The sequence below is a fragment of the Venturia canescens genome, chromosome 6, assembly GCF_019457755.1.
Source record: "Venturia canescens isolate UGA chromosome 6, ASM1945775v1, whole genome shotgun sequence".
Lineage (NCBI taxonomy): Eukaryota > Metazoa > Arthropoda > Insecta > Hymenoptera > Ichneumonidae > Venturia > Venturia canescens.
Genome location: NC_057426.1, coordinates 17,394,188 through 17,466,276, shown reverse-complemented (window position 1 = coordinate 17,466,276; position 72,089 = coordinate 17,394,188). Strand labels below are relative to the sequence as shown.

Below are 72,089 nucleotides of genomic sequence, written 5' to 3'. Positions count from 1 at the left end.
CTGACTACGGCTGCGAATTATTCGATCCACGGCTTAGTATTAATCATCTGAAACATTGGAGGCCATAAAAAACATGTATTGAAATAAAAAAATATAAAATATATCCATCACATTCCTCAAAAACCAACTAATCGAGCTATTTTTTAATAGTGTGAATCCGCCATTGGAAGTACAAATTATCTATTGATCGAAAGAATTTATCGTTTAGTTATTTTAATGTTCACATGTCGAATATTCATGACCTATTCACTATTTCATCAGGTCATCCTCATTATTATACGTTTAATGTTCTCGATAACTGAGTAAACGTGGGAAATTGATGAAATATAGATTAATCGATTTTTTTTTTTAATCTCTTCGTTTTCGATATAGAAAGATTTATCATTCCCTGGAAAAGAAATGTGACCACCCAAATAAACTGATTCGTTTAAACTTTCTTCTTTCCGGTTTTACTAGAACAAATGCTCGAGGTTTCGTTGTTTACCTCAGGAGAATACAAGGAATGGCATTTCTTTATTTCCATTGTGGTGAGAGAGTGTAGCCACGAAGGTAAAGAGGCATTGACCTTAGTGTGTTTCTTAGTTTATGGATGTGGAAGAGGAAGACAGGAAACACTAAAAAGATTGATCGATGACAATGATGAATTCGATTTTTTTTTGTTTCAACGAACCTTTTAGAAAAATGTGAGTCCAACTGATGTCGATTGTTCGTCAATTTTTAACATCAGCTATGAACATTCGGGTGGGTCGATGCAAATTTACAGGTTCGGTCATAGGGTTCGTAGGATTTCCAACGCTGTCTACTACCAGCCTAAATGGTGCCGAAATTTCAGTACCGATCACGTCACTCTTCACCAAAGTTCGCGCTGCTCCTTTGAAAAAAAACGCAAGTTCTATCATTTCTTTCTTCGTATATCTGAAAAATAAATTATTATTACTATGATTTGTTTTAATAAAATCAATTTTAATTCCTAAGTTAGAGTACCTCTCGAAATCATCTTTTGATTTTCATAATTATTAAAGACTAAAATTCAACAAATAAAAGAAAATCTTAAAATAAACGTACCTTCAAGAATAAAACAGTGTGTACTGACTTTTTCCGTGACGTAGGCTGAATCACTACTAACACCGTAATCAATTGTTAGTACACCCATAGGTTCTCTATCGACCCCGAAAACTCTAACCGTAGGATCGAACAACTGATCAGTTTTATCGGAGCTTCGATCCAAATGAAGTTTTTCTAAATCTGTAATATAATTGGAGGAATAAAATATTTGATAATTCACTATCATAATTGAGGTATTCATGAAACCTGATAATGGTTCTCAAATATTGAAGGAATTTGTTAATTGACATTTGATATCTAATTGAGATATGAATGGAACCAGATAAAGTTTCTCTATAAAATCATTGATGGAATAAAACATTTGTTGATATTCACTATTCTAGCTTAATTGAGCTATTGAAAGTATATGATATTTGATAATTTTGATATTGAGCTGTTGAAAGAATAAAACATTTGATATTTTTGATATTCACTATCTTAATTGAGATTTCCAAAAAATTTTCTTGCGCAGCAGTGCAGTTATTTCCTTTGTGCATATCGATTCTTATTTTTTTATGATTTTGATAATAGGTGAATAATTTTTTTAATTGAACAAGAATAACCAATCAATCGCAAACCTTGAATCATCAATGATGATGTTAAAATACTACGCAATCAATCCAACCGGCATCGAATGAATTTATTAAAATCAAGACTTACCACAGGGGAGTCGTAAGAGAAATCTTGAGAGCCATCAGATAATCCCTCGGATAAACAATGAACGCAAAATGAGAAAACCTATCCAGAAGAAGCGTCGCTTAAGTCTCAGAATAAATAGTTCCGATATATTATGTCCTGAGATGCCAACAGACAAACACACATACAGATAGCTTGTAATTCATTCGATGTGTAGTGAATCAGCAAGAACATAGGACTACTTACCTTGTAGCCATCCAAATCTCTCATTTGTATCTGTAACGGTGACAAACCACTGAGGATCCAAATATTATCCCTTAAACCATTTAAGCGCTATGCAATAGCACTTGATAGCTTCGTCGTATTTCTTGTTGGAACGTTGCAAAAGATGATAAACGTGCCAACGAACAGCGAACTGCATGTAGATCGTTTCTGAGCAGGAATCCCATCTGAGACGATCGTAAACCTCTTCTTTGCGTCCTAAGCAGTTGAGAGTAAGATTTTTTATGGCCAAGATTTCTAAATTGAATGCTCACTGGATTTTTAATTCGTCAATATTTACTTGGCAAATTTCGAACCAATTTCGACATATTTACACCGCACCTCACCTGTGACACCTGTCACAGTACTCGCAGTAGTCACGTCAACGAAGTCGAAGACAAATTTTCTGTGACCCAAACGACCGCTCCGCGGCGCGGCGTTCGCTTGTGGCATCACTAGTGGAACAGCTGTCCGAACAACCGATCTGTCATCGGTGTGAACTTGGCCCCCCGATTTTGACTTACAAAATTTTTTCTAATTCCATTCGTTTGTGAATCGTTAGTAGATATTTGTGAGATTAAGAAAACCTATTGTGAGATGTATTTTTGCTAAAAAATCAAAAATCAAAATTAGCGTAAAGTTAACCCTTCTATTTTATTTTTGAAGCTATATGAGTTTATTAGTAGATAAATCGATGCGAAATCGTTTGTAGAATACGAAAATTATAATAAAAACGTTTGTAGGACGCTTATTGTAGAGCGAAACACAAAAATAAAATTGAAAAAAAAATTCCGAACCAGATGATCATCTCGCGAAATAATTGTTTAGACTCCCGGAGGCTCTCACCGTGCATCGGGGAGTTTAGCCGAAAAGAAAAAGGAAGCACGTGGCCGCGATAAATGCCGTATATTTGACTTGAGTGCTCTAATGTACATCTCGTACATGCCCTAATGAGATTTGTTGAGATCACAATTGCTAAACTGTGATTTTCGTTATTTATTGAAACAGGTAACAGACGTTATAGTGGATCTCATTTTGCGCGAAATGGTGACAGTGAACGGGTGTGATGGCTCAGTGCTTGTTTTGGTTCTATTGATCATTGCAGGATATGTTTGGAAAAATATGGAAAGCGCGTTATCATTAATTAAAAAAATTACAGTTTTGTGATAAAAGATCTGCATCAAAAAATGCATCATTTAACCCTGACCAACCCTGACACCTATGGTTTTCGGTGTTCATGGGTGTCGGTGTCAGAACGCCATTTAAGCACCCGAATTTTTGGGGTTGACACCCACTTTAAAACGGTAAATAACGCAAAATGTTTGGTGTCGACCTTTTGTTCGTGAGTCCCAGAATGTGGGTGTCGACACCCAAAGATTCAGTGTGGAGACCGTATTTTTGGGCCCTCGAATGTGAATGTCGACACCCAAAGATCGGGCGTGGACACTGCATCTTTTGGACTGCAGAACTTAAGTGTCGACGCCGAAATATCGAGTGTCGAGACCGTCTTTTGGGGCCGCTGAACTTGAGTGTCGACGCTGAAATATCGAGTGTCGAGACCGTCTTTTTGGACCGCTGAACTTGAGTGTCGACGCTGAAATATCGAGTGTCGAGACCGTCTTTTTGGACCGCTGAACTTGAGTGTCGACGCTGAAATATCGAGTGTCGAGACCGTCTTTTTGGACAGCTGAAATGTGGGTTCGACACCCAAAGATCCGGCTTGGACACCGCACTTTTGGACCGGTGAATTTGAGTGTCGATGCCGAAATATCGAGTGTCGAGACCGTCTTTTTTGACCGCTGAAATGTGGGTTCGACACCCAAAGATCCGGCGTGGACATCGTACTTTATGGAGCGGTCAGTTTGAGTGTCGACGCCGGAATATTGGAGTGTCGACATGGTATTTCGTGGGCAGTAGAATTGCAGTATCGTCACGGCAATAGTGGGGCGTCGACATCATAATCCTGGTCCACTCCATATTTGGTGTGAAAACGGTTTTTGCGCAATATATTTTTATTAATGCATAAACAATAGTATAATCTATTTATTGAAAAAAAGGATATGTTTCATTTCGTTGTTACATGCATTTTCTTAATTAAAATATTAATTTATATGTAGGTCCGGTATTAACGCGATATTCAATCCGTTTCCCAAACATTTGCCATTCTCACTCCATAGATTTTATGACGCAATTTGTTAATGATGACCGGGACCATTACATCGTCAATGTCAATGTATCTTATATTATTTTTTGGTTTTAACAATTCTATGTGTCTGGTTTCGAACAACATACCGATTTTCTCGTAATCGCTAACAAACATACCATTCATTACAGTGCCCTGCTCATTTTCGAAGCTTACAATTGACAATATTTCGCTAAATTGCTTGGTCGTCGTATACACGTATTTGTCGCAATTTCTTTTCTTGCTATTCTCACCGCTGAAGCTGCAATACAATGACCCATTTATTGTTGCTTTCTTATATTCAATCATATTGCCGTTACAGGTACGTTGTTCGGCGGTCAATGCTGTACGCTCGGAACGGCTCGGTCTTCTCGTTATAGACTTTCCGAAGCCGCGAAATTTTTGCATATTCGCGCCCGTGCCGTTATTAAGAAACGGTGGTTTTTTTCCAATATTATAAATATCCAAAACGTCTTGCTTCGTTTGTCTATTCACGTTCTCATCGTGCATAACCCATCGCATATAGTCGTGCATCAAATACTTGTCCATTATTTGGATTTGCCTACCGGTTGGTCCATGCAGGGAATCAATAACTTTTTTGTTAAACGCCTCGTAAATGAACGTACTATGCGCCCACATCGGGCCCCAGTAGCGGATCGATTTTTCCATGTGCCGGAGAATGTGCATGTTGTATGTCATATTTTGCAACCCGAATAATATTTCATATTGCTTTTGGAATTCGTTAATAAGTTGATCGGCCCTCTTTAAATCGTTGGCGGTGATGGAATTACCGTTCATGATGTGCAGCGCTTCGGAAAGTTGGGAAAAAAGTTTCAAATATTCGACCGGTATTAAGTCATGCAAACACGGTACGGCATAGTACAAAATCCAATTTCGCCATTCGGAGGCTTTCCAATTTTTACAATCTTCAATTCGTCTCGGCTTTCTCGCTATTCTACTCGGTGTTCGTATTTTGGATAGTCGAAAATTAATTTTGGCACGAATCTCTGGTGTACCAAAATACCACGGACACGAGGCCGGACTAAACATAATCAATTCGAGTAGAGCTTTGGCCACGCCGAGGTAAGCATTGTGCATCCCGTCCACCACCATACCTTCCCGAAGGTCGAATTCAGGTAATGAACGGAGAATCGAATTGCCCCGTACACCGTACACCGACTTGCCGGTTTTCGTTGCTTTGCTCATTTGTATACGCAGATGACAATCGGAACGATTTCTAAATTCTCTGACAGGATATTTTCTGTTTAATCTACTTATATTCACACCCGGTTCGTAACAGTACGTGCACCCGTATTTTCCGTGAAATATCATCATTTGAAGAATTTCCCACCTGGCCATGGAATCTAAGGTCACAGTTGTCGTAACAAATTTACTGGTAATCGTTTCATGGCCGTCGTAGGGCTTCCATTGAATTCCAGTAGTGTACAATTGTCTCAATTCGTCAATTATTGGTTTTAAATATGCAATAAAATTTGGTTTTTTCCTCCCTACATAACTACCTGCCAATATCATGTATCGTTTGCGCATATGAGGAGGAAGTTCGTTTATCGTTAATAAAACAGGCCAGGCACTGTCCTTGGACGATTCGCTAACTTGACAGCCATCCGTATTGATGGTGAAGGAGTAATTAAAATTTGAATTCAAGAAGTAACCCTCACTTTGCATTTTTTTATAAGCAATACCATCGCACAGATCTTCTACCGCAGCAGGGTTTATTTTCTTTCTAGTTGACCGGTAATTGAGAAGTTTAAAAAAACCAGGTATAGCGAACAATCGTTTCAATTGCGCCGTTATGTTTAGCTGCAAAAAGAAGGATGTGTTTTTTAGAGGTTTCTCAGGATCACGCGCATCGCAATTGCAATCTTTTAAACGCGATTGACCCGACTTGATGACTGTACCGCAAGAATTGCAATAAACGTGTCGCGTTTGGAAATTTTCTTTATTTCCCCCCAAACGTTTACGCAGCGCTTTTTGCGTGGTCGGTATCGAACATTCATTGATTATTTTCTTAAATAGCGCAAATATAGCTAATATCACGACGCTTGGTAAATTGAAACGCTCTCCTATCGCTAGAACTTTTATAATTAGTTCACCTTCCCTCACATTCGGTTTCAACGTTACTACATTGCCCTGATGAATTTTGTATGAGCGACTGTTGTTATCCACGTCCTCGGCTTCGTCGCCGTCGCCAGCCCCACCGACATCATCGTCGTCGTCGTCGTCGTCATCATCATCATTGTGGTCGTCGTCGTCGTCGTCGTCGTCGTCGTCGTCGTCGTCGTCGTCCTCGTTTTCGGGATCGAAATAATATTCCGAATCGTCGTTGTTTTCGTTAACAACACCGTTATCGTTATTGGTGGTGGCGGCGTCGTCATTGGCGTCATCATCGCTACCCCACTCATCATCGTTGTAATCGTCGGCAACTTCGCTCTCTATAAGCGATTCCCCGCTGTCATGCGTATTCTCCCCGTCATTGGTTGTTTCATTTATGAGATTACCGCCAACGTCTGGTGTTCGGTCTATAATGGGACAAACAAATTTCAACATTACCGTTCGTACAGTGCTACCATTGTTATGGGAAAAAAAATCTTAAACACAATCGTTCGTACTACTTTCATCATTGCAATTCCAGCTCCTTTCTTCTTCCTCGTCGTCATCGATCGATAGATCGAGCGTAGTATTATCCCTACTGCCGACATTATCATCGTTATCGCCGGGTTCCTTGCCATCCGGTTCATTTTCTTGATAAGGCGGTTTGTTTTCCTTGTTACCGCCCGATGATGCGTCGTCGACGTTTCGTTGATCGGTTGATGTTGAAGCAGAGGCAGCATCATCCCGTGCCGTTCCCTTTTCGTTCTGTGCTCGTGGTTTTTTATGACCGGGACGTTTTGCAGCCTGTACAATACAACAATATATAATAATTTTATATCTTTCGACTTGATTAATAAACGATTCAACATTTGTAATACAAATTGTTGGATTCTTACCGGTTCGTACGTGAAATTCGGCCACTCATTCATACTCGGATATCTCCCATATTTGTCACGAAAATGTCGTTCGAAATTCCGAAAATGCTTGTCGGCGGTGACTTTTTTCTTGAACGCTGTTTTATTCGTTGCTCGTTGTTTCTTTTTCGTTTCCTCGCTGCTCCCAGCGACCTTGATTTCTCGATTCTGTTTTCTCTTCATCCTTCGTTCGGCCAGCGCTGCCTCATCCCCTGCAACGACAACGACGACGTTGCTCATTATGATGAGAGACTGTCCAACGTTTGCTCCGACAAGATGGATCAAGATTCGCCACGCCACCGATGAAGCGCCGCCTTCCTACGAACGATTCGCATAGATTTTCAACATGGCATCGGAATTTACGGTACAAAATTGTAAATTCAGAAGCAAAAGCAGCAGCAGCACCACGCTATGAACGACGAGTCAATCTTCATTCGCAATAGACATGCATTTTTTTTCCTTACCAACATTTCACATGCAGATAACTATACTTCGGACTATCCCGCGTTTATCATAGACGCTGTGGCTTTAACCCCGCATCAAGGTCGACGGCGACGACCACTGACGCCGTTACTTCGCGATCAATACCATCGCGCTCTTTGCATGCAAAACGTACCGAACGTCCTATTCAAAAGTTTCTTATTGCGAAGAAGACGATTGAGGGAATTGTCAGAGCCACATGGTAATAAACTTGAAGAGCTACTTACGAAGTCGCACGTTCAAGTATACATTCCGTTTCTACTTTCATTCGATTGCCCAATCTTCGCGTTTTCTATTTCAAGGCTTCTTTATAAACAACATTGCGAGTCGAGATTCATTTCGTGCACAAACGAGAATGAGCATCTTATTGTTTCGGAAAACGAAAAAGTGTAGTGCACGCGTGTGGTGTAATTACCTCACGTAAGAAAAGGAAATTACAGGAGGGATGTCCGTTCACTATTCAGACGTATTGCTTTCCAACAACACAATTTACTTTGTAAATTTATCGTGGACGATATCAGAAATCAAAAGCAATGCTCCATCTCATATTTTTCGTCTCATACTGGCCGACGATTCGTGCTAACGTATTCTTGGAACGTTTCTTTTCAATGCCCTCTCATTATTCCCATTGCCCCTTTCCCGTCTATACATCCGCTACGGCACACACGGATGATGAAATCTTATTCCAATTGAGATGCGATTCCCTTGCTTTATTCGGACCCCCGTTAGTATTCCCTCGAATCCCGTTACAGATGACCCTGGCAATATTTACGTTAGTCAATAAAAGGGCGAAGTCGAGACAAGAAAAATGTGCTAAATCGAAATTAACTCAAGGGAATGAATCATTTTTTTCAGGGATGCTGTTATCACGATGAGAAACGGTGCAGGATGAAGCCCGAGAGAGCGAGAGAGAGAGAGAGAGAGAGAGAGAGAGAGAGAGAGAGAGAGAGAGAGAGAGAGTCAATGATACGTCAACGCCGGGAAGATTTTGTCGATTACAAGTAATGTGCAGCAACTCCATTTTGTTACAAATATATCAAGTTTCCGAAAGCAATCACAGTAAAATTATGTCCAAAATATTTTGAAATGTTTAAACGTTTTTTCATCGCAAATAGAAAAAGTCGAACAGTAATTTATTGACAATCGAGTTAATAGTTTAATATACAACGGATGCAATATACGCGTACTCTATGCAATGACGGGTTGAAAGTTACTTTATCCATGTGTATTGTGTGCTCATCCTATCGACGCCAACGACGAGCCATCACCGCACGGATCGAGTACATGTGTTTTGCTTTTCATTTCTTCGCGACTTTACCTTTACTTCCACTCGATTCTTTCTTTCCGGATATGACCGGGAATGTATATAACTATACGTAACAGTTTCGTCCGTGATAAGGAAACCGTCGAATGTTTACCAATGAGGCTTGGGACATTTGATCCTGCTATGCATCCTCCGTATTACTAGCGGTACAACGCGTCAAGCTTCTCTTTCTTTTTATCGAGATCGTCCAGTTTTTTAATATTCAAAGTACTACCTCCGCAGTACTATCTTCATTTTTATTCTCATCGCGACCAGTCTCTACGTTTCAGTCACCGTTTCAAACATTGCGGGGTTAAGTGTGACGGATATAGGCAGATGTGGGATTGCGGTTAATAGTGCTGTCTTCGTTCAACACCACCATTGCCCCCGCACCGTCCCTCGCCGACGTGGTCTATAAGATAGCTGCGCCTGTAGCGGTCAATGTAGTAAAAAAATTTCTTCAATAAGAGACCCTCGAAATCCGGCCGAGTTTCCAGACCTGTATGTAAGACCGTGCTCTGACCTCGCTCACTAGAACGACAATGTGACCCCAGGGCTCTCGCCAGCAACAAAGATCGATAACAAAGAACGACTACGTCTGATTATTTGTTTCACCTTATCGCTCTCGACACTCGATAAGCCAATAGTGGATCAACGCATCAACCATTTCAGGCGAGTAAAATCGTGGATAAATAATAATTAAACAATTTTCGACAAAAAGTATAATAAAGGTATAGACTTTATTACAGTTGCATCTTTACAATCGTCGTTGCTGAACTGCCAAACATTCGAAATGGCAAAAAGTTTATCGAAAACCGCCACCGGGAATGCCCCATACACCCGAATACCACATAATAAATTAAACTACATTCAGCCGCGAAGCAAAGAGGACGATCGATATATGCGCTACTACTACAAGAAACTCGATACATGTCAACCTATCAAAAATGTAAGCGATATCATTGTTGTGATGAAGCAATTACTTACCGCACAGAAAGGCCGGTCGCTGACACACCCCTAATTCGATTGAACGGTTCAAACCTACGATAATAAAAATTGGGTTATGCAAAAAAAATTGATATTTATTTTCCTCGGAGCTCCAACGGAAATCGTTAGTACATAAAAAAAAAGTCATTTTCCCGAGATTTCGGAATTAAAAAAAAAAATATTGGATAGCGCTCAAGCCACATTTCGATATTTTCCACTTTTTCCTCATAAATCACGATGCAAAAGGTTTTTTTTCTGCTCCCACATCAGAAATTGCCAGCCCTTCATGGAATCACAAATCTAGTAAAATTTTGTCACTTTCGAAAAAATTGTAAGGCTATCTCGCATAATTTATTTCTTTTTCTTCTGCATATTTAGCTATAAATTATGAGATTAAAACACGTGTGGCTAAAAACGGTAGTTTTTGGCGTCCTTCCAAAAGAAAAGGGTGAATGTACTTAACGAAAACATAGTATTTCAAAATTGCATATTGCAACGATGATTTTTGCGTTTTCTCAAGCGATCGATTTCAATATACCTGTATTTTTCATAAACACTGTAACGAATTTTTCCCGGGGAGGTACGATTCGTCCCTTCCCGGCTCACTCACCTCGCCTCGCGCTACTCTCCGGCTGCGAGAACGGACTGGGCGCCAGGTACAAAGTACCGCCGAATGAATCGACTTGAATTTCGTCGGATCTCGCGATGGTAACGTCATGCAAAATTAGAATGTAGAGAGCACGAGGGAAACAAGTGACCGAGGACGGTCCGGCTACTCAGCTCAGCTGAGGTACAAAAGGTAGAGGGGGGGATCCTTGGGAAAGAGCAACAATTCATAACGCAACAGAAAAAAAATGTAGCCGACACAGAACAAATAATTCAGAAAAAGTTTCACAATTTATTCGAAAGCTCGATGCATAGACCAGAATACAGCGAGAGATATATTAGAAATAGAGTGGATGCGATATAAAACAAAACCGGGTGGGAAAGTAAGTCGCTACCGAGTCCGAGCGTACAACGGTTGTTAGGTCTTGCGCCGCGACGATGGAAATTCGCGTACGGCGGGCGCGAATCCGCCGGGTGAGAACGGTTAGCGATTCGCCCCGCGATCTCACAGGTGCCGTAGATAGACGACAACCGATGCTCTGACATGGCAGGTAACAGGTAGCCAGTAACCCGACAAGCGGGGCTGGAGGTAATAGGCAAAAGATAACCCACGTCAGAACGAACGGTGTCGCAGGTAATGCAAGGCAAAAGGTAGCGGCACCCGGTCGATCGAGGGGGGGTTAGAGAATGAAGTAATAGAAAAATTAACATTGAGACGGTATGAGAACGGATTGAAATTTAGGGGGTAACGCCGCTCGCAAAAATATATCGGAAAGTGACTAGAGTACGACACGCAGTAAACATCGTAGCGTGAAGGCTCAGGCAAAAGAAAAAATCAAGAAATATTCAACGCAAAAGATAGAAGGTACTGCCGTATAAACGACGCGCGACCACGCGAGCAAGAGAGATGAAACGAAAACAAAGGCGCGAACGAACAGGCCGGCGAGAGCCTCGGCGCGTGCAGGAAGGGAGAGAGAGAGAACAACGTTACTGCGTGGAAGGTTCCAGCGCTTAAAACTACATTACATCAGACTCGAACTCGATATTTTCGAAATATTTGAACGGCAAAGACTTTAATTAATTAACGCGAAGACCAAATGGACTGGGAGTTCGATAGTCAAGTCGGGCCACGCAAAACTGCCGTACTAAAGAAGGAACACGGGAAGTATCGGCCACCATCTCGCTCGATACCTCGGCCCCGTGCCCGACTACAACGGCCAAAACGAAAAACTCTACAAAAACCGGAACTATATTCCGAAACTCAAAAAGGACTCGACTTAACTAGCGAACTCGATGGAGAAAGAGACGTGGACTTACCGAGGAACACGCTCGCCGCGCCAGGACCAAGAAAAGCTCGACTTCGGGAAGGCTCGGCTGTTGACTCGTCGTAACGGTGCTCGGAAAAAGACTAATTGGTGCGTGCGAGCGGTCCTCGCGATTCGGCGTTGTCCCCACCACGGGGCCCAGGTACTGCAGCGCTCACGTGTTAGGCGCGAACCCGAACGCGAACTCGGGGTTCGCGCTGTCGCGCGGGATTTTCAAACGGGAAGTGTGTCAATGCCAAAATTGCTGCTATGCTTGTTGCACGATCGGATCAAATACTTACTCCTCCACTGCTCTCACCTCTCCCGCTCACTCGAAACACTCCTCCCTACAAGATGACCGTGATCCGGGTGTCTTTCCTCTTGGGGATCCGGCGGGCAGCTCCGGAAGGCTGAGGGGAGGCCTCCCTCACGATTCCTGACGTCTAGGATGCGTTGTGGGCCCACAAAATAACCACCAGGCAAAACAGCACCTCACCTCCGGAAAACTCCCCCAGATCCCACCTGACGAGGCGCCGGTTCACGCGGACTTTGGCACCCGAATCTACGGTAGTGCGGGCGGTGCAACTCGAGGTTGCTACGGCGGGAAATACACGGGCGGCGTTCATAAAATGGCCAATGCCAGCGTGTTCTTTCAACCGCCCGCAGGTCGAGATTGTTTTTCGGTGCTCGTAGACGGTGTGGGAGGACGGGTTCTTGCGAGCGAGATCGGCTCGAACAGCCGGAGAGCAAGCCGACTAGTATTCATTGCTAGGCCCCTGTGGCGGCGACAACACCAACTCGTTCCAATATCGAACTCCACTGTCAAAGCGCAACGTCATTATTACTCAAAAATAGGCAAACTAAAATTCTCTCTCCGCCCTGCACTCGGAGGTAAAAGGTAGTCACAGAAGGTAATTAACGCTCGGTCGGTAATATAGGCGCATTCTAAGCTAAACTTAAGAGCTACGTGGTGCTGAGTCTCACTCCGAACATCGCCCGACGAGTCGAGGGGCGTCAAAAGGGGCCGTAAACCCGGTCCACTGGTCGACAACGTCCGTACGAGTGGCGGGGCGGAAATGTCACGTCACAACACAAATATTGATATGCACGAAAACTTGCTAGAACATGGTACAAAAATGACAAAGTGACAAAGTTGTTGGAAAAAAATGAAGACTAATGTTTGCAAAATTGCTAATATTTTTCATCAAGATCAAAATAGGACTATTGTACAAGGGGTGTTGCCCTTCTCCTCCCTGTGAAAAACTCAAATAATTTTTGATTGCAAACGAACAGTTTGGAACTAAAAATTTTTGCGATTTCCCCATTCACAAGCCTACATTTACTTTTCCATTAGAATTCAGTAAAAAAATATTTTCCAAATTTTTCAAGCTAATGGGAAAATTAGAAAACTTCCAAATTATAACGTTTTCTGCGGTGAAATACACGACTTTGAAATAGAGAGTTTGAATTTGGCAAAACACAGATTTATTTGGTATATTATGTTGTCATTTTTGTACGATGCCCTAGCAAGTTTTCGTCAATAAAAAAATATATCTGTATGAAAGATAGAAAAAAATTGAAACCAATCGCTTCAGAAAACGCAAAAGAATTTTTTGCAACATGTAATTTTGAAAAACTGTTTTTGCAAACTACATTAACCCTTTCTTTCGGAAGGACGACGAGAATAGTTTTCTGTAGCCACACATTTTTTAATCCAATAATTTATATCTACATACACACAAAAAAAAGAAATTAATTATGCGAGGTAGCCTTTAAATTTTTTTTTCGAGTAAAAAAATTTAATTAGATTCATAATTCCATGGAACATTAACACTTTGAAAATTGATTTGACACGAAATGTCGTTAACCAATTTATCGTTTGTCTTCGAGAATGTCTCTTGCACCTTAATGCAGAATTGAAATAAATTCGAATAATAAAACATTATACTAATTGCAATTTCATAGCCAATTCGCTGTTTATTTAAGGACAAGTCAAAGAATAAAATGAATGCTACCGTAGAGAGATGTTAAAAAAATATCTATTTCCTTTCTTCTTAATATACAAGTGTCTAATACTTTTTCATCTCCAATTTTTCAAGTCCAACACGAAAGAGTCTCCGATCATTATGGGAGAATGTTTCTCCATCCGGACAGAGGGACCGTTCGGTTTTCGTAATGAACTCGAAATCGAAACAATCTCGAATTCCAACCGAATTATTTCTGACCGTCGGGAAAAAACATTCTCCAATTCTGAGAGAGGAGCACTCCATTCCCGCAATCGCATTCACGTTTTTCCGTGCTTTGGATATCCAACACGAAAGAGTCTCCGATAATTATGGGAGAATGTTTCTCCATCCGGACAGAGGGACCGTTCGGTTTTCGTAATGAACTCGAAATCGAAACAATCTCGAATTCCAACCGAATTATTTCTGACCGTCGGGAAAAAACATTCTCCAATCCTGAGAGAGGAGCACTCCATTCCCGCAATCGCATTCACGTTTTTCCGTACTTTGGATATCCAACACGAAAGAGTCTCCGATCATTATGGGAGAATGTTTCTCCATTCGGACAGAGGGACCGTTCGGTTTTCGTAATGAACTCGAAATCGAAACAATCTCGAATTCCAACCGAATTATTTCTGACCGTCGGGAAAAAACATTCTCCAATTCTGAGAGAGGAGCACTCCATTCCCGCAATCGCATTCACGTTTTTCCGTACTTTGGATATCCAACACGAAAGAGTCTCCGATCATTATGGGAGAATGTTTCTCCATCCGGACAGAGGGACCGTTCGGTTTTCGTAATGAACTCGAAATCGAAACAATCTCGAATTCCAACCGAATTATTTCTGACCGTCGGGAAAAAACATTCTCCAATTCTGAGAGAGGAGCACTCCATTTCCGCAATCGCATTCACGTTGTTCCGTACTTTGGATATCCAACACGAAAGAGTCTCCGATCATTATGGGAGAATGTTTCTCCATCCGGACAGAGGGACCGTTCGGTTTTCGTAATGAACTCGAAATCGAAACAATCTCGAATTCCAACCGAATTATTTCTGACCGTCGGGAAAAAACATTCTCCAATTCTGAGAGAGGAGCACTCCATTTCCGCAATCGCATTCACGTTGTTCCGTACTTTGGATATCCAACACGAAAGAGTCTCCGATCATTATGGGAGAATGTTTCTCCATCCGGACAGAGGGACCGTTCGGTTTTCGTAATGAACTCGAAATCGAAACAATCTCGAATTCCAACCGAATTATTTCTGACCGTCGGGAAAAAACATTCTCCAATTCTGAGAGAGGAGCACTCCATTCCCGCAATCGCATTCACGTTTTTCCGTACTTTGGATATCCAACACGAAAGAGTCTCCGATCATTATGGGAGAATGTTTCTCCATCCGGACAGAGGGACCGTTCGGTTTTCGTAATGAACTCGAAATCGAAACAATCTCGAATTCCAACCGAATTATTTCTGACCGTCGGGAAAAAACATTCTCCAATTCTGAGAGAGGAGCACTCCATTTCCGCAATCGCATTCACGTTGTTCCGTACTTTGGATATCCAACACGAAAGAGTCTCCGATCATTATGGGAGAATGTTTCTCCATCCGGACAGAGGGACCGTTCGGTTTTCGTAATGAACTCGAAATCGAAACAATCTCGAATTCCAACCGAATTATTTCTGACCGTCGGGAAAAAACATTCTCCAATTCTGAGAGAGGAGCCCTCCATTCCCGCAATCGCATTCACGTTTTTCCGTACTTTGGATATCCAACACGAAAGAGTCTCCGATCATTATGGGAGAATGTTTCTCCATCCGGACAGAGGGACCGTTCGGTTTTCGTAATGAACTCGAAATCGAAACAATCTCGAATTCCAACCGAATTATTTCTGACCGTCGGGAAAAAACATTCTCCAATCCTGAGAGAGGAGCACTCCATTCCCGCAATCGCATTCACGTTTTTACGAAGTTTGGATATTGGGATCTGACAAAATTTTGGAAACATGTGGTTTTGAATTTTCTAACTGTAACCGGGATGAATTGCTCGTTAACCCTTTAACGCCCAAAAGACACCTTTGCGGCATACCACGTTACGAGGACGATTCGAATCAAGTGTGGTAGAGGCGGCCTGGATAGCTTAGTTGGGAGAGCACTCGACTTAGTCCGGTCATTACGTCGGAAAAAACGAGTTAGAAATGCAAGTGAACATAACTTGCCTCGTTTTTTGAATTTTTTTTGTATTTCAATATTTCCCTTCAATACCTTTCATCCGTTTTGACGTGTGGATACAATTGCGCGAGAGGCTAAATCGAAACTGAGCACGGATTACCACCAACTTTTCAACTCGCTGGAGGTCGTAATTTTTGTCGTGCAGAAAAAATACAAAAACGAATTTGCAGGTCTAAACACGCTCTACTACTTTCATCACAAACATTTTTTTCGATATCCATCGCGAGAAATGAGATAATATAGCAAAAAACAAATTTTACTATGCAAAGTTTTGACTTTTTCGATTGATATTTATCAAAAATGATGGGCGGTAGGTAATAAATGCATGGGACCTGAATTGTCGAACGTAAAGAAAGCAACAAAAAAGTATTCTTTAAAAATTTTTGTATATCTGCGGAGAGCCGAGTTATTGTAAAAAAAAACCTGAATTTAACTCTTTTTTCAAGATGACGGACAACGCACATAGGAAATCTTGGTCGAAAATTTGAACTTGAGCTTCTTCAGGCGTATCCCCCCTACAACATATCCAAAATTCACCGAGTTATGTTCACCTGCATTTCCAAATGTATACTACGAGTGGACCAACCGGCAATCGAGAGATCCCGGGTTCGAACCCCGGTTCCGTCTCTGCCGCATTTTTTCGAATCGTTCCTCCTATCCCAAACATTTCCCCCGTTACAAACCGTCCCACATATCAATTAACATTACTGTTTTTGCGCAAAATTCAACGAAAAATGTAAGTAGTTTGGGTTCATACCACGCGAAAAAAAAAATATATATAAAAATAAAATAAAAAAAAAGAAGTTCCGATAACTGGGAGTCGTTGAATGAGAACATCGAATGTCACTCATTCGTAAAACTATTTTTATCTGTACAAAATATTTATAATTAATGCTACATTTCACGAAAAGCCTATACCACACACGGACTTGACACGGCGATTGCACCCCCGTCTGCGCCATATTAAATTTAAGCCACGCCTCCATGTCAGATCACAATCCAACGAAAGCGTCTCCCCGATCATTATTAAGAGAATACTTATACATTTTTTGAATTTTTTGTGTACCAACAGGGTCAACAGTCGGCTGGACGTCAATGAACCGAGGTTCACAAATGGGAGGTGGTCCTGAAGAAACCGTAACACGGCCTATGAGTTGAAATTGTGGATTGTTGTAACTTCAGGCTTTACTCGAGTACTTTCAACCGCTCAATATTCATCCCTGCGTTGACACACCCGCAGATTCTCGGCATTGTGCTTCTGACGTGCTCAGAGAAATGAGGAACAAGTATTTTCCAAAGCTAAAGACAAAGATGGATTATGATTTGAAATCATTAATCGGAAACTCCCCAGGAAAAAATAGAAGCCGATCTCAGTCGGAATTAGGGAGAGCAGTGGCCTAGGGGTTAGAGGTCCGGGTCCGCACGCAGGCGGCCCGGGTTCAAATCCCGGCGAACACCTCTGACATACTCAAGTGTTTTTTCACTGCAATCCTGGTGGCTGGGCAACTACCTTAAATATTGGAAGGTCCAAAAATCCTCGCTTGTTGCGTGGGCATTCGGTGCACGGTTTGGCGGTGTCTCCCGCGCGGTCCTTATCGCCCGGATGGTGGCCCTCTAGCCGTGCATCGGATGGCTCACGGAACAAGTTGGAAAGAGGAGGTGGCTCTCCTAAGCGCAACCTGGTCGCCGTGCTCGAGTATACTCGCATTGCCACCAGGGGGCATTAGTTGTGGTCACACACGCTGTATCGGTGAGATTTTCGCGGTTTCCCTCCACCCTCGGCAAATGCGATACAGTGACAAATAAAAAGTCGGTCCGTGCCGCACGGGGAGGGGGGGGGGGGGGGTACGGTCAAAACCCGAAAAGGGTATACCTTCAGGAACATGCAAAAAATAAAAAAAAATAGAAGCCGATCTCAATATATCAGTGACGATAGCAGTGATTGAAATTGATTTGATAAATTCTTCTCAGGATTCGATGTTTGGGTTTGTTAGAATAAAATTACTACACAAGAGACCCTGCGGAGGAGGCAAACGAGTATAGTGTTTTCATGTTTAAGACTTTCCGTTAGAAATTTCTGATCAAATAGCACAATTTTTTGCAGTCATTCATTGCAATCACAGCAAACGAATATATTTTTCTTTATCAGGGATTTGAATATTGGCCTACGAAAATGTTGGTAAAAAGCTGAAAGACAAAGTTGCAGCATAGAGAGAAGCATTGATGATGAAAGATTTTTTTATGTTTACTCTTCATGAACAAGAAACAATACGTTTGGAATGCCAACACTGGAAACAAAATAATGTTCATTTAATAACGCGAATGTTATATTGAAAATAAAAAAAAAACATTTCAAACATTTCGAATGCACCCGCCGACGTCATCGTCCGCAACAATATTTCCAAAATTTCTTGCTTACGATTTATGAAAAAGTGATATAAAAAACACAAATTTCCTCAACAACTTTCTCGTAAAAAAAAGGTTGAGTAAATAAGAATTACGAGCATTCGTTGAAGAATTATTCCGGCAAATAGTTATTGCTTCAATATGCACGACGCTGAAGTTTCCAACGTTGGAGTCCAACGAAATCATCGAAAAAAACTCTCCAATAATTCCAGTAATTCTCCTATCTTGTTCACTGCCAACTTTGCGATTCGTAGTTTTTCAAGCTGCACCAACGATTCGTGAAATAAAAAATTGGTGAATTACAAACGTTTTTTTCGTTCATTTCGTTGGACTCCAACGTTGGAAACTTCAGCGTCGTCAATATGCAATAACCATTTGCCGGAATAATTTGAGATTTCGTGACTTTTTTTCTCTCTTTCAAAAAATCCGAGTTGCAAAAGGTTCTACTGTTTTCACACAAATGAGGAGACCCTGACAATCACAGTGCCGACTTGATTGACGCATTGGGAATCTGGGCTTATTCCTTTTGAGCTATAGTCGCAACAAAATTTGCAATTTGATTAAAGAGCGAAAAGATATTACTAAAAAAGGGATGAGAATGGCTGCTGCAACCACATTGGCACAGGAAAGAGTTTGGTTCGAGAAACCTTCTTACGACGATCGAGCAGCTCGCCTTTATTTATGAAAGGCTCGCAAAGGTAAGGTATAAAATAAGGTATAATGATTTTATTAAAAAACAATGATGATCGTTCGTTCAAAAAAAAAAAAACAAATTTAATAATTCAGGAACCATACGATTCGTCGGCAATTTACACGACCCGAAACGAAATACCTATTCCACCTGTACAATTCAACGAAATGAAACGAACCAAATCGCTCCATTTCATTATCTAGGGGATCTACAATTGCGTATTCTTCAATGGCGCCGTAATTTTCTAAACCTTCATACCGACGCTACATTGCGCTGAACCTACGACCTTCAGAAAGATTTCTACGCCCTGTGAAGGGCGGGGCGGGGGGGGGGGGGGGGGGGGATACTGTAGTATAACCATCCCTCTGGAGGGGTCAGGAATTTGACGTGCAGGGACGTTAAAGAAATTTTTCTTTCGTCCGCATACACGACGCGAGCCACCGATCTCTCCCTCCCGTACGTTCTTGAAGACGGGTAATACCGCTGTGTCACAATCGACGTAACCATGAAACTCGTCATTTTTATTGCTGTGCGCGATTATGATTTGCGGCGCAACAGCGGAAACGAAATTGTAACGCGCCTCACAATTTCGTTTTTTCATAGACAAAGATTTCATCGAATTTTGGAGTAGTACTTTCTTACTTTGTACATTTTGCTTGCAAGTAATTGCGAACCATCCTCATTTGTTCAAAGAATACATTTCTGCAAAAGGCATCGTCCTCTCACATCTCAGTTGGCATAAGAGAGCCCCCCCCCCCCCCCTTCCCCCGGCGGTACTGTATACGGCCAATTATGTTATATTTTTATGGGACACTTAAACGCTCGTCAAACGATTTTTATTGCGTTCGTAAGTGTGCCCTTGGAGGCATACGTTAGAGGGAAGCGAATGGTGCCCCCTGAAATTTCCACAATCGCAGGACAGGAATACCACCAATGCTAGTAGAGTAATTTTCGCTCCTAATTATATTTTATTGCACAAATAACGCGCAATGCCAAATACGAGATTGACTTGCCCGGTATGACCCAGTAAATGCCCGCAAAATTGACGGAATAACATGTAGCAAGTACTCCATATTGTAAACATTCCTCTTATAAAATGCACTGGAACAAAAATACAATGATACCCGAGGAGAATGATCGATCACGAACACGTCGGACCCAAGATTATGACCTAAAATTTTCATATTATACCGATGAATATTTTACGGGATGTAGCTTAAGCTGGCAGAGCATTTTAAATAATATAAACTTTTCTCATATCACGAATTAATAAGGGCTTTTTATGTGCTAATTATGGCCCAATTTAAACAATTTTCGACAACTGGAGATTTTCCAAAAATTCGATATTAAGAATGCGCTGTCCACAAGTATCGAGCTAGCAGAGAACTCTGTGAAAGAAAAATTGTACAGCGAATCTGATTGCTCAAGAATTAGGGGCTTTTTATGTGCTATTCGCATGTTGAGTTTGACTTTTATAAAATTAATTTTTTTTCAAACAACTTGAAAATTTCGAATCTCTCCGCCCACACCTCTCGAGCTAGCAGAACAGTAGGTGAAAAAAGAGTGATATGCCAATTCTAATAGCTGAATAATTACGGGCTTTCTACGTGCTATTCACGTGTTCGATATGAATTTTTTGAAATTTATTTTTTTCCAAAAAAGTTCCAAATTTCCGATCTCTCCACCTATATCTCTCCAACTAGCAGAACAGTAGGTGGAAAAAGAATTATAGCCCAATCCCAATATTTAAGAAACTACAACCTTTCTAAGGGTTCTTGGTGCGTTAAATCTGAATTTTCTTCAATTTTTATTTTTTTTTATCCAAAAAAGAACCTGTAAGAGGCCCGTAATTCCTAGGCTATCAAATTACTTAAAATTTTTGTTTTTGCCTCGCGCTCTTCCAACTCGACAGATGCGAGCGAAAGATGTGAGGTTACGGAAATTTTCAATTTTCTTTGGAAAAATTATGAATCGAGAGAAATTCAACTTCAACACGTGAATTGCAAATGAAAAGCCCTTAATCTCCGAACTTTCGGAATTACTATTCATTTTTCTACTTGGTACTATATGAGTTTGTTAGATGATGTATGTGGAAAATCGTAAATTCTTAATTTTTCAGGAATAACAATTTGTGTCAACCGAATTCGACTTAAACACATGTTATCATCAACATCGTGACATTAACTCGTTAATGTTCCGTACTTCATAGAAATTTATAACTTTCTTCAGCTAGTTTTCAGCCAGCTCGAAAGATGTTCCTAGGTCGAGAGATACGGGCGAAGAGATCACAAGTGTTCAAGTTTTTTGGGAAAACCATAAATTTCGAAAAAATTCAACTTTAATACGTAAATAGCACGTCAAAAAAGCCCGTGATTTTTCAGCTATTGCAATTGTTTTTTAGAAAAAATATAAATTTCGAAAAATTCAATCTGCATCAATAGCACGTAAAAAGCCCGTAATTTCTTGGCTGTTGAAATTGCGATATGACTTTTTTTCCACCTGTTGTCCTGCTAGTTCGAGAGGTATGGACGAAGAGGTAGAAAATTTTCCACTTTTTCGGAAAAAAATAAATTTCAAGAAATTCAATCTGCACACGTGAATAATGGCATGTAAAAATCCCGTAATTCATTGGCTATCGGAATTGCGATATGACTTTTTTTCCCACCTACTGTTCTGCTGGTTCGAGAGGTACGGACAGAGAGGTCCCAAGTTCTCTAGTTTTTTTTGAAAAAAAAAAATTAAATTTCGAAAAATTTTAATTCAACACGTGAGTAGCACGTAAAAAGTCCGTAATTCTTGAGCAATCAGATTCGCTGTACAATTTTTCTTTCACAGAGTTCTCTGCTAGCTCGATACTTGTGGACAGCGCATTATTAATATCGAATTTTTGAAAAATCTCAAGTTGCCGAAAAATTTTTAATTTGGCCCATAATTACCACTTCCAAAGTCTTTATTAATTCGTGATATGAAAAAAATGTTTATTTTTTATAACGCTCTGCGAGCTTAAGGTAGGAGTCGCGCGACAATCGATATTAGATGAACTCGTGATTTTGAAATTATATAATTTTTACGTCATAAACTTTCAAATGGCTGAAGGATTTAATACGTTACCGAAGATTATATCAAGAAATTTACGATCAAAAATAGAAATTTAACACGGCATCTTATGAGAAACCCATCCCGCCAACACTATGATTGCAGAATTCATTTCCTTATCGATTAGATATAGTTTATTTTAAAATTGCTCCTCATAGATTATATTATAAAGATTCCAATGTGACCATACAAATACAGGGCCACCGACTCATTCGAAGAGAATTTTTAAAATAATCTCGATGAAAACTCAGAAAATGGCAGGAGATCGACCGCCATGAAGTGGCTCGATATACTTGGCAACGTTAAGAATGTATACATATATGTATGCTTTTCGTGATAGCCGGCCAGTTTGGAGGCTAGGATATCTGTCGACTGTCAGATTAGAAGAGAACCGATATATATATATGTATATATTGAAAAGCCGAGTCAAATAAGCAATCATAAGATATTTCTAATCATAAATTATTAAATATGATCTTGTATAAATTTATACGAATACAGTTTAAATTGCCCTAAGATTTATTCAACCTTTCTTATAACCTATTTTATTTCGACGATTAATAAATAGTCATTTGACCAGAGTCGCGCGACTCTTGCCTTAAACTACATCAGCTGTATACGAGTAAAATAATTGTGGGCTGGTTTTCAACTCCAAGAACATGATCGATCATCCTTAATTTGCGGCTCATATCTTTTTCCTTTTTACGATTCAAAAATTATCTGTCAACGTCTGAAAAATAAGATTTCAATACTTGGGTGGGTTCGTACATTCAGCACAATCCCAAACGATTCAGATTCGTTTCAAAATATGAATAGACCGGGATTCGTATGAGGGCCAACTTCAAACTTTCTCGTGGCATAAAGAAGGTTCTCGAGGAGACGCGCGATGGACCCTCGTCATATCGTACGGTGTCGGCGTTCGACGGCGCAAGCGCATCCGTTCAACACGAAATCAATGTTCCGATGACCTCGTTGGTCGGTTGAAGAGGGAAGCACGGCCGAGAACTGTGTACATCGTTGCGCAGGAGCGCAATGCGGTAGGGAAAACCGATTTGTTGGTCGTTCAGTTGAATGAAACTCTACGGGCTGAGCAGTTAGCTTAACGCGCATACAGTTTTCTTCCTCGAATCCGCGATATGCTCAAAAATATTTAACGTGCTAAGTGAAATTTCGAATAGTGCCAAAATCTGTGGCCCCACTATACGAGAGCATTTTTAAAAAATCATCGACAATTTCGTTTTCAATAATACTTCAAAAGTACCTTCTTGTAAGACGCTTTCGCGAACCATCTACGGTTCTTTGTCGCGTAAGCTCGTCGGGCCCGGGCAGCATTGTGATATTTCATAAACGATTCTTCAAGATGCTATTAAGTGCGTTTCGGTACTGCGATGTTTTCTCTGAGAGTACATTTATGAAAAAGTTCGCGCTTACTGAATTTACAGTCGTTTGTGTAATATCACCAATGGCGGACCCACGCCAACAACGCTCCATTTCTCAACATGGTGACGAATCGGTGGTACGCCACGGCATCGTCTACGTGCGGCGAAGGAAGGTACGCCATTTTAAAAGCAAGTAAGAAATTTCTATTCACCATTCAATCTATCAACCCCATTACACTGTGAGAAAAAATTATTGAATTTGAGAAAATATATTTACTTATTAAATCAAAGTATTGTTTCAATTATTTATTTGTTGAACCAAGACAATCACTGTCGATTTGAAAGCATATTTTCACGGATCTATTACTTCATTATATTAAACTTTTATTTAATAGTATCAATTAGATGCACGATAGATTTGATGAAATTTTTATTGATTGGATTAATTACATTTATCGCATCAAAAATATTATATTATTTGAATCTACAAAACGACTTCAATACGAAATTGCTTTTTTCGAAAAAAATATTTTCTTTCAACAAATTCATCATTATTTTGTTTCTAAAAATATTTTTATTAAAATAGATTTGATTAAATTGTTATTGATTGGATTAATTAAATTTATCGCATCAAAAACATTAGATTATTTGAATCTACAAAACGACTTCAATACGAAGTTGCTTTTTTCGAACAAATTATTTTCTTGCAATAAATTCATCATTATTTTACTCCTATAAATATTTTTATTAAAATAATTAATCTAATTGTTACAATTAAATAAGAGATTAATATAATGAAGTGATAGATCCGTGAAAATATGTTTTGAAATTAACAGTGATTGTCATGGTTCAACAAATAAATCATCGAAATAATACTTTAATTTAATAAGTAAATACATGTTTTCAAATTCAATAATTTTTTCTCTCAATGTAACAAGTCTCAGGGCAATTGGATCGATTTTTGAAAAAGTCGTCCGCTATATTAGATTAGCCATTTTTTCTTTTGAAAATTTCTAATAAAATTCGTAATTAGCGACCCCAAAAACTTTTCAATATCAATTTATATCAAAATCAGAGTAGACGAAACATTCGTGATATCCACACATTTGTTTATATCCAACAATGTCGCGGTAGTCTAGTGGATAGCGTGCGCACTTGGAAAGATTTAGGTAGGTAGAGCGGTATCGAATCCCCACGCAGGTAGGAATTTATTTTCGATAAAAATGGTTTCGGAGATGTACCATGAACTGTGATGACCATCACGGGCAGTGAAAGTGAAAAATAATTTTGCAATTGATAACATAATATAGTTGAAATACATAAAAAATATAATATAGTCAAAATCATGGTTCATAAAAAGAATAAGTGATTCCTGTATTTAAAGATATGCATGTTTGGAATCATAAAATGTGTTATTGATTCAAACTACATATTACATGTAATTGATAAAAAAATTGTTAGATTAAAGCAACTACTGTTATTGAAACAAAAATTTATGAAATTCATTGAAATAAATGGACCAAGTAAATATTATATGAGGGAACCAATTTATCATGTTTTGGCAAATAATGAAATGAATTATTTTTTCGCTTCAAAACTACGTTTATTGGTTCTAGTAATTTTTTCTCTCAGTGTATACATATTGGTCAAAATTGAATGATGTTTATCGCGCTTCACTGCTTTTTTTTCATAATTGCTCATTTCTTACTTCTCACCCATGTTATTATATACGGATGAATGAAGTTAATAAATGTTTGGAGGAAAATTTCACATTTAAGGGGTATACACTAATTAGACCGCCAAAAAAGATACAATATTGTTGCAAATTTATTTGACCGGGATTAATTATAAATATGGATATAAAAAGTGTTAGGCCTAAAAAATATGCTCATAAAGTACTGAAAAAATTTTCTTCCCCATCTATTTTACTCACTTGTCGTACAGAAAAATTGGGGGAGAAGCAGACAGTCCCAAACAAAAAAGATGGGTCTGCGCTATTGATAACATTTCTGGAATATGGATGATCGGAGAAAAAAAAATAATTTCTCTCAGATTGAATAGGTAAATTGCTATAGCGCGTATCGTACGATCTTTGATTTTTCCCAAAAATGACAAAATGGCAGCCGTTTTTCCAAAAACTACGGAAAAGCCCGTTTTTCGTCAAAAAAATAGTTCCGCTCGAAATTTCACAATTCGTATGATATGCGCTATAGTTTTAGTCATGAATAACGTGTGGTAAAATTTTGGCAAGGATCGGTCGAATAGTTTCGGAGATTTCATCAACAAGTCGTCGAAAAACATAATTTTTAGAGAGACGCGTTTAAACAAAGGTAACGGTACCGCAGTGGGCGGTTCATACTAGCGTGCTCGGACAGCCAAGTAAACGTCGCTCAAAAGTACACTTGGACTGCTCGAATCTTTATAAAATTTTAGTATGATACTTTTGAATATGCACGCTTTCGAAAAATGCTATTAATAGAAAAACAGATTTTTTGGAAATTCTAATTATAGGGTAGACCACCCCTTAATTTCGAATCGGACACGACGCTTCGAGCGACGGGGAGCAAATGCTCGCGTAACTACATTTTTTTTACCCGTACGACGTCACTTCGTTCAAATTTATTCGCAAACGTGAATTGGATAAAAACCAAAAAAAATCAAAAGAATGAAACAAAAAGGTGTATCGCAACGATCTGACAGTTTGTGATGAGTTTTCCGTTGAAAAGTAATCATAAAAATCGTTCGTAAATACCGATTCCCCGGAACTATATTGCTTTTACGCGCGAAAAATATTTAATTGATCGAGATCGTTGCCTAATGATTTATCAAACTATTTTCGTGATTGCCCCTACATCTCAAATTACAATGTTATTCAACACACTTGCAAATATCGATGAAACGAAATACGCGATGCATCGTAACGATTGGAACAACGATCGCGTTCGTCGGTACAAATAAAAATGCGTGTACGAAAGAGGCAGGAATTATATCGGATTCGCGAGGCAGATCCGACGCTTCGAACGACCGGTGGTAGTAGCAGCAGCAAATGTTATTACGTTCAAGTTTGCAACGTTCGAGTCTAACGAAATGGTCCAAGTGACCCTTCAATAATTTCAGTTATTCTGCAATATCGTTTCCTGCCAAATTTGCAATTCGTAGTTTTTCTCAATCTACACCGATGCTTCGTGAAATAAAAAATTGGCGAATTACAAATGTATTTTCTTTCATTTCGTTGGACTCCAACCTTGTAAACTTCAGCGTCGTCAAATGCTCGCGTTACTACATTTTTTTAACCGTACGACGTCACTGCGCCACAATTTATCTACTCGCCACAATATTGTTGAGAAAAAAATATGATACGATGGCAATAATTGAAGAATGAGTTTTGACGCATTGAAATGATAATTGAAATGATAAAAATACATATCTTTGCTGGTTTTTATTTCTCGCAACGTCTCTGCTTGATTCGATCGATGATGCAAGAGCTTCGACCTCACCGACTGAATACGTGATCTACGCTGGAGACGTTCGTCTTGTAAGCATTGGTAGCTCTTTTGTAACGGTGCTGGTCAACGTGCTGCTGGAATTGGACTCGTCGCCACCGACACAGCTGAATTCCGCCGCGGCGGGCGATGCTGATGAATCCACATTCGTCGTGAGTGTTTTAATAATATATATATATATATATTTTTTGATACAATGGACTGGGACAATATCTAATTTTATTTTTTTCGAATTGATATATATATACTGTATGAACCACCATATATGACCGACCGATGTGAAATGCGAACGGTGCGTGCACGGGGTGCGCGTTCGACGATGAGACTTGCGCGCTATCGTTGCGCAAAGGCGCTGCGCGACGCAACAAGTCCAAACGTACACGTTATACCCGAAAACTTTGAACCCGCCCCCGAGCAAATAATGTGCGTCCCTCCTCGCCACGCCAGCGCACACGAGAGAGATATTCCAGATTATTCCAACACAGCTGAATTCCGCCGCGGCGGGCGATGCTGATGAATCCACATTCGTCGTGAGTGTTTTAATAATATATATATATATATATATTTTGATACAATGGACTGGGACAATATCTAATTTTATTTTTTTCGAATTGATATATATATACTGTATGAACCACCATATATGACCGACCGATGTGAAATGCGAACGGTGCGTGCACGGGGTGCGCGTTCGACGATGAGACTTGCGCGCTATCGTTGCGCAAAGGCGCTGCGCGACGCAACAAGTCCAAACGTACACGTTATACCCGAAAACTTTGAACCCGCCCCCGAGCAAATAATGTGCGTCCCTCCTCGCCACGCCAGCGCACACGAGAGAGATATTCCAGATTATTCCATGCGGTTCGTCGCGTCTCCTGTGTGCGTATACGCAGTATATCAATCGAACCGTCCATTACTCCATGCATTATCGGGCATCGTGCGTCGCGGAATAAGAGCATCGAAATATATGTATGTAATAATAATTGTCACGCCGATAATATAATAACTGCAATTAAAACGGAAATAATCCCGGTCATCATCGCTGCGACCGCGTATTTTATTGTATCTCGGCGAAAGAGTGGCCAACACACGACGACACGCGACGGGATCCGATCGATAAATATGTAAGTATATAAGAAATAAACGATGTTCGTGCATGCACGCGTGGTCGCCGGCATTTTGAGAAATATATATATGTATATATACATATATGTTCTCATTTTATTTGGCCCCTATAAGAAAATGCGATTCGCGTCGTCGTTCTTCCTTTTACATTCCGGATAATACACTTAACCTAAAAATATTGGCGTGCGCATTATCAGAATATATTCGTTCGCGCGCGTAGACTTATTATTGCGTGTGTGCATGTGTGAATTGTTGCGTCGTCGTGTATTTTATCGCTGCATTTTCCTAATACGCAGTGACGCGAATGATATTGTTTATATTTTTCCATAATATATGGATATTTAGTGCGCACGGAAAAATTAATTGTTTCGTCCCGATGCGATTCAATATCGTTGAAATTGTTTCGCGCACACCAGCATCAATAATATAACAAAACGAGTCGACGCGGTATATATGTTTGGAATCTCGTTTAATAATAAAAAATAGTCAATCGTTCGCGATATAAAGCGGTCTATATATATAAATATATTTTTCAAAGTTTCAAGTGAAAACATCAAAAGCATGGCTCCGCCAATTAAGAGGGAGGAAAAATTCATTTTGACCGTCTCCGACAATAAAATAACGTTGGAGCCTTTGGATTATTGTCATGAAACTACGCCTAACGAACAACAAGCGAACCGGTCTTTGCGCAGCGTGCAGACATTAACCTGGACCGGTAACGTGGAGGTTCTGCTGAGGAACAACAACGTGTCGGCGATGACTGTCAACGCTGAGGTACGTTAAGTTACAACGATTGAGTGATAAAGATTGAAATTTGTCGAGTTGCATGGACAAAAAATTCTTGTGCACTGGACACTGAGGATTGATCTACCTGTCCGAATCATTACCCGCAGCGACTCATCTTAATATATATACTTGGCGTCAAGACGCTGCCCCGTCTCTAGATATATATATATTATTGTCTTTTGTGCCCGACATGTGTTATGCGAGTGGTCTTTTCTTTTAATAATTGTACAGGAAATCCAAAGGATGATGAGCACGATAGAGTCGCGGCTCTCCATCCAAGGCGCCGACCCTCTTCGCAACGATGCTACCGCAGTTTCAAATAGCAACGCTGAAAATATCGACGATGTATTGGCTATTGTCAGCGACAAGGATGAAACAATCGAATCGTTATTGAACGTGGAACGCATAAACGAGGTCAGTATGGAGGTGAAATTGTTTGTAGAGCGATTTCACCTTTTTATGTATCGTATACACTACCGGCGTCGTGGCACAAAAAAGACCGCGGCAACTTTTCCAGATTTTTGTCCAGAAATTTTTCACCAGTAGTGTATATTTGCCAAAAGATATTACAGAGATCTCTGTCGGTCGTTCGGTCAATAAATATTTCACTGCACGCCGTTTTCAAAGAGGGTTAATTTATCGAGAAAAAAATACATACGTTATACTGTTAATTTATATCTCTCGCACTCACGCGACCGATAAATCCTCTTAATATCAAAATGAGTTACGACGTTACGAAATTGTGAAAAATTTTTGATTACATAGAACCGGCGCGGTGCGATTCCTATGGAAATAAGAGAGAAGGTTCATAAAATTTCACGGATGAATATACCGGCCACCGCGGTAAAGATTCAACATAAAAGTAATCCCGGTCTTACAAGTGAAATTGCGATTACGCATGCATCTTTAAAGAAGACGACGACGACGACCGCGACGACCGCAACGACCGCAACGACCGCAACTGAAACATTAAAGAATACGGGGGCGATACCCAAGCAGACAACGACGAGAACCCAAGCTCGAACGTTGCCGGAGCAGAAAGGGGCAATTTCTGGCGATAAGCCAGTGAAATGGACGATGGGCTCGTACGAAGATATTGCAGGATGTATGGAGCCGTACAAGATGATACCCGAAGTAAGTATAATCGGAATCAAATATATCAAATAAAGTTAAAAACAATTTATGAAATGATTGTTGCGACAAGTCTCGTTATACTGCGAGCAATAAACATTCTATGGCTGTGAATATTTAAATAACGGATTTCCTTTGATATTTCATTCCAGCAGAAGAAAACAAATTTAAATCAAAGTGGCCATCCCCGGGGAAGAACAAAGAACGTCGTACGCCAACGATGCCCGAGTCCAAAAGTTCTTGGCAACGAAAAAAACGATGACGAAGACGGTTTGAGCGACGGTACTTACGAGGATGAATGTGTGAGTTCAACCGTGCGAAAATGAATTAAAAAATTTGCAAAAAAAAAAGTAATAAATTGTATGTACGAAAATATTTTATAGCGACGCCGATATGTGAGAGGATTCGGCAGTCGTTACGGGAGAAACAGGAAGCGGATGTTATCGAGCAAACGTTACACATTTGCGGAAATACAGGCCCAACATGAAGATGCGGTAAATATTAAAAACATGTACGATAATATATTCGCTTGGTCTGCAATAAATCAATCAATGATTATATTTGAAAAATGTTTCAGTTGGATCGATTCAACGCCGTGATGAAACTAGTGCAGCGTGCCAGCGGTGTGAAACCTCCCGAGCCCATGAACGACGATACAAACAAACTAATTGTGAGTGTCACGGACTCGATTTTCTGAGACGCTTTCAACATCAACGTAATAATATTTTGTTAAAAATTTCAAATCACAGAAAGGTGTGGGGAACTATGCCAGGATTTACGGCTTGAACGCTCGTCCGACACGGTACGGGGCATTCCCCGTGTATCAAAGATTTTATATCAGCGATAACGATGCCAGAGTTCTTACGGTAAAAAAATAATAATTTTCTCTCTTCGCGTTGTCCTCGGAGACGCTTAATATTTTCAGGACCCCTCCCCCCCCACCCCTAACGTTTACGAATGAATAAAGAAATAGTTTATCATTCCCGCAGGAGGGGATCAAAAATATGGAAGATCCGGCGGTGCTGAGCCTGTTGAAGAAGTTCTTGGAAAGACCGTATCCGCCCGAGGAATACAAAAACACCTGTTTCAATTGCGGACAAAAGGGACACAAGCGCGGCGATTGTTTCGAGCCAACGGCCCCGTTTCGTATGTGCTACAATTGCGGTGAGCGTGGTTATACCCTCAGAACGTGCTTCCGATGCTCCATGTGGTGGATAGCCACGGGCGGCAGAACGACCGCTGAAACGCGTGATCCCAAACACTGCTTGCAACAGGTGTTGAAATATTTCATTGATGCCGCGAATAAGAACGAACAAGACACTGATAATTAATTTGTTTTTGCTCTTTCGAATATTATCGCTGTAATACATGCTTTTTCTATTCCTTTTACTAATTATTACTATTATTATTATTTTTCCCCAAAAACGGTCTTCGCATATATGCGTATTATTTCACAGACACACTCGGACATTTTTCGAAAAAATTAATCCCGGTCTTAAAACTTTCCCATTTTTGTATACAACTTTTTTGCGCTGTTCGTCATAATAAAATTTTCATTTACGTGTGTCTGATGAATAAAAAAATGTATAACATTTTGTACAAAATTAAAACAATGACACACGATTCGTCGTTGCGCGATTGTTGAATAAAAAAAAAGCACATTAATTCCGTAAAACAAATGGACTTTCGAAATACAATGAGTTATTTTCAATATTTCATCACCTTTTTTACCCCCTCTCTGCATTTTGCTTTATTCATGCACGGAAAAGTAATGAATAAATCTCGTTTACACACACGGCGGGCAGAACGTTATAACGTATATATATACAGAGGCGTTATATATATTACGAATCTTTCGGAACATAACGTCTTATTTATTTGCGAAAACATTGACCCTAGGGAAAAAAAGGTTGGGACAAGTACATTGATGGTCTCTTGTTTCTGGATGACATAGAAAAAAGACTCAGAACCAGGAAAAAAATTCTATAGAAATAATAAACGAAAAATTGAAAAGTTCAAAAAAATTTAACAAAAATAAAAAATAATCGAAAAAAATTCTGTAAAGAAAAATAAAAAATTTTCAAAAAATTCATAAATATTGGACAAATGGAAAAATGTACTATCCAAGTTACATGCAGTATAAAAATGTATGATATCAATTGGAGGCCAAGTTTTTATTGATAATTTGGAATATTTATCCAACAAATCGGAAACTTTAATTGAAATTTATGATAATTATTTTCAAGAAAAAAGTTAATGAAAAAAAGTCATAACGGAAGTTACGTGCAGTACTAAAATGTTATTCGAAATATAATCTCCGGCGACAAATGAGCGTTGAGAATCCTTGTCGGGCTCACAACGTTTTATCAAAATTACTAAAAAATGAATGAAAATAAAATCATTAAAAATTCACATGAAAATCATTCGTTACTTCAATAAGGTACACACTTTAAAGAATCGATTCCCCTCCGACTTTCAGGATCTCCTGGTATTATTCACAACATTCAACTTCGATTGGATCGGTACAAATTATGTTCAAATACGTCTTAAACGTACTTGTCCGGCCCATCACTTTTTATTCAAATTGCTCATTCGAAAACAAATCAGGACTGTTCTATAATGACAAATATAATAAAATCGATAGAAATAAAAATAATATCTCCAAGTAATTTGAACTTGATTGTTCGCAAGTTCGTATAGCAATATCCACTTCTCATTTTCTTCAGTGAACACATACCATTCGGTAAGAACCAATGAAAATGAGAAATAATCAGGCACATTACTAGAAATTTTCGAACCTACTCAGCCATGAAATGTTTTTTTTTTCTATAGTCACGTACACATTTTGATAAATATCACTAGTCGAGTACGACACGTGGATTCCTGGAATTTGGAGAAAAATGATTTTGTTGTGAATTATGACTCCATACAATATAAATAGATTAATCAACTTCATCTTTCATTTTCGTTTCATTTTGACAAGAGTGATTCGAAGGAAAATTATTTTCTCGGGAATTACTGTTCCTTAATATTAACACATGCATTAACTTCGTTTTTGATTTGTTTTCGAATGAGCAATTTGAATAAAAAGTGATGGGCCGGACAAGTACGTTTAAGACGTATTTGAACATAATTTGTACCGATCCAATCGAAGTTGAATGTTGTGAATAATACCAGGAGATCCTGAAAGTCGGAGGGGAATCGATTCTTTAAAGTGTGTAGCTTATTGAAGTAACGAATGATTTTCATGTGAATTTTTAATGATTTTATTTTCATTCATTTTTTAGTAATTTTGATAAAACGTTGTGAGCCCGACAAGGATTCTCAACGCTCATTTGTCGCCGGAGATTATATTTCGAATAACATTTTAGTACTGCACGTAACTTCCGTTATGACTTTTTTTCATTAACTTTTTTCTTGAAAATAATTATCATAAATTTCAATTAAAGTTTCCGATTTGTTGGATAAATATTCCAAATTATCAATAAAAACTTGGCCTCCAATTGATATCATACATTTTTATACTGCATGTAACTTGGATAGTACATTTTTCCATTTGTCCAATATTTATGAATTTTTTGAAAATTTTTTATTTTTCTTTACAGAATTTTTTTCGATTATTTTTTATTTTTGTTAAATTTTTTTGAACTTTTCAATTTTTCGTTTATTATTTCTATAGAATTTTTTTCCTGGTTCTGAGTCTTTTTTCTATGTCATCCAGAAACAAGAGACCATCAATGTACTTGTCCCAACCTTTTTTTCCCTAGGGGAAGTTTACGGTTTGATATCACGCCTTTTTTCTCAAAAGTTCCTCATTTATGTTATGACGGTTATAGGATTTTAGTATAAATTTCTATGAATTATTTGCTTAGTATATTTTTATAGATTCCATTCTCATACGAACAATTTTTATGGGATAATCTTTTTCATGAAATTATCAGCAAATAAGGGACCATAAATGTACTTTTCCCAATCTTATTTTCCCTCGGTATGATGTTTGGCTTATAAAGTTGGTTTCCACCATAGAAAACCAATTTTTCGTAAAAATTGTAGTGAAGATATTTCGTCACAAGACTGCCCTTGAACTTTGGCGATTTTTTTCCTTATACTCTAATATGTTATGCCTATTAGGAACTCAACAGCATAGAGGAATCCGGGATGATAGGCCCGAGAAATGAATTTCGGTTTATAATGTTGGTTTCCACGTAAAAGACCAATTTTTCTTCAAAATTGTACTGAAAATATTTCGGCACTGGTTTGGTCTTGGACTTTGGTGATTTTTCTCCTTGTCTTCTAATATGTTTTGTCTATTGGGAACCCAAGAGCATGAAGAAATGCGTGTTGTGGGCCGTAATATGATTTTCGGCTTATAACGTTGGTTTCCACGAAATAAGATCTATTTTTCGTCAAAATTGTACTGGAAATATTTCGTCACCGGTCTGTCCTTGGCCTTTGCCGATTTTTTCCAAGTCTTCATACCAAGAAACAACTGACGTAAAGATTTCCTTAATAGAACAGATTTTATTTATCCCTTTTCTTCAAAATTCAAATGAAAGATAGATCAAATTCAAGACACGAAAAATCCAACAGATTTGCCCACTTTGAATGTCGCTTTTGCATTCTGAATCTAGAGATTTCATTTCATCCAAAACGTGCCCCCAATGAAATATATTTCCAAAGTTTGCAAGTGGCCGCTGAGATCCAATTATCCACAGTTTGATAGTTGCTGAAAAAAAGTACCTGAAAACTTCTAACATTTATTATGCCAGAACTCAAAGCAGCAAAAAAAACTAAGCGAACTTAATTCAACAGAGCAACAGAATTCAAAGACGTTTAAGGTACCTGCATTGGTTTTGGAGGAAAACCATTTCAGAACAATTCAGAAATGAATTTAGAAATTCGAAAACTCACAATGGAGTAGAAAAAGGAAAATTGAAGTATTTAGAAAAGCGGAAGACTTTTGTGATAAATTTTCTAGATTACATGATACGGTTGGAGTAAATGATTTGAATGATTGGCACACATGCTGCAACACAGAAATATCAAAGTTTGGAAGTATTCGCTGTGTATCAGTCATACAAACTTCAATACTATTTGAAAAGGAACACTTAAAACCTTGCCGAACCAAGTTCCATTACATATTACCATAATCAAAGATAAGGGGTGATCCGTCGCATATATATTTATCCACAGAAATTTCAGAGTCAATGTATCTGCGCGATGAGCTTCGAAGACAGCAATTTCAAATCTATCCATAAATGAGCAACTGAAGACTTTTATAATCAATTTTTTACTTCATATATATGTTACAGTTAGAGTCAAAATGTAAAATGAATGGCACAGTATTTAAATTGTATAGTTTGCAGATTTTTGCAGTATGTCAATGATCCGAATTTACAGCATTATAATGAAAAGTTGTCAAAAGTCATGATATTACATTAAAATGACATAGCGCACATTGCATTCAGCAATTCTGTAAGTTTCTGGGGATGTTGGTTGGCATTATATTTGATCGCATCCAAAACTGAGCAACAGTAGACTTATTCGAATGAATTTTTTTTATAATAATTCCATATTTGTAGTTTGCAAAGTGGAAATACTCAACATACATGTCATTCCATAAGTTTTGTTATCAAAATTTGTGTTTGCATACAGCATTCCCAAGATACGACTTTTCATATCATCAGCAAAATAAGCATCCAAAGACTTTTTGGAAGAAGTTTCAAAATTTATTACTCGACAGACCAGGTGGAAAAAGTATAACAACACTTATATCAACACCAGAAACTGTTTTAAGAATCTGATATATAAAATGTGCGATTGATGATCATAGTCGGAAACCACTTGAATCATGTTACCACAATCAGCATGAAGAAATAGTAGAAAATTATAGGACACATATTAGGCAACCATTTAATACTATGTATCGATCCGCTGCAAACCGATGGAGTCAAAACAAGGATCGGAAAGAGCAGAGCCAATCTCAATAGGAAGCAAAATGTGGGAATATTCAAAAATACCGATGACACAAGAAATAAATTAGAAAACATTTATTCGATTGGAGTTTCTTACATTATATATATACTAACAGTTCCGTGTGTTCTTGTTTTATTAATTATCAACCATAATATTTCAGATCGCAAAAAGAAAATTTGACGTTATAGGTTGACGAACATTTTTTCTTACAACTTCCAGACCTATTTTGATAAACTGATTTGCCTTATTTATATTATTCACTAACTATGCGAACGTTTGCTACATTTGTCCCACACTTCGTAACGTCAAACCCCGGCCGGTTCGTTACCACACAGCTATCAAAGGGAACTCGTATATATGACCTACATTATTACACATGATATGTAATCACGCAACTGATGATATATTTACACTGGACAATATTCCGCGAACTCTGGTTTAATTGAAAGATTATCTCAGTTGACACTTATTTCCAATCGAACGAAATAATGAAATCTTGAAAAGTTTCGTTGACATATATATGAACCGCGCATTTTTTTATATGTTTTATTTGCACACACAGATCACAGTCTACATTTACGCGGCCGCTTTTATACCGGTTTAGTATACCACAAGTTTTAACAAAATATACATTAACCAATTTTCACTAACCATTTTCATTTATTAATTAGAGTCCGCACACAACAGCACATTGGGGATCATAACCTCACCTGTCAAAATGACGTTCAGTATGAAAACAAGTCTCGGGTGGTTTCGGATGTGCGTATCGATGTATTGATATCTTATAACCTATATTCACAAATGATATAAATGATAAACTTATTTTCAGTCAAACGAATTAATGAAATCTTAAAAAGTTTCGTCGACATGCACCGCGTATTTTTTTATTTTATTCTTTTTCACACACCAGACTACATTTACGCGACTGCTTTTATACCGGTTTAGTTTAGCATTCCACAGGTTGTAGTACTATGCACTTGGTTAGATGACGAAAGTTTTTTTTATATATTCCACACGCATTCCATAATGACAAAACTCCGTTTGTTTATACGATGATCGAAAACTGACACATGGTTTATATATATATATAATATTTACGGAGTCTGAGCGCGGTCGGGGTAAGACTCAAAAGTTAGAAGGCCTAAAATGGCGAACAGGCATTCTGTATAACGCATATATAGATATACAGAATGCCTGTTCGCTATTTTAGGCCTTCTAACACTTGAGCCTCACCCGCGGTCGGCCTAGCAGCTGGAGGAGCCGACATCGTTGAGCCAATCAGAATGCGTAGAGGCAACAACTCTACTACCACTAACTACGTCAAAACGCGTATACGTATACGTCGAACTCGTGATGTGTCAGTAACTTTTGCATAATCTTGAGCCCGTGCAAAGTTTTTTCTCAGCAATTACGCCACCGATCGTGTTGATTTTGGGCGCAATCGAAAGAGAATTTCTTAATTAGCTGAAAGTTCAATTTTCAAAGCCTCAGATGACTCATAACTTCGGTAATTCAAAAAAATCACTTGCCAATTTTACCCCCACCACGGCGAATCGTTTTATTCAGAGAAAGTATACTCGGCAAGAGCCTCGGGCCAGCAGACGACAGGGCTGTCAATGTACTTGTCCCGAGACTCTACCGAGTCTCTTGATATGACCGTTATTTGAAAGAAATATATGATACCGCGAACAGTGAACGTATTTATAAATCATAAAAGTGTAATATACATGATGAACCGTTTATATTTTGGCGCGAAATAGTTTGTTGCGGCGGGCGATATAAGATAAATCTAACAAAAATTGTAGAAAGAATATCGAGTAACAAAAATTAACGAAAATAAACAACGGTTTTACACATTTATGTTTGAAAAGACTGTTCCGATTTGTTTATGAAAAATAACGCGCGCGGCATCGCTGCTGGTATATTCGCAATACGTTTATACCGACGAGAACATCGAGTTTACCATCTACATGACCCAACATTTTCTATGTTCTTTTCAGGGACGTGGTGGATATGCGCGTTAATCATATCCAGCCAATTCGCGAACGGTGGACAAAGACAACGAGGCTCGTCATCTCGGTGCGTGAACGACGACGCGATGAATAAAGGATAAAAGGATATATTGGAAATAAAATAATCAAGTGCGTTCGTGTATAAAAACGAAAAAAAAAACAATTAATAGACCGGATCGTTCGTTATTATTATTAATTGCGTGTACACAAAAACTTTGCGATCATGGCCTCGTCATCATCGAGGGATGAAAATCACGGGACGACGACGTCGATGGATCATCGTGATGAGGATGATGAGATAAATTACTGTTTCGTCCAATATGCAGATACTACAAAAGAGAGAGAAGTTGTTGCCGTCAGCGACATATTTCGTGGAAAACGTCGGAAAAGTCGAATGCAATGTGACAGCGAATTTATTAAAATGTATTCGAGAAACCCTAATGTAAACGTGCCACTGCGAGTTAAAAAATATAATCCTCTTACCAATGATACCGTGGAGTATCATAAAATACGTGTCATCCTCTCGTATGCTGGTAAGCTAATAATTTATAATATTAAACGTACATTTTTATCATCTCTGCTGCGTGATAAAACTTTTCTTCTATATCATATTTTGTTTATAAAATAGCAACGGCGGATAAGCTGAAGAGGATAAATGAGGCCGCCGCAGAGCTTGGTCGAGGTAAAAGAACTGTCAGAAAGAAAAATTTCTTCGACTCACCTTTCGTAGAAAAAAGCCCAATTGTAAATGCCGGTAATCGACGTGACATTGCTGCTGCTGCTGCTGCTGCTGCTGCTGCTGGACAAATGGAAACTCAACAATTGTCGAACGAAGAAGAATTACACATCAAAGAAAACGTAAGTACTTTAAAAATCTTGCTACGGCATTAATAACTTTCCTCAAAATGAAACGATGCCTGACAGCGGTGGGAAATTGTCATGTTGCATTCGTCAAAAAAAGTTTGCGGAGTTGAAAAATTGTAAGAACGACCATCGGTGCGGAATCCACATCTGACGTTTAATAATTTATTCTTTTGCTTATTACTCGATTCAGTGTGCGCCGAAAGAAATACTTGGTGAATGATTCAAAGAAATAAAAAAAAGAACCGGTATAACGTTAATATAGCGATGATTTACAAATGTTATCTCCCTGGAGTGTCTCAAAGAACTGTTATGTTTTTTTTTCTTCAAACAACATTGAAAAATCGTCAGAGAATATCTGGAAAAAGTCTCTGTGAAAATATGAGCTCTTAATATTAATGTTTGGAGGTGGCGCTTTGTAATTTTGCTATTTTCAATTTAAATAACATGGGAAAATTTTTTTTTTAACTTTGGAATTTTGTAAGCCGTTAACGAGCTACTTCACAAGTGAGACAAAGTCAGTCATTGTAGAAAATGTAATGGTCTTAAAAAAAGAAGTCTGATCGACGTTTTGCGTAAATCAAGCCGTTTAAAAAATAATCTTGTCTCAAATTTGAGATTGTTTAAAATGATGCTTTCTTGTTTTCTTTAACACAAAAAAATTCAATATATATGCATTGAAAGCCCAATTTTATTAACTTGAGAATAAAAATATGCATATGTTTGGTAGAATGCAGATCCAAAATTTTCAATAACTTGGGAAATGATAATTTTTATTGATTTTTAGCGAAAAATATTTACATAACTAAAAAATATGGTACAAGTTTAATATAAATTTATTTGGAAATTAGGAAAACCAATTTTCTAATGTACAAATTTATATGTGTACTACAAGTTTTCACAAGAAGATATGTAATGCGGTTTTGTCGTTTGGCTGTTTCAGAAGCGAACGAGAAAAAACATAAAGCAGATTGAGGCTCAACTCATGCTTGAATTGGAGGGTACTGAAGAAATCAAACCGGTAACAACGTCGTGTCGTTATATAATAATAATTATTCGAACCAAAAAGTCGGAATTGTAATTTTCAATCGTTTGCCATTGGTGAAGATGTTGAAGCTCGTTAAAGAGCAGCCGTTGCCAAAAACAGGGCCAGCGATAGGGAATGACGAAGGAACGCCATTAAGTCAGAGCAGCGGTTTTACAAGTATCTGTAAGACTGACGATGAGGACGTGGATAAAGAATTCAATATGAGTACACCAAAGACATGGCGGGACGAAGCCGCTTTTGGACCGAAAAGTACTTCGAGAAGCAACTATACCAATTATTCAATGGATTCCGAGAATACTGCGGAAGCAAGAAAAACGATTTTCGGGAATGCCGGTAGCTGTGACAACGACACGAACGTCAGTGACGATGATTCCAATGGGGTCCGAAGAAGAAATAGTGTAACGTATAAAGTGTTATTCGCAAAGGAGGAAAAGCTAATTTTGGGAACGCTTGAAAATGGCTACATATGTTAAATACCTTTCATGATAAATCATATAAACAGCAATTGGAAGGTGGAAAGGCTGGAGGAAAAGTAGTACCAGTATTGAAAGAAATAGCGTCGCCGAGTAAAGAAGAACAACAGCATTGCAACAAGATTATTTCCGAAGTCAAGGCCGCCGCCGATTCCCGTGCAAGATCGAATGAAGATGTAAGTTACGAAATATTGAAAAAACGTCGAGTGCCGCGAACATCGATATTCGTATTGCTAGAGAGGTTTTATTCTTTTTTTATTTTCTTGCAAACGGAAGCCCCATAATAATTAGAATCTTTTCTTCGCAGTCGAGTTTGACGGATGAACGAGCACTTGGAGGAGGAGGAGGACGAGGACGACCCCCCTCCTCGCCGGATGAACACAATCCCGGTCGTAACGATGATGGCGAGGGAGAAGAAATCGCTGCTCCACCGACAATAAACATTAACGATTATCCCAACGACGACGACGACGACGATGCGAATAACGAAAGTGTTTCTATCCATTCAAGATTAACGAAAGAAAAAGGAATAAAACGAAAAAGGAAGGAAAATGAGACAAATGTCGGGAGAAGCCGTGGCTCGGTGTCTTGTTCCTGGTCAAATGAAAATGCATCCGCCGCCGATTCCCGTGCAAGACCGAATGAAGATGTAAGTTACGAAATATTGAAAAAACGTCGAGTGCCGCGAACATCGATATTCGTATTGCTAGAGAGGTTTTATTCTTTTTTTATTTTCTTGCAAACGGAAGCCCCATAATAATTAGAATCTTTTCTTCGCAGTCGAGTTTGACGGATGAACGAGCACTTGGAGGAGGAGGAGGACGAGGACGACCCCCCTCCTCGCCGGATGAACACAATCCCGGTCGTAACGATGATGGCGAGGGAGAAGAAATCGCTGCTCCACCGACAATAAACATTAACGATTATCCCAACGACGACGACGACGACGATGCGAATAACGAAAGTGTTTCTATCCATTCAAGATTAACGAAAGAAAAAGGAATAAAACGAAAAAGGAAGGAAAATGAGACAAATGTCGGGAGAAGCCGTGGCTCGGTGTCTTGTTCCTGGTCAAATGAAAATGCATCCGCCGCCGATTCCCGTGCAAAACCGAATGAAGATGTAAGTTACGAAATATTGAAAAAACGTCAAGTGCAAAAGATCAGTACGTTTTGCTGTAAATCCTACCAGAGTTTCGGGAATTTTATTGTTGAGCTCGGTCCATATAAATAGTCGTGCTTTGTTACATTGTTATATCGTGCTTTGTGTTATATTGTTAGGACAATTATCTATATTCATTGACTTTTAATGGACGTAACGATGATTTTATTGAACGATCAAGGCGATACGCGTGGACAATTGCCAACTTCTATTTATTAGCTAATGTAAACGGAAATCTGTCGCTTTGTTCACTATGGATACCGACAACTGATGAGCAGCAGCAGCAGCAGCAACGTCACGCTCGAATCGATCAACAAGCGCGGCAAAGGATGACGGCAGAGAGAAGATGTATGAATTTGGAATCTTATTCATCCAAAGAGCTTATTCAACTCGTGCAGGAGCTCAAAGCGGAGTTGAAATGGAGCGAAATATGTAAAAGAAAATTAAAAGAATTGGTTAGTTTACTTCCGCGGAATGCTATGATTCATGCCTTAGAACTCTGTGAGGACGCCGTACAAGCCACGCCGCACCATTGCTCCCACGTCCGTCGATTTATAATATTTCGCATCGTTATGTTTATTATATAGATTAATAAGATTGTAACGAGTGTACCCAAGTTGGAGGACATCAACCGAACGATAGAGGATATTGAAAATCGTGATCATAACGCTGAAACACCCGCACTGTTGGATGATCTACCTGAAGAAGCGGCAGACGGTACGGTAACCGTGATAGGGAGAAAGTGGGATTACAGAAGATTCCGAGAAGCATCGCAAACGCACAAGGACACAGCAAGGATAGTCGCGTTAGCGAAATCCCTATGGCCCAATGAGGCGATGCGGCGGAGAATGGTCCTAAAAAAACGAACCAACAGCCCAAATGATTGCATTGAAATAAAGTTGCAGGACCTGATGGCGATAAAAAGTTGGTATCTACGATATATTAAAATAAGCAAAAAAATTTTAAAGAAGGCAACAAAAATATTTAGAAAATGTAATAACTCGTGTCTGATGCGTCAACTTTTAATTATTTTTAGATGTGGCTGAAATGATGGACGGATTAAGAGATTTGCAAATGAAATATAAATGCCAACTCAAACAGTACAAACGAGTAATCGGCAACATGATAAAATGTCTCCGTAATAGAAGTAAAAAATCGCAAGCGAACGCAGCGAGAAACCCTCGAGAGAATGCAGACTACGGCGACAGGAACGAAGATGATGATGATGATGATGAAGAAGAAGAAGAAGAAGAAGAAGAAGAAGAAGAAGAAGAAGAAGAAGAAGAAGAAGAAGAAGAAGAAAGGAATAACAACGAGAACGAGAATTAGAACGAGTGAAAACCTCATTCATGAAAAACAATATTTCAGCGTACACTTTCCCTGGTTAGATGCAACTGCAGAGACGCTCAAGCTTTTTTTTTATATATATTTCATTTTTTCATTGATCCCGGTATATGTTATTCGGAATGGCGCACACTTTTGTGGTTACTCTTTTATTAGTAATCGTTTCTTTCTACACAGGTCATCTTGATTATAATCGATAAAGTTTACATTATATTCATTAACAATATTTCAACATAAAATATCCAACGGCTGAGCATTTTGTTCAAAACGCTGAATTAATGGTATTCTTTACTTACTCTATAATATCGATATATTTCTTCAGCTTCTACCTTCATAAATTTTCGTTAAAAACAACATCTACTACTCCAACTCTACTTTCTCAAACTTTTTCAACCGTTCATTTACGGTACGTAAAAAATATTTATGTACCACAGTTGATGTGGCATAACTTCAGAATAGTATAATTATTAAATACTATTAATGGTATGTAATGTAATTATTTTTCCACATCATCTCCGTGAAGCAAAATTATATTTCTTTTGCATTACTTTGAAAATAATTAATAATAATAAAATATTGTTTATGTTATGTTATAATATTAGACAATTACCGATATTGCGCGTACTACTAGTATATTTTTATTATGTACAATGTAACGATTTAACATTTATAACATTTTATCGGTACGAAAATCCTACTGCCCACAAAATCCCATGTCGACACTCCAATATTCCGGCGTCGACACTCAAATTCACCGGTCCAAAAAGTACGATGTCCACGCAGGATCTTTGGGTGTCGAACCTACGTTTTAGCGGTACGAAAAGTTCGGTCTCGACACTCGATATTCCGGCGTCAACACTCAAATTCACCGGTCCAAAAGTGCGGTGTCCAAGCCGGATCTTTGGGTGTCGAACCTACACTTTAGCTGTCAAAAAAGACGGTCTCGACACTCGATATTTCGGAGTCGACACTCAAGTTCAGCGGTCCAAAAAGACGGTCTCCACACTCGATATTTCGGCGTCGACACTCAAGTTCAACGGTCCAAAAAGACGGTCTCCACACTCGATATTTCGGCGTCGACACTCAAGTTCAGCGGTCCAAAAAGACGGTCTCCACACTCGATATTTCGGCGTCAACACTCAAGTTCAACGGTCCAAAAAGTCGGTCTCCACACCCCATATTTTGGTGTCGACACTCAAATTTAGCAATCTGAAACATACAGTCTCCACACCCCATACTCTGGCTTCGACACTCTAATCGAAGGGCCCAAAACAAAATAAGGTTAACACCGGATATTCAGAGCTTCGACACCGGGCCTCGAAGCATGGTGTCGAAACTCTCAATATCCGGTGTCAATGTGGGTGGGCCCAAACTAAAGAAACCGTAATTATTGGTGTCGACACTCAATATAGCGTGTCATCGGCGAGGGTGTCGACCTCGAAAAAACGGGTGCTTAAATGTCGCTTTAACACCCGGTGTCGAGTTCTGTCAGGGAAGACTCAGGAAGAAAATAGAAACTAATAGAATAGCACCAAATTGAATCGTTATGATGATGACTGAAAAAAAATATATCACAGCTGATGCTCGATCGCATCTCCAAAGGAATAAACGAGAAAGTTGAAAAATTTGGAGTGTTCAGACAAGCGATTTTCAATTTCGCATACGAGTACAAGCTCAAATGGACGAAACGTGGCTATATGAGACACCTTTGTTCAATTATTACATTTTCCTCGTTATTTCGCCTCGTTATTGTCACGCAGGGATACGGTCTCACGGAAACGTGCTCAGGAGCCACAGTTATGGACAGTAAGCATAAAATCTGTTGTATATTCTTAAATTATATATTTAATAAATAATCGATAAAATAAAAGAAATAATATACGTTTTGAGAAAAATTTACACAGTTTTCCTACCGATGCAGCTTAAGTTGCTAAATCTATCAACTGTGTTTTACCATTTATAATCCTATTCGAAGCTTTGTCTTCGAAATATAACTTATATAAAAACATTTTTTATTATTAGTGTACAATAGAAGCACAGAAAGAGTCGGAGTTCCTACGGTTATCTGTGACATAAGAGTGGAAAATTAGGAAGAAAGGGAATTACAGAGTAACGCATACACCTAACCCGAGAGGCTGGTTTTACAAACTTCCGGACCAAACAAAAGAGAACTTCTTTGAGGAGAATGGCAGATAATGGTTCAGAACAGGCGACATTGGGGAATTGCATCCGGATGGAAGCATGACGATTATCGGTGAGCATTTGCTTTGAAACTTTTCCTCAGTACGTAACTTATTTATTTATTCTGTCACCGGCAGATCAAAAGAAGGATTTAGTCAAATTGCTATTGGGAGAGTGCGTATCACTCGGTAATATCGAAGCTGAATTGGAGACTTGTCCCGCCGTGGAAAATATCTGCGTCTATGGAAACGCTTTCAAGGTGTACACAGTTGCTCTTGTCGTACCGAGTCCTTGCAGCCTTGAAGAAATTGCAGCTAATCTTAATAGATTACAACGAAGAATCTTGAAGAATTGTGCGTTCCGTATAAATCAAATTTTCGAATGGATGAGGTGATTATTGAAACATGCCTTTAATTTTTATTTTGGATTTGTGGTACCTCGCGGTTTGATGTGCAAAAATTTCCACACCTTTTTTGTCGAATGGAATGCATTTTTATTTTTATTTTTTATAATTCTTTCGAATTTTGTCAGAAAGTTTGCCGTTTTTTGTGAACTTTTCTGATCGTTTCGAAAAAGCATTGTCACGAAAAATTAACGTTTTGGTTTGAAAAATCTAACATTCTTACGTCATTTCCTCGATTGAAAAGGAACAGATAGATAAATGACCTTTTCAAACATAACTCACGAAAGTTGTATGCGCCCATTGTAAAATTTGCCACGAGTATAATATTTCACCTTATTTTATTTAAAGGTAAACTACAGAGATTCGAAATCCCGGAAGTTGTGAAGCTCTGTCCAGAGCAGTGGTCACCGGACATGGATCTGGTAACGACTACTTTCAAACTGAAACGAAAAGCTGTCCAAGAGCGTTATCAGCACGAAATAAATCGGATGTACGCCTCTTGATGTTACGGCAAAAAATGCGCAAAGTGTAACGTCCAGCGTATACGCAAACGTAGTAATTTGGAAGTTCGACGTCGCGGAGGAGAAAAAGAAAAAAAGATCAACAAACATAACGCCAGTCGACGCATAGATCTCTCAGCGTGTCCTGAATAAGCAATGTTGAAATTCATAAACATCGGCGATACTTATGACAAACGAAAATACGCGATCGCCCTCGATTCACTTGGTACCGTGGATGTGTACGTGTGTATGTGTCCTTTATGTATTCGAACTGTTTGCGTAGATTGGGATTGTCGAAAATATATCGGTTATCAAGCCATTATAGATAGCGCGTACATGATTGTGATTAAACTCTTTTTTATTCAACGTTTCGGTACAACCAACGTTTTTTTTTCTTTTGTGAATTTCTGTCAATACGTACAATTGTCATTCGAAGTCGCACAAAACAAAATGTTTTCCTTTGGCCTTCAGACAATTTCCAAAGTCGATTGAGTTTATTCCTTAAATGAACTACTGATTCAGTCGCACAAATTTGCGTAATTCAATTTCGCGATCGGGTATATTCCTATCAATCTCTCTGTATCCATCGGAAACATTATTCCCTGAAAGCGAACACGCTTTTTGGAAAAAATAATTGCTGAAATTGTAGGCTCTTGATTTTGACCTCGTTGATAAACGTTTTTGTACATATTCATCAAATACTATGTTTATGGAAGATATCTAGACTGGAAATCGTAATGAGGAAACTGCAAGTAATTGTTATTACCCGTGATCTTTTGGCCGTTCAATATTGGAGAAAACGGAGAACACTTCAAGTAAAAATTAATTGTTCAATTATTACCGCAGTTGAATTCATTGAAAAATGTATATCATTCTCGGACAATGGTGAGCGAATTCTTCTGGAACAGTAATAAAGATCCAAAACGAAATCATTTCTCTCACTGTAAACTGAAGAAATTAAATCGCCAATTTTCCTCTTAATACAAAAAAAAAAGGTTTCGATCGAACTTATTTTCAAATCAATTTTATCATCCGTTATATAATTATGATTTACCCGAATTTTCAGAATCCCCGAGCAGAAGCTTGACCGATACATTTTGGGGCTCTAAGGCAGCAGCTGTCACCGAAATCACAGTTCCAAGAGAAATAGTACCAAAGGGGGTCAAAACGACCCCGAATTCCAAGGGGCACATTTTTGGCTCGCCGGGCATCGATCTGTCTTTGAAAAAATTCGCTTTTCAAAATCATTCGAATTATTGGCCAAATTTCAATTGATATTTTCGACAAATGTTCGAATAAACAAAGGAACGTTGAAACTCGAAAATATTTTTGTACCAGAAAATTTTTCCGTCACTCCTTCGATGCATAGCTTGTCACGGTCAGCTTTACCGTGCTCCCATATCGTATTCAATATGGCACGGTGAAGAGCGCAACGTTCCTGGATCGTGAGAGCCTCGACAGGAAATGCGAGCCTGTTTCCTGGCACCAATTCCTCGATTATTCGATGCTTCGAACGCTGCGAGCCTGTCCCACCGAAAGGCGGAACTCCTTCCTTCACTCTGATCTCCGAATAAAATTCGATGCCATCGAATTTTCACTATTTTCGATCAATCGAATTTTCATAATCATGAAAATTCATGGAAACAAGAATTTTGTGGTTTAACAGTAAATTTTTCATTTTCACCAAAATTTCAAGACAATTCTAATTTGAAGAAAAATATTCACGAAGGTGCAAACCTGTGGAGTAACGAGGTTGAAATCGTTATGATGTTCATCGAATTGGCAGAATATTTTTCAGCATTTCTGATGATGTCGATAACGACTTGGAGGCTCATGGGCAGTTGTGGCCCATAAAAAGTTTCGTTTTCGTAACATTCTCGAAGGAATTCCGGAATCGTTATTTGTGAATGAGATAAAAATATTCCTGGAGAAAAAATGATATATTTTTTGGAAACGAATCGAAGTTAAAAAGGCTTTTTTTTTTAAATACTTTCAGAATTTCGTATTTCATTCAAATTGGACTTTAACTACTTAATTATTCAATCGATTGGAACGAACCCCAAAACGTGAGCAGAAACAAACATTTGTAATCCATTGTTCACCGATATTTCATTGCACTTCGGTACACCTTTTGGTTTTACGACCGTGTTACATTCCCAGCTCATAAGCTAGTCGTGAATCATTGATGTTCTACCTTAAAACACACCCACATTTTTCGTGATAAGATAAAAGCAGATTCTTTATCAGACTTGTACACACGCTTTCGTTATACGTGCTTTGGGGTTTCTCACCTCGGATATTTTCAATAGAGAAAATTCGATTTCTAATCCCCGTAAGAAAAAAGTGTTTAGAAACGAAATTTGAAAAGAAACTATGAATATGAATTTTGATGTTCTCGATTGAATCGTTGCTCGTTGTTATGGGCAACTGTGGGAAAATAATGAACGTTGGAAAGTTTGAATTCAATAATGATTTGAAAAATGTAATTGTTCAGATTTTTTTTGGAAAATTTTCTCTCTTTATTCGTTCGCAAATTACATTTTTATTTTTTCTGATATTTACAGGGGAATCGAGTTTCACTGATTCGTTTAAAGTTCTAACGTAAAATATTAATTACGTTTTCTTCTGGGGTTTGCTTGTTTTCATTTTCATAATTTTCCACAATTTATTCAAATGAAGGGTTTACACAGCGTCACTGTGTGGTCGACTCTGCAGGCAACTCTTTTCACCTGCGCTCCGATTGCGACCTGAAAAAACAAAATTGAGAACCAAAAATCAGGTGTGCCAATTTGTTGCCTTTTTTTCAAAATCAACAAATTTTACCTTCAGAGGGAAAAATTGATCATTTCGATTACCGAGGCCCAGGAAACCGAATTTGTTTCTACCCCACATGTAGAGATCGCCCGTGTTGGTCACAGCTCCGAGGTGGCTGATACCGCAGCAGATCTTCGAAACCTTGAAAGTGAATAATGAGTGAAGACATTGAAGAAAATGCATCGAAATTTTCATGGAATTTATTCTTTTTTCTAGTCACCTTAAGATTTTTGTCGTAGGGGTTGGCACCGAAGAGGGTGGGAGGAATGAGAGTAGGTTTGTCAACCGTCAGAACTTCAGGTCCGAATCCGAGAATGCCGTAGCCCCAAACGTAGACATTGCCAGTGCCTGTGAATGATTTTTTTTTTCAAAATTCAAATAAAATTAATATTTTGTCAAACCTTTTGAAAAGTTTTTTCTTCTGCTGTATTTGAAACTCACTGTTCAAGAGCATGCAAAAACTGCCACCAGCAGCGATGTCAACAACGTGCCCAACTTCCGAAGGAATCACTAATTCTGTGGCGATATTGATTTCGTGATTATCGCCTTTGCCTGGAAGTTGTCCATATTCCGAGTTGCCCCAGCCAAAGACTTTTCCCTTGTCTGTAAAGAAGAAAATTACCACTGAAAGCCAAAACGCAGTCGGCGATGCATGCCAATCTGGTTATATGCTGACCAGTCAGATCACCTTTGACCAGGGACGGTTGCCATTCATTTTTGTAGTGAGCCAGAGCAGTTTGGCCGTCGGCGCCCCAACCAAAAGTGTAAACTCTACCCTTTTCTGTTAAAAGAATGCTGCACGAGTAAACGAAGGAGAAAAAAGAATTGTAGATCGAAGAAGCGAATGAAGAATCAGTGAATAAATGGGTTTAAAAGTTGATTGAAAACTCATTAAATTAGCGAGTAGCCGATGAGTTGTCAATTTAATAAGTCGATGGATTAATACATTGATTATCTGAAGAAACGCTCTCACCTATGATCCTGGCTGGCAGCAACGCCAGTTATGTTTTCACCTTTGACGTTAGGAATATGATGGACAACTCGACTCTGCGCATATTCTTCGTTTCCTATAATGGGCCTTCCGCATTGTCCATAACCGTTGTTGCCCAACGTGAAAACTCCCTCACTGGTTAAAATTAAAGAGTGAGCTCTTCCCGCTGCGAGTCCAAGTACTTTTAGTGAAAGACTCTTCAATGGCAAATGAATGGGTCTTGGGACAGGAATTATTCCGGCTGTGTACTGTTCGTCCGAGTCATCGAATCTTGGACATTATTTATCAAACAGATTCAACTCATGTATCAAGGGAAGTTCTCAATTGTGAAAATAGAGAATTTATAGAATTTTCATTTACCAATTTGCGAATCTGTGTTGATTCCATTGCCATAAACAATTTTTCTGTCGTCAGAATTGACTCCGAACATAAAAAATCCATAGCCACAACCTATATCAACCACTTTGTGCTTCTCTCCAAAATACAATCGGCTAGGCTTTCCTATGTAAGCTACGTCGTCCACTATTCTTGTTTTTCCTAAAGTTCCCAATGCTCCGTGTTCCGCCACCAAACATAAACCCTTCGATAATCTTCCTGACTCGTCGCATATTGAAAGACTGCAAAAATATCGATGTTTTTATTGAGTCTTGAACTCATTCAATAAACGAGGAATTTTCAATGATTTTCGAAAAATTAGCATTTTTTATTTCGTATTTCATAACATCATTTTCTAACCTATAAAATGATGAACAATTTCGATGTTTTTTGATCGATTTTGAAAGTGAATGGTAAATGAAAAAACTAATTTAGAGAAATTGATTGAAAATATTTTGTTTATATTCCGACGGAATTTTGTATACGAGTTTTGAGATTTCATAACCTGCTGCACGTGCTATTCCCGAATGGATACAAACTCATATAATGCTACTACGATTATTTCAAAAATATGAAAAAAATATATATGTATTCGTACCGATGTTGTTAATTAGAGATCGTATTTCCTCAATGATTGGTTTTTTAATTAAATCCATCACTATAATAGCACCTCACATGCTTGGCACATTGTTAGTTATTGAACTTGAATGGAAACTATAACTATATATATCTTGTTCTGGTTTTCTGGTCTGGTGTTCTCTCTGGTGACACGAAAAACCGACGGTGTGAAGACAGACGACAGGACAAATCGGAAGTTTTCTCGTCGACGATTGGTTGAGGCCGGTATATTCTCAGTGCGGATTGGCTATGAAGGGCATCAAAATGCTCTTATATGTATCGGTCGGAAAGCGAATACAGATACCTCGAGTTCTGAATGTGTTAGTAACTTTTGCATAATCTTAAGCCCGTGCAAAGTTTTTTCTCAGCAATTACGACACCGATCATGCTGATTTTGGGCTCATTCGACAGAGAACTTCTTAATTAGCTGAAAGCTCAATTTTAAAAGCCGTACATAACTCATGAGCTTCGTAATTAAAGAAAATAACGTGCCAAATTTACCCCCACCACGGCGAATCGTTTTATTCAGAGAAAGTATAGTCTCGGCGAGAGCGTCAGGCCAGCAGACGACAGAGCTGTCAATGTACTTGTCCCGAGACTCTACCGAGTCTCTTGATTCCTACAGGAAACGTAATCCATTCACTGTATATGTTACAATAGATCTCATATTTTTTCACAGTTAAACATTTTTTAAAATGTATTTATTGACAATGCGAATATAGAAAATCATTTAAAACGACGGTCACGACCTTTTAATACTTGGCGTGCCTTTTTTACTTTTTGAAGTTTTAATATTTACTGATTTCACTTCTTTTTGCGAGGCGTGACAACTATATAGGAATCGTATTTCATTCACTGTATTTGTCAACTTCAGACAACAATTTCATTTTTTTTTATATTTTGAAGTTTTTTATTGATAATGCAAATATAGAAAATTATTGGAAACTACGGTCGCGACCTTTTAATAATTGGCGTTCTTTTTTTACTTTGTCATTTATTTTTTTTCTGATTTAGCTTATTTTTTAGAGGCGTGACAATATTTACTTAAGAAAAAAAATACATTCCTCGTCTTCGACGAAAATTTTTAAAACGATTTTTTTCCAGTTGAGTGCTTTTCTCTATGTGGCAAAAGCAATCGACACAGCCAATTTTTCTATGTAGACGGACGAAAACTGTGCGGTTATGTTCATGTAAGTTGAATCCTTTTACAAGCAATAATGGTGACGATTTTGATGATCCATTCAGCAAATCGAATTTTCCATTGAAAGATTGGGAAATTCCTATGCAATGGGATGATATTTTCATTTTCTATTCCTTTTTTTGAAAAGCTCCACTTGTTTACTTGGAATAATGATTTTTGAAACTATCTTCTTCTCATTCATGGATTCCACGTTGACATGGATACTGTCAAAGGTTTGCAATGTCCAAGGAGATGTTTCCATGGTATTCAATGTCTAAGACCACAGCTTTATGGTTATTGGTGTCCAGTGATATTTTTTCATGGTCTTTTGTAACGTCTGAAACTGCCTCGTCAATGTAAACTATTAAATCGCAGATCTAGATATCGATAACTATGAGGAAATATATCGTAAACCATTGCACCGTTTACCTACATATCGGGAAATATAAAATTGTCGAATATATATTGAAAAATACGAAGGCATCCACCTAGACATCGAAAACCCTATAGTCGCTAAACTAGACATCGAAAACTGTAGAGCCGACGACTTAGATATCGAAAACCTTAGAAAAACTCACCACACTATCGGAAACTATGGAGCCGTTGACTTTCATATCGGGAACCATGGACAAATTCACCTCAACATCGGAAACTATGGAGCTATCGACCGGGATAGTGAAAACTATGAAGTCGTCAACCTAGTCCACGAAAACAATGAGAAAACATACCTGGACATTGAAAACTACGGAGCCGTTGATCTAGACCTCGAAAAGCATGAAAAAACATACCAGGACGACGAAAGCCATAGAGAAATATACCTAGACATTGAAAACCATGGAGCTGTCGACGTAGACATCGAAAACAATGGAGCCGTCGACCTAGACCATGAAAACCATGGAGAACCATAACCAAACATCGAAAACTATGGAATTGTTGACCTAGCATCAAAAGCCATGACGGAATATACCTGGACCACGAAAACCATGAAGGAACATACCTAGAAGAAAACTATGAAGAAATATACCTGGACATCCGAAACCATGGAGGAATATACCTAGACATTGAAAAATATGTAGACACATACCTAGACATCGAAAAGTATGGAGTCATCAACCTAGATCACGGAAATAATGAAGAAATATACCTAGAGAACAAAAACTATGGAAACTCAGACCTAGCCATCGAAAACTGTGGAACCATCAACTTAGACCACGAAAACCATGGAGAAACATACCCAGACATCGATAACTATGGAGCCGTCGACCTCGCCCACGAAAACCATGAAAAAAAACGAAAACCATGGAGGGACATATCTAGACATTAAAAATCATGGAATAATACACCTGGACATAGAAAACTATGTAGAAACATACTTAGACGACGAAAGCCAAGGAGAAGTATACCCAGCAAATGAAAAGTATGGAGCTGTCCACGTAGAAATCGAAAACCATGGAGGAATCTACCTAGACCACGAAAACCATGGAGAAACATATCCAGCCATCGAAAACCATGGAGGAATATACCTGAACCACGAAAACCATGATGAGACATGCCTAGACATTGAAAACCATGGAGGAATATACCTGGACGACGAAAAACATGGAGGAATATACCTGGACCACGAAAACCATGAAGGAACATGGTCTTCGTGGTTCTTCATACTTGGTCATTGAAAACTGTGGAGCCATCGACCTGGACTGCGAAAACCATGAAGAAACATACCTAGACCATACTAAAAATACCTAGACATCAAAACCCATGGAGGAATTATCCTAGACCACGAAAACCACGGAGAAGCATACTTGGACATCGAAAACTGTGGAGCCGTCGACCTCGACCGCGAAAACCATGATAAAACATGCCTAGACATTGAAAACCATGGAGAAATATACCTAGACATCGAACCCCATGGAGGAATTATCCTTGACCACGAAAACCCGAGAGAAACATACCTGGACATCGAAAACTGTGGAGCCGTCGACCTCGACTGCGAAAACCATGAAGAAACATACCCAGACCACGAAAACCATGGAAGAATCTACCTAGACCACGAAAACCATGGAGAAACATATACATACATTGAAAACCATGGAGGAATATACCTGGACCACGAAAACCATGTAGGAACATATCCAGACATCGAAACCCATGAAGGAATATACCTAGACATCAAAACCCATGGAGGAATTATCCTAGACCACGAAAACCATGAAGAAACATGCCTAGACATTGAAAACCATGGAGGAATATACCGAGACATCGAAACCCATGGAGGAATTATCCTCGACCACGAAAACCACGGAGAAGCATACTTGGACATCGAAAACTGTGGAGCCGTCGACCTCGACCGCGAAAACCATGATAAAACATGCCTAGACATTGAAAACCATGGAGAAATATACCTAGACATCGAACCCCATGGAGGAATTATCCTTGACCACGAAAACCCGAGAGAAACATACCTGGACATCGAAAACTGTGGAGCCGTCGACCTCGACTGCGAAAACCATGAAGAAACATACCCAGACCACGAAAACCATGGAGAAACATATACATACATTGAAAACCATGGAGGAATATTCCTGGACCACGAAAACCATGTAGGAACATATCCAGACATCGAAACCCATGAAGGAATATACCTAGACATCAAAACCCATGGAGGAATTATCCTAGACCACGAAAACCATGAAGAAACATGCCTAGACATTGAAAACCATGGAGGAATATACCGAGACATCGAAACCCATGGAGGAATTATCCTCGACCACGAAAACCCGAGAGAAACATACCTGGGCATCGAAAACTGTGGAGCCGTCGACCTCGACTGCGAAAACCATGAAGAAACATACCCAGACCACGAAAACCATGGAGGAATCTACCTACACCGAGACAACCATGGAGGAATATACCTGGATGACGAAAACCATGAAGGAACATGCCTAGACATTGAAAACCATGAAGAAACGTACCGACACCACGAAAACCATGAAGGAACACGTCTAGACATTGAAATCCATGAAGGAATATACCTAGACATCAAAACCCATGGAGAAATTATCCTAGACCACGAAAATCATGGAGAAACATACCTAGACATCGAAAACTGTGGAACCGTCGACCTCGACCGCGAAAACCATGAAGAGACATACTTAGACCACGAAAACTATGAAGAAATATACCTTAGACATCAAGAACTATGGAGAAATACACCTGGACATTAAAAACTATGTAGAAATACACCTGCACATCAGAAACTTTAGAGGAATATACCTAGACATCGAAACCCATAGAGGAATTATCCGAGACCACGAAAACCATGGAGAAACATACCTGGACATCGAAAACTAAAGAGCCGTCGACCCAGACCTCGAAAACCATAAAAAAAAACATACCTAGACGACGAAAGCCATGGAGGAATATATCTGGACATAAAAAACTATGGGGTCGTCCACCTAGAAATTGAAAATCGCGATAGAATGTACCTAAACCTAGTCCTCCAAAACCCATGAGATATCGCCCTAGACATCTTCGAAAAATCCAGCGGCGTCGACCAGAATTTTATATTTTTTTATTTCATTATATATTATTCAATGTTATTCCTATTATTTAATTTTTTTATTTTATTATATTATTATCATTTTATATTATATATTGTATAATATAATATATATATATTATAATAATATTTTATTATTAATTAATATTAATAAATAAAATATATATTATATAATTATCAAGAGACTCGGTAGAGTCTCGGGACAAGTACATTGACAGCCCTGTCGTCTGCTGGCCTGAGGCTCTCGCCGAGTTCAAGAGACTCGGTAGAGTCTCGGGACAAGTACATTGACAGCCCTGTCGTCTGCTGGCCTGAGGCTCTCGCCGAGTATACTTTCTCTGAATAAAACGATTCGCGGTGGTGGGGGTAAAATTGACAAGTTATTTTCTTGAATTACAAAGCTCATAAGTCGTCTGAGGCTTTGAAAATTGAACTGGAGACTGATGACGAAATTCTCTTTCGATTGCGCCCAAAACCAGTATGATCGGTGGCGTAATTGCTGAGAAAAAACTTTGCACAGGCTCAAGATTATGCAATAGTTACTAACACATTTATGGATTTACCTTGTCTGTATAGAACACCATCAAAGGCCTCTCGATGCCAGCTATAACCCATTTCTATGGATATGGAAGCCTCGTACCCCGGCGACAAAAGTAGCGAGTTGCGATTGGTCACAACACTCGCTGTACCGATCCAGCGGAATAAAGTTCTTGATTGCCTATGTCTATATATATATATATATATAATACCATATGTCAGTTTTGATGGTTATAAAAAAACGGAGTGTCGATGTTCGGCAGTGCGGGATTAATAAAAAAAAAACTATTATTATTTATTTAATGGAATACATATATGAAGTTCAGCGAGCATATGCAATTCAGAACCCTTGGTCATAAAAAAATTGCTTAGGACGCAAGGTAAATGCTTATATATAAAAAACCATCTGTTAGTTTTTGATGGTATAAACAAACGGAATTTCGATGTAACGAAGTGCGGGATTAATGAAAAAAACGTTTATCATTTTATGGATCATTTAATGGAATGTATATAAAATTCAGCTAGCATATGCAATTCAGAACCCTTGCCCATAATAAATTGTTTATGACGCAAGGAAAAAGCGTACGATCACATCGGATGAGACCCGCTCAGAAACGATCTATCTACAGTCCGATGTTCGTTGGCAGGTTTACGATTTTTCGCATCATTCTGACAAGAAATATTTTAAGTGCTATTGCAATACGCTCAAATGGATCTACGGCGATTTTCGGATCCTCAGTGATTTTTGATTGGTATGGAGATTTGGACGACTACAGGACAAGTTCTCGCTGATTCACTACGTATTGAATGAAACTATACAAGGTATGTTATGTAGTATTTAAACAAAAAATTCAACAGCATAAACATCAGTTCCTTACTGAGGGTTGATTATTTATTTAGCGAAGCCAATAATAATAGATCTGAATCATTGTAATGTATTGGACTAATTCATATTTTGTATTTTCACATAGCCTCTGATGAGAAGAGTTTTCTCAAATCCTCCCCTTGATGCTCAGATATTAGGAAGAATATCTGGAAGCTCAGGCAGGAGAAAGTCTGTTCTTAGGTCAAAATCTCGTATACAAGGAAAGTAGTGAATCTGTCAAAGCTACAGTAGCGATGTATATGGATTTTTCATTGACCGTGGACATGCCTCTAAATGTTTTGGAAGTGACCGCACTGTTCAAATACTTCAGTAAACTTAGACTTCTTATGAAGCTACTGTCAGGATTCATCGTCGAAATCGATATTCCCATTTTGTCTACGGTTACCGCCAGAATAACCTTTCAAGAATTTGCATTTGGAAATGACAAATTTGAAAATCTTACAAGTGCTCTTGGGTTACTTTAAAGATTCAATCAGGTAAGACAACATATAAGTGAATGTAATTTACTCCTTAGTTTTCATCAAATTTCAATAAATTTGATTTTAAACAGAATATTGTTTCTATCTATAATATTTTCTATATTTTGTATTTGTCGCATAGCCTCCGATGAGAAGAGTTTCCACAAATCCTTCCCTTGATACTCAGATATCAGGAAGTATGTCTGGAAGCTCAGGCAGGAGAAAGTCCATTCTTAGGTCAAAATCTTGTATACAAGGAAAGTAGTGAATCTATCAAAGCGACAGTAGCGATGTATATGGATTTTTCATTGACCGTGGACATGCTTCTAAATGTTTTGGAAGTGACCGCACTGTTCAAACACTTCAGTAAACTTAGACATCTTATGAAGCTACTGCCAGGATTCACTGTCGAGATCGATATTCCTATTTTGTCTACGGTTACCACCAGAATAACCTTTCAAGAATTTGCATTTGGAAATGACAAATTCGAAACTCTTGGATTACCTTAAAGATTCAATCATGTAAGACAACATATAACTGAATGTAATTTACTCCTTAGTTTTAATTAAACTTCAATTAATCTGATTTTCTCGAAAAATTTTTGATGCGAAATTATTATTATTTTCTATAATGGAATTGAAATGAAAAATTATTCAAATACAAAAAAAAAATAATCATAACTGTTTGTGGGATAGTAAACTATTGGCTTATTTTTATTGAACGTTTGCACACAAGCGCTACTACAACCTTCAATAAATTCAAGGGGAAACGTGTTCTCAACCAAGGTGTTGATTTTTCCGACAGAATTTCAAGAACTATAATTCTGGTTAAGAACTATAATTTTATTTTATGGGAGTTCTAAGCATAATAACAACTTTGCTCTACTCAAATTTTATATTGGACGTTTAAAAATAATAGGAATTATTTTTTCGCTATTGTCATGAAAATTACGTTTATTGAAAAACAGTTTTGGAGACTGGGAGTTGCCAGGTGAGGGAGAGCAAGAAACACCGATTCAAAAATCTGAGACTGTTTGCAGTTTGAGCTGAAAGATCGTTTCGAAGAAATTAATAGACTCAAAGAAAAAGCGAACGATGAGGCAGAACAAAAAAGTATGGCAGAAATTCTGTCCCAGGTCGAGATAATAGGGAAAAAATTGAATTTCCTGAAATTGCAAGAAACCTTAGCAGCAATCTGGTCGCGACTTTCGCTGATCCTCAAGGTGCCAGCTTAAAGTGAGTGAAGATCCATTCAATTATTAAACATTCACTGGAGTTTTCTTTTCCAAAGACAGTTCTAAACGAAAAGTGACTAGAATTATTTGAATAACAAAAAACCATTGAATTTGTAAAGATCATAGCGATTCCCAAATTGCAAATTTATTAATATTCCTTGTAAAACAATCCACAAATAACTTTGGAACATGTTAAAATTCGAGAATTTAAGAACGACCGACTTTTATTTTGTTTTAGACAATTGACGTTGCAGATTCAGCTATTCAAACAAACGGGTTCGACTAAAGTTGGAGAGGAAAAAACGGCATTTACTGAAGTGGATAAAATTCGCAAACGAAGTCTGGAGTATTAAAAACGCATAACTTGGAAAATTGTCTCAAACTATGAAGACCCAGGAAATCGTCGAGGTGGTTCAGCAATTGAGCGCAAAATCGGCTTTACTCAACAGCATTCAGATCATAACAATGGCGAGTAGCCTCTCGATGCTTCTTCATCGAATGAACAAATTAGCACAGAAAAAATCGGCCGCTCAACAGGACACAGAAAGAGAACGAAAAATTGAGATGTACGAAATCATGAAAAAAAAACGAAGCTTCCTCGATCATTGTACCTCAAACGGTCAATCGCATGTTGGCTCTTAGCTCTTTCCATCAGCAAGGTAAAATTCACCAAAATATTTCTCAGTATTTTGTCATCGAGTTAACATTTCCGCGACACACGAGATTGGTGTGATCCCAATTTTCAAAATGAAGCAAATTTTTCAACTGCAGACTAATTTCCAAGCACTAAAATGTTTTATTTTTTCTTTTCATATGGTCGGAAATACGTTACTGGCACAACTAGAGCTCCTACTACAAACCGACATAACCAATGGACTGGACAGCAACAAAGACTTGCTTAAAGGAATTTAAGAAAGTTTTCCCTCGAATTTGGAATCAATACGCAACAATATAGCATATTTGGATAAGAGAATAAAACAATTGAACAAACGATCATTTGCACTAATACTTTTGAGTTAGAGTAATTTAAGAAACGCATTTTGATTTGTCATTAATAAAACAAAAATTGTCGGCTTATTATTTATGATGCTTTTTTTATGTTGAGGTGTTAATAAATATTGATGAAAACTTAAAATAAATGGTAGTCACGTCGTCGTTTTTTTTTAAATGTTTATTTTTTGTCGCCTAGAAACGGAGTTTCTAGAAGAGCCATTTGTTCTTGCTAGATTTGTACCTGTAATCAGAAAATGATAATTTTTTTTTAATCGCTCTTAAACATTAAGCGCTTAATAATATTTTAAAGTTAAAGACAAAGTATCAGCTTACTTTTCTTTTAGCTTGACACGGGTCTGGAATTTAATTTTTTTTACTCTTTATCGGAACTCTCAAATCCCTTGAGGCGCCTTTGTCGAGCGGCAAATCAACCGTGTATTTCTTATTTGGCATCAAGTGATTGTAGTTCGAAATCTGAAACGTTACATTTAAATAATCTCATAAATTTATTGAAGCAAGCCATGAAAATTTTACGAGTTCATCAGATAAAATGTAAGTTTTTCGAATCAACGTATAGAAATGTTACTTTGTTATTGAACCAAGTAATCTGATTCATTGCAAATGTATTTGAAATTAATAAAGTATTCTGTTTTGATTTTATTCATGTAACTATATGAATGTGGAAGTACTTTCATCTTTTTAAAAAAATAGAAACAAAATCTTTCTCAATGTTGAAACAATTATTGCAACAGTTTTACTTAAAATCACTCCATAATATTTTCAAAAAAATAAATAATGTTAGTCGATGTACTTAATATGATATTAAAAATATATACAGAAAGTGTTGAAAAATCGAGTACACAAAAGATCTCTTTGATATTCTCTCTCGATGGTTTATTTTACAAATTTCTTTCGGCTATTTCGCTAGGGATATGAGACGTTCTATAAAGTATCAGGACCATAATTTAAAGAATTGAAGAAAAATTCAAAATGTGGGAACTTTTACTAAAAATAATTCAGGACAATGAAAAAAAGAGGAGCACAAAGTTGATTAATCATGAGTTTGACTCCCTTCTTTCAACTTTCAACGAAGTTTAAATTACGAGAAATAATTAAACATTTTTAAATCACTTTCATAACCGATATAAAATTTTTTTTTTCCAACAACTCATAAAAAGAAGAAAGTACTGAAGTCAAGAATTGATCTCTACTCTTATATTTTTTCAGTATCATGGAGTGATTCCTCTTGCCATCGTTCTCTCGTCTACATCATTTGAAAAATTTTGGTCACAGTCGTTGAATCGTTTGGGGCCGAAAACACGATGCGGGACTTGTTCTCTCTCTTTCTCTCTCTCTCTCTTGCGTTCTCTCTCTTTCTCTCTCTCTCTTGCGTTCTCTCTCTTACTCACTCTCTTCATATAGTTTTGCCGTATATCAGAAATGTTCATTCTTCTATGTCTCCGTCATGTCAATAAATGTAGATGGTTTTGAGCTGATCTTTCGCTCAGGAGGACATGTTTCCGTTTCTGGTTTCCTCTCAACCAAACGAGGCCAACGTGCACCGAGGTTCTTACGGAAGCCCTTGGCAAAACCAAGTCTATCCGACTGGAGTTCGTATACAAGAGTATCCTGTAATGACAAAAAATAAATGACGAAATGTCTTTTCTAAAAAAGGAACACTTTCTTATTATTGCTTTCCCTTTCATCCATCTTGACAGTATGATAGAAATGTAATATTACATAGTTCGGCTGTGTTTTGAAATAAAAGTACAGATAGTCTGCTATTAAAAGTTCATGATGCTTAATAAAAGTGCGATTCTAGAATTATGAGTCACTGTACATTTTGGAAAAATGTCGAGCTACGTATGAATGATTTTTTATTTTACTTTCTCCTTCATCTCCAATAGTTTGTTTGATAGAGTAGAACAACACATACCGATTATACAGTAATTAAAACCTTTGATGAAGAAAAACAATAATGTTTAAATTATTGATTCCCACTCCAATAAGAGATAACATAATAAATCTAAATCCCAGCATTTGTAGCAAATGAATATCTATTTTCTATTGATACTTGTAACAAGTACGACGAAATAAGGAGGAAACTATTATGCATAATGAAGTCATTGGAATACGATTTGTGTGATTTTACTTCTTAACTGAGCCAGAATACTATCTGCATGAAATCAAATTAAATGAAAACTAAGGAGTAAATTACATTCAGTTATATGTTGTCTTACCTCAGTGAATCTTTAAAGTAGTCTAAGGGCACTTGTAAGAATTTCAATTTTTTGTCACTTCCAAATGCAAATTCTTAAAGTTATTCTGGTGGTGACCAAAGACAAAATGGGAATATCGATCTCGACGGTGAATCCTGGCAGTAGCTTCATAAGAAGTCTAAGTTTACTGAAGTATTTGAACAGTGCGGTCAATTCCAAAACATTTAGAGGCATGTCCACAGTCAATGAAAAATCCATACACATCGCTACTGTTGCTTTGATAGATTCACTACTTTCCTTGTATACAAGATTTTGACCTAAGAATGGACTTTCTCCTGCCTGAGCTTCCAGATATTCTTCCTGATATGTGAGCATCAAGGGAAGGATTTGTGGAAACTCTATTCATCGGGGGCTATGCGACAAATACAAAATATAGAAAATATTAAATTTGATTGCGAAATTTGATGAAAACTAAGGAGTAAATTACAATCACTTATATGTGATCTTACCTGATTGAATCTTTAAAGTAATCCAAGAGCACTTGTAAAAATTTCGAATTTGTCATTTCCAAATGCAAATTCTTGAAAGGTTATTCTGGCGGTAACCGTAGACAAAATGGGAATATCGATTTCGACGATGAATCCTGACAGTAGCTTCATAAGAAGTCTAAGTTTACTGAAGTATTTGAACAGTGCGGTCACTTCCAAAACATTTAGAGGCATGTCCACGGTCAATGAAAAATCCATACACATCGCTACTGTCGCTTTGGTAGATTCACTACTTTCCTTGCATACAAGATTTTGACCTAAGAATGGACTTTCTCCTGCCTGAGCTTCCAGATATTCTTCCTGATATGTGAGCATCAAGGGAAGGATTTGTGGAAACTCTATCCATCGGGGGCTATGCGACAAATACAAAATATAGAAAATATTATAGATAGAAACAATATTCTGTTTAAAATCAAATTTATTGAAATTTGATGAAAACTAAGGAGTAAATTACATTCACTTATATGTTGTCTTACCTGATTGAATCTTTAAAGTAACCCAAGAGCACTTGTAAGATTTTCAAATTTGTCATTTCCAAATGCAAATTCTTGAAAGGTTATTCTGGCGGTAACCGTAGACAAAATGGGAATATCGATCTCGACGATGAATCCTGACAGTAGCTTCATAAGAAGTCTAAGTTTACTGAAGTATTTGAACAGTGCGGTCACTTCCAAAACATTTAGAGGCATGTCCACGGTCAATGAAAAATCCATACACATCGCTACTGTTGCTTTGATAGATTCACTACTTTCCTTGTATACAAGATTTTGACCTAAGAACAGACTGTCTCCTGCCTGAGCTTCCAGATATTCTTCCTAATATGTGAGCATCAAGGGAAGGATTTGTGGAAACTCTATCCATCGGGAGCTATGCGACAAATACAAATATCAGTTAGTTCGTTATACATTATATTTGAGTAGTGAAATTGTAGTTGAAAAATTATTATTGATTTCACTAAATTAATAACAAATAAGGGCACTTGAAATAGTCCCTGATATGTGCGCATCAAAGGGAGGATTTAAGGAAACTCTTCTCATCGGAGGCTATGTGACAAATACAAAATGGTAAACGTGTCAACGAACATCGGACTTTAGATCGTTTCTGAGCAGATCGGATTCCATCTGACATGATCGTAAACCTCTTCCTTGCTTCCTATGGCCAAAGTTTCTAAATTGCATGCTTGCTGAATCCTGGATTCGACAATGTGTACGTGATAAATTTCGAACTACTTTTGTACGTGTCACAACACTACTCACCGAACTTGTCACATATCATATGGCTTGAAGTATGTACAGTTTCGTTTCGATAATTTTTTTCATTTAGTCAATAATCACTTATTATTAGTTAATAATCAATAATCAATAATCATATGCTAGAATGAATACGCATGCAAAAGCACTTCAAGTTTCAATTTTTTATTTATTTTTATAATGCGATGACGTGATAATAATAATAATAAAGATTTTTTAAAATGACGTGGAACGGTGGTTGAATCATGTTGATTCTGAAACAGAACAAAATAAAAACAATCATGAAAATTGAATGACAAATCGGTAGATTTTTTAAATTTCTCTCCTTACCTCGTCCAGGACGTCGACCACCACGACCACCTCGCCAATTGCCCCGATGGCGATCGGCGACAATTTGGCCGATTCTCTCCGTCAAACGAGCTACAAAATCTATTTTTTGGCCTCGCGGACCCGCCACCCTGCTCGTGTACCCCGTCCTAAAATGAAAAACGAAACTTAAAAATGAAAGTGACACCTTAACACCTTGACGGTTTTTCAATCAAGAAACTCGGTAAAATAGTACATTGACAGCCATGTCGTTTATTATCTCTAAATAATGTAAATTTTGGTAGTGGGGATAAAATCGGCATTGTTAATATTTCTACTCACGTTTTTTTCGGTTCTCGCCGGCTTGTTGCTGTTGTTGTGGCCGATTTTGCTGCTGTTGTGGCTGAGCATTGCCTTCCGGTGGCAGCTCGTCAACCTGCCCGCCATTCTCTGGCTCTCTTAGCTGCTGTGGCGGCGGATTGGCATTGTCTCGTGGCTCATCGCGATCGAAATCCATCCCGCCATTCATATCTGCAGCCATTCTTTTCTCGTTCTGTAATTAAACATTAAAATAATAGGACCACGAAAATTAATTATTCATTAAATAAATAAAAATAAACGAACGCTACTTACTTCTTTATAGGTCTGGTGATGGAGCAGTGTCGAATAGAAATGAAACGCGGGAGTATGACCTTTTAAAATGGGGGTGCGAGTCTGAAAATTTTTTCTCACCAGGTGGCATTTTCAATATAGAGCATTATTGTTGTTACGTTTACCTTAAACAATCGAGATAAAAGTAATGAACGGAGTGAAACTCGTTTACGTGAGTTGCTCACATAAATAGTATGATATGATGAAAAAAATAGTGATCGGGATGAACATAACGGATTAAGTAAGACTTCTTATTTACGTGTGTTTATACGTAAACATAGTAATGCCCGTTTTCTGCAACATTCATCTCAGTTTGAAGTACTTAATCCTACGTTGAAACCATATGAAAAAAATTTAACTGAGTTTAAATCACTTCTGAGAAAACAGCTATAATATTGATCATGAATCGAGATACACGTAACGAATTAATGCCCGTTTTCTCCAACGTTAATCTGAGTTTAAACTCGGTTCATCCTATTTCGAAACTATATGAAAAAAATTGAACTGAGTTTGAACCGCGTCGGAGAAAACGGCCATAAGTGGAAGTTGTTTATACGTGAGTTGTTCACGTAAATATGGTCATATAGTTAATCTCAAACGAGATAAGCGTAATGGATTAATGCCCGTTTTCTCCAACGTTAATCTGAGTTCAAACTCGGTTCATCCTATCTCGAAACTATATGAAAAAAATTGAACTGAGTTTGAACCGCGTCGGACAAAACGGCCATAAGTAAAAGTCGCGTTACATGAACAAAACTTATTTTGTCTAATGGGGATTTTCGTTCAAGGTTGTGAAACAATCGAGATGAATATAACACATTAAGTAAAAGTTTTGTTTTATGTAAAGAAGAATCATTTTGTTCAAGGGAATTTTAAGGTCGTTAAATAATGGAGGTAAACATAACACATTGAGTGAAAGTCGTTTTAGATAACAGAAACTCATTTTGTTAATTAGTTTTTCCTTAAGTCTTTTCCGTAAATACAATAGTAGTTAAGAATACTGTATTTACGAAAGTCTTTTCTGTAAATACAGTAATAGTTGAATTAAAAAGATTAGTAAGTCTAAGAGAGAAGTCTAATTCTGAAAGTCATGTAAAAGTGAAGTTGACTCAACAAAATATCAATAAACAATCGTTTAATAGGAAATGTGTGAAGGAGAGAAATCGGGGAATCCCTTCCATGCGCTGACATTTACTGACCACTTATTACCGACAGATGGTAACTTCATATAATTCGTTTGATTAATTATGTTATGTATTATGTCTAGCTCTCATGGAATATGAGAACATTTTAATCAAACGTTTGCTTGATCATAATAATTCTATAAAACGAAATTAAAAATTTCGTCAAAGTTAGCCCAAATTTTTTAAAATTTTTATAATAGCATGGTTTAATTAGGGTCAAATCGACACGAAATCGTTTTACGGTGACGAATATACGTTTTTTTGATGGTAGTAAAGGTAAAAAAAGAGAAAAATATTGAAATTTTTCTTGAGTTCGACTATATCACCCAGAACAGTCAATCTCAAAAATTATTGGTATTCTTATAATTTTTATTATAATCGTTTGGTAGTCATTGTGCGATCAATTAAAACGTTTTGATAGAATTCACTCTACCAATACTGGAACGCTGACTCTCATAAGGTCCTAACGGGCCCGACCGTTCCGAGAGAGAACGTGTATCTGTGAAAACTGTTGACTATTTCTAGGATCACGAAGCGGGTATTGGAAATAATGTTGACTACGTTTATACGGCCCTTTTATTCCGGTTTTGTATATACAGACAGATATATTTATATATAATGTAGCGAAACACACGCGCGACGGCCCGAGCCCGTCGAAACGAACGAAACTCCGCGATCTTTAGATCGCGGACAAAACATCGCGGCGACCACGCTCGTCGTTGTTGACAGGTGGCGGCCATCTTAGGCCGGTAGGCATGAGCCCGAGCGGGGCTACCGGCGCCGCTCTGAACTTCGCCGCGCCATATTTTATCGAGATTAATTCTTTTTGTATTTTTTTTATTTTAAGTCGCCCGAGCACGTGAATATGATCAAAATCATCAGAAAAATAGTACGAGTTTAAGAAAAATGATCTGAAGTCAAATCAATGTAACAAAATTAAGGTAATAATGAAAAATGTAAAAAGCGACTACGACGCATGCGCGGGCAGAGCGTTGATGGGCTATAGGACGCGTACGTGACTTTTAGCGATTATAATTTTACGAATCATATTAAAACAAATAAAAATGCCAAATTGAAGAAGAAATTAAGTAATATTTGATCAGATTGAAGTTTTTACTGTTTAACATCGTAATAAGCTGTAAATCATAAAAAGCGGTAGTCTGCGCATCGTATGCTAGCCTGCTCGACCAACGGGCGATCGCGAATCATGGCAACGGGCCAATCGGAGAGGGCGTAACAAGTTGATGCGCAGAACCGAGCGAAAACGGAGATTCTCGGCGCTCGAGAATTTTATGGTGGGGACACGGGTATAAGAAGCGCTGCGCGACTCATTCGGCAGACAGTTCTCCCTGGCTAAAGAATCAACTCGGACCTCTCTCAGTACATCAGCCTCAGCAATACTACACCTATCCTCAAAATCTTTGGGGTTCCCGTAGCGCGGACTCTCGGATCGACTCGGCGACGTCTCGATCCCATAGCCCGTGGACGGTGAATTGCCTATTTCCTTGGATGCCTGGATTCTCGGAGCGACTCGGCGACGTCTCGATCCCATAATCCAGGGTCCACACCTAACCTCTAAAAAATTTCCGGCTTTCCGTTGCACGGAGTTCTCGGATCGACTCGGTGACGTCTCGATCCCATAACACGTGGACGGAGGGTTACCTCTACCCTGTAAATGCACGGACTCTCGGAGGGATTCGGTGACGTTTCTATCCCATAGCCCGTGGTTTGCATCCTACCTTTTAACGTTTTATTTCTTTCGTATTGTTGAGGAGAATTAAAAATTCATCTTATTATCAAAAATTAAATTCACGTTTGAAAAACATTGTCCGAGGTGGTCCAGGTAGGGAGATCTAGACCCATTTAGAAAAAAATCCAAGAGGCGATAGATCGAGTTAAAATTATATCGAGTCAAAACAAAATTGAAAAATTGTAAAAGCGAAGAGATCCTCTTGGATTCATTTATATTTTTTTTTTAGAGAAAACAAGCGTAACAGGACATCGGAAAAACCGCGTCAAACGAATAATAGCTCGAAGCATTGAATCGAGAGGTTTTTAAGCTCGAGGCGTGTCGAGAGACTAGAACGAACGCGACCATTAACTTTAAAATTGTTTTATTCCTAATTATCATTTTTGTACAATTAAAATTCGAAAATTGAGAAATTAAAATTATCTCAGACAGAGAATTTGCAACGTTTTCGGGTCTTTCGGGTCTTTTTCTCGCCAGATCCGATTAAACAAAGCAAGACAATATTAAAATCAAAATACAAATTTTATTTTCCGCGAGCCAAAGTGCTAAATCTTCTATATTTTTGTTAAATATCGATCAAAATTGAATAAAATCGATTATTTTATTATTTTCACAAAATCAACGGTGTACGCGTTTCCTTCATACCTGCTCCTTATTATTAAGGTTGCTCGAACCGACGCGTGGCGGCGTTCAGGCCAGGTCGGCAAGAGCGTTTCGTTACAATAAAGTCAGATATGCATTTTGTATATCTATATTGATATATTGAAGCGAAACACACTCTTAAACACTTATTTCGACGACATGGCACGGACGAGTGTTCACACCGGCGGCCATGTTGAAAAACTGTCACTTCGCGAAGCGGCGCTCGGGAAGTGAGGCGCTGCCAACCCAATTTCATTTTACCAAAACTCCCTAGATTCTCAAAGTTCTTGATTTTATTCAATTTCAATTAAATAAACTCTTTCTTATTGAAAATAATGATGCGGATTGTTAAAGAAACGTATTGTGGGCAATTTGGTGAAAATTTCAGATTAAAATTATTTAATTTTTTAAGAAAACTTTTCTTTGAAAGATCGAGCGTGCACAATGCGCATGCGCGATGACCTACTTTCACAGACACGTGCAATAGACGCAGTCACGAGCAAATAATTAATTAAAATGAAATAAAAATGTTATTGTTTACAAATTTGTTAGAAATCATAGCATAAAAACAATAAAAATTGAGTTTATTAAATTTCATTAAATTCTCGCACATGCGCAGTGTGACTGCAGCTCGACTCGGCCAATTGGGACCCACGCGGGGGAGTTAGCGCACCAATCAGAGAATTTAGAGTGGGAGTCCCTGGTTCAAGATTAAGTCGCGCAGCGAATTGGAGTAAGGGACAAAGTCCAAGCGCATTATTATTATTATTTCCTTTGTTCGGGAGAGTATAAACCACCCATAAAAAAAACTTTAAACAAATTTTTTTTTTAATTGTAAAAAAAAATTATTTCATAAAAAAAAATACAGAACAATTCGAAAAAAATTTTACAAATCTTGAAAAAACGTTATGTTAAAAAAAAACTAATCTGCATCTATTTTTTAAAGTGTCAAAAGAATCAAATAACAAGTAAAAAATAATAAACCGAAAAATTGCGCTTGAAATCATTTTGGAAAGCGATGCCTCATTCTTCTTATGAGATTCGAACAGCTAAATCAACTGAAAAAAATTCCATCTAATTTACGTGCGGCATTAAAATTTATTATATTAATTCGAGGCCAAGTATTTTCTAATGAATTGAAAAAAGTTACCATTTGAATTACGTGCAGCACTAAAATTTATGATATCAATCGGTGGACAAGTATTTTATTAGTAACTCCAAATTTTGACATTATTGAATTGTTCTAAGAAGCTTTCAAATCCAAAAGAATCACATGCAAGCTAGTCATTTCTTACTCTATGGTGGCAGAGACTTATAAGAAAATCGATTCTTCTCAGACTTTCAGGATCCTCTGGTATTATTCACAAAATTCGACGTCGATTGGATCGATACAAATTATGTTTAAATATGTGTTAAAAGTACTTGTCCGGCCCATCACTTTCCGTTTAAATTGTTTATCCAAATAAAAGTCAGAGCTTGTCTAGAACTGATGGATCACAAGCATTCATGCAGAGGGAATTGAGAGAATTATCTTCAAGTAATTTTTACTTAATTGCACTAATTTAATAAAAAACGGAAACAAATTATTCCGCAATATAGAAGGGATATTATTGTGCATCGTAAAAATTACTTGAAGATAATTCTCTCAATTCCCTCTGCATGAATGCTTGTGATCCATCAGTTCTAGACAAGCTCTGACTTTTATTTGGATAAACAATTTAAACGGAAAGTGATGGGCCGGACAAGTACTTTTAACACATATTTAAACATAATTTGTATCGATCCAATCGACGTCGAATTTTGTGAATAATACCAGAGGATTCTGAAAGTCTGAGAAGAATCGATTTTCTTATAAGTCTCTGCCACCATAGAGTAAGAAATGACTAGCTTGCATGTGATTCTTTTGGATTTGAAAGCTTCTTAGAACAATTCAATAATGTCAAAATTTGGAGTTACTAATAAAATACTTGTCCACCGATTGATATCATAAATTTTAGTGCTGCACGTAATTCAAATGGTAACTTTTTTCAATTCATTAGAAAATACTTGGCCTCGAATTAATATAATAAATTTTAATGCCGCACGTAAATTAGATGGAATTTTTTTCAGTTGATTTAGCTGTTCGAATCTCATAAGAAGAATGAGGCATCGCTTTCCAAAATGATTTCAAGCGCGATTTTTCGGTTTATTATTTTTTACTTGTTATTTGATTCTTTTGACACTTTAAAAAATAGATGCAGATTAGTTTTTTTTTAACATAACGTTTTTTCAAGATTTGTAAAATTTTTTTCGAATTGTTCTGTATTTTTTTTTATGAAATAATTTTTTTTTACAATTAAAAAAAAAATTTGTTTAAAGTTTTTTTTATGGGTGGAATTATCAGCAAACGAGGGACCATCAATGTACTTGTCCCAACCTTTTTTTTTCCCTAGGGGAAGTTTATGTTTTGATATCACGTCTTTTTTCTCAAAAGATCCTTATTTATGTTCAGATGACTATAAGATTTTAGTTTAAATATCTATGAATTGTTTATAATTTTCGGCGTATAACGTTGGTTTTCACGAAAAAAGACCTATTTTTCGTCGACATTATACTGAAAATATTTCGATAGAGGTTTATTCTTGGACTTTGGTGATTTTTCTCCTTGTCTTCTAATATGTTTCGTCCATTGGGAACTCAAGAGCATGGAGCAATGCGTGTTGCGGGCCGAGATATGATTTTCGGCTGATAACGTTAGGAAAAATAAAGGAAAAGAGGAAAGATAGATCAAATTCAAGACACAACAAATCCAACGGAATTGGCCCTTTTTAAATGTTGCTTTTGCATACTGAATCTAGACATTTTCGTGTCATTCAAAACGTGTCCCCGATGAAATATATTTCCAAAGTTTGCAAGTGACCGCTGAGATCCAATTATCTACAGTTTGATAGTTGCTGAAAAAAGGCACCCGGAAACATTTATTATGTCAGAACTCAAAGAAGCAAAAAAAACTGAGCGTACTTAATTCAACAGGAGCAACGGAATTCAAAGACGTTTAAGGTATCTGCATTGGTTTTGGAGAAAAACAATTTCAGGAGAATTCAGGAATGAATTTAAAAGTTTAAAAACTCAGAATAAAATAGAAAACGGAAAATTTAGGAATTTAGAAAAGCTGAAGACGTTTGTGATGAATTTTTGAGATTACATGTTACGGTTGGAGTAAAAAATTTAAATGATTGGCACACATGCTGCGACACAAAAATATGAAAGTTTGGAGGTATTCGCTTCATACCGCAGTAATACAAACTTCAATAGTATTTAAAAAGAAATACTTTAAAACTTGCTAAACCAAGTTCTATTACTCATTCTCATAATCAAAGATAGGGGGTGATACTTAACACACATATTTATGCACAGAATTTTCAGAGTTCGCAGGTATCTGCTGCGATTCAATGAATCTGCGCAATAAATTTTGAAGACAGCAGTTTAAAATCTATCGATAAATGAGCAACTGAAGACTTCTGTGGCGAGTTTTTTACTTCATATATATGTTACAGTTAGTTTTAAAAAGTAAAAGGAGTGGCACAGTATATCAATTTTATAATTCGCAGATTTTTGCTGTATTTCAATAATCCAAATCTATAGTATTATAGAGAAAAGTTGGCAAAAGTCATGATGTTACGTTGAAATGACATAGCGAACATTGTATTCAGAAATT

General features: G+C 37.9%; 4 protein-coding genes and 3 long non-coding RNA genes across 17 annotated transcripts in view; 4 read left to right on the top strand and 3 right to left on the bottom strand.

Moving 5' to 3' along the window:
• LOC122411889 (uncharacterized) overlaps positions 1-2,538 on the bottom strand; it is a 2,992-nt gene extending 454 nt beyond the window's left edge. The window contains exons 1-6 of the long non-coding RNA XR_006261249.1: positions 2,303-2,538; positions 1,987-2,220; positions 1,765-1,899; positions 1,066-1,245; positions 671-915; positions 1-47 (exon numbers count right to left, since the gene is read on the bottom strand). The exon at positions 1-47 is cut by the window's left edge and continues 454 nt beyond it. This is a non-coding gene — a long non-coding RNA (uncharacterized lncRNA). The remainder of the gene's footprint in view (positions 48-670; positions 916-1,065; positions 1,246-1,764; positions 1,900-1,986; positions 2,221-2,302) is intronic.
• A 20,858-nt stretch (positions 2,539-23,396) lies between these two features.
• On the top strand, positions 23,397-38,442 carry LOC122411874 (uncharacterized). Of its 8 annotated transcripts, XM_043420949.1 has the most exons (11): positions 23,397-23,886; positions 27,177-27,348; positions 27,521-27,726; positions 28,860-29,095; positions 29,339-29,521; positions 29,873-30,241; positions 30,391-30,540; positions 30,622-30,732; positions 30,816-30,908; positions 30,988-31,104; positions 31,228-31,924. In XM_043420949.1, exons 4-11 carry the CDS (start codon positions 28,883-28,885, stop codon positions 31,567-31,569), a joined length of 1,578 nt encoding a protein of 525 aa, XP_043276884.1. In that variant the 5' UTR covers positions 23,397-23,886; positions 27,177-27,348; positions 27,521-27,726; positions 28,860-28,882; the 3' UTR covers positions 31,570-31,924. The 8 variants fall into 8 exon arrangements, with proteins under 8 accessions (XP_043276884.1, XP_043276887.1, XP_043276883.1 ...); XM_043420955.1 differs by lacking the exons at positions 23,397-23,886; positions 27,177-27,348; positions 27,521-27,726 and adding exons at positions 27,749-28,320; positions 38,215-38,442 and having other exon boundaries at positions 31,228-31,402; XM_043420954.1 differs by lacking the exons at positions 23,397-23,886; positions 27,177-27,348; positions 27,521-27,726 and adding exons at positions 27,749-28,320; positions 38,215-38,365 and having other exon boundaries at positions 31,228-31,512.
• LOC122411869 (glutamic acid-rich protein-like) lies at positions 38,332-43,709 on the top strand. Its single transcript, XM_043420942.1, has 10 exons — positions 38,332-38,759; positions 38,855-39,084; positions 40,031-40,108; positions 40,195-40,533; positions 40,638-40,784; positions 40,916-41,257; positions 41,389-41,730; positions 42,048-42,224; positions 42,357-42,693; positions 42,806-43,709. Exons 1-10 carry the CDS (start codon positions 38,450-38,452, stop codon positions 43,096-43,098), a joined length of 2,595 nt encoding a protein of 864 aa, XP_043276877.1. The 5' UTR covers positions 38,332-38,449; the 3' UTR covers positions 43,099-43,709.
• A 908-nt stretch (positions 43,710-44,617) lies between these two features.
• LOC122411884 (long-chain-fatty-acid--CoA ligase 3-like) lies at positions 44,618-47,625 on the top strand. Of its 3 annotated transcripts, none has more exons than XR_006261244.1 (4): positions 44,618-44,919; positions 45,136-45,367; positions 45,432-45,684; positions 46,046-47,625. XR_006261244.1 is itself a non-coding variant. In XM_043420965.1 (3 exons), the coding sequence occupies exons 1-3, from the start codon at positions 45,355-45,357 to the stop codon at positions 46,047-46,049; spliced, it is 270 nt and encodes an 89-aa protein (XP_043276900.1). In that variant the 5' UTR covers positions 44,618-45,354; the 3' UTR covers positions 46,050-47,625. The 3 variants fall into 3 exon arrangements, 1 of the variants encoding a protein (XP_043276900.1); XR_006261245.1 differs by having other exon boundaries at positions 44,618-45,367; positions 46,046-46,444; positions 47,264-47,625; XM_043420965.1 differs by having other exon boundaries at positions 44,618-45,367.
• A 1,049-nt stretch (positions 47,626-48,674) lies between these two features.
• Positions 48,675-50,729, bottom strand: LOC122412396 (RCC1-like G exchanging factor-like protein). Its single transcript, XM_043421872.1, has 8 exons — positions 50,725-50,729; positions 50,488-50,619; positions 49,985-50,272; positions 49,688-49,806; positions 49,453-49,614; positions 49,232-49,359; positions 49,021-49,152; positions 48,675-48,944 (listed from the first exon to the last, which is right to left on the bottom strand). The coding sequence occupies exons 1-8, from the start codon at positions 50,727-50,729 to the stop codon at positions 48,867-48,869; spliced, it is 1,044 nt and encodes a 347-aa protein (XP_043277807.1). The 3' UTR covers positions 48,675-48,866.
• A 5,898-nt stretch (positions 50,730-56,627) lies between these two features.
• On the top strand, positions 56,628-59,204 carry LOC122411888 (uncharacterized). Of its 2 annotated transcripts, XR_006261248.1 has the most exons (5): positions 56,628-57,093; positions 57,243-57,633; positions 57,758-58,136; positions 58,583-58,850; positions 59,088-59,204. It is a non-coding gene; the product is annotated as an uncharacterized lncRNA (long non-coding RNA). The 2 variants fall into 2 exon arrangements; XR_006261247.1 differs by having other exon boundaries at positions 56,628-57,633.
• A 721-nt stretch (positions 59,205-59,925) lies between these two features.
• LOC122411891 (uncharacterized) lies at positions 59,926-61,729 on the bottom strand. Its single transcript, XR_006261251.1, has 3 exons — positions 61,252-61,729; positions 60,176-60,316; positions 59,926-60,083 (listed from the first exon to the last, which is right to left on the bottom strand). It is a non-coding gene; the product is annotated as an uncharacterized lncRNA (long non-coding RNA).
• Between the last annotated feature and the right edge of the window lie 10,360 nt (positions 61,730-72,089).

Coding starts and splice junctions, on each gene's coding strand:
- LOC122411874 (XM_043420949.1), top strand. CDS start 28,883: ATGGCTCCGCCAATTAAGAGGGAGGAAAAATTCATTTTGACCGTCTCC. Junction 30,541..30,621: donor GTACTTACGAGGATGAATGT/GTGAGTTCAACC, acceptor AATATTTTATAG/CGACGCCGATATGTGAGAGG. Junction 30,909..30,987: donor ACGATACAAACAAACTAATT/GTGAGTGTCACG, acceptor TTCAAATCACAG/AAAGGTGTGGGGAACTATGC.
- LOC122411869 (XM_043420942.1), top strand. CDS start 38,450: ATGGCCTCGTCATCATCGAGGGATGAAAATCACGGGACGACGACGTCG. Junction 40,109..40,194: donor GTACTGAAGAAATCAAACCG/GTAACAACGTCG, acceptor CCATTGGTGAAG/ATGTTGAAGCTCGTTAAAGA. Junction 42,225..42,356: donor AAAGAAAATTAAAAGAATTG/GTTAGTTTACTT, acceptor TTTATTATATAG/ATTAATAAGATTGTAACGAG.
- LOC122412396 (XM_043421872.1), bottom strand. Junction 49,153..49,231: donor CCTACGACAAAAATCTTAAG/GTGACTAGAAAA, acceptor TTCACTTTCAAG/GTTTCGAAGATCTGCTGCGG. Junction 48,945..49,020: donor ATCAATTTTTCCCTCTGAAG/GTAAAATTTGTT, acceptor TTGTTTTTTCAG/GTCGCAATCGGAGCGCAGGT.